Below are 72,089 nucleotides of genomic sequence, written 5' to 3' on the forward strand. Positions count from 1 at the left end.
ACCCACACACACCCACACCCACCCACACACACCCACACACACCCACACACACCCACACACACCCACACACACCCACACACACCCACACACACCCACACACCCACACACACCCACACCCACCCACACACCCACACACCCACACACCCACACACACCCACACACACCCACACATCCATACACACCCACACACACCCACACCCCCCCCCCACACACCCCCCACACACCCCCACACACACCCACCCACACCCACACACACCCACCCACACACACCCACACACCCACACAAACACCCACACCCACACACACCCACCCACACACCCAACCACCCACACACCCACCCACACACCCCCACACACACCCACACACACCCACACACACCCACACACACACACCCACACACACCCACACACACCCACCCACACACCCACCCACACACCCACCCACACACCCACCCACACACCCACCCACACACTCACCCACACACTCACCCCCCCACCCCCCTACCCCACCCCACACACACACACACACGCAACACACAACACACACACAATACACACACACACACACACACACACACACACACACACACACACACACACACACACACACACACACACATACACACATATTGCCAGACTCACACATACACTCCCCCCCTCCCCCACCGACATCTCACTCCTTCACCTGATCCCTCCCCTCCCTCTTTCACCCTCCCCCTCCCCACCTCTCCCTCTCCCACTCACCCACTTACCCACTTGCTTCACTCTCCTTCCCACTCCCCCTTCCCACTACTCTCCCATATAGCCACAGTTCCTCCTCTACCTCCCCCCCACACTCTGACATATACAATACTAACCTAACATACAGAATTACATAGGTTTCCCACTCTGAGGCAATCAGGATAAAAAAAAAATGGGTTGCCAGAGAGCAACAAGAAAACCCAAGGGACAGGAGGAGGGAACTGCAAAGGAAGATTGGGCAGCAGAGCTCACAAAAAGGGAACAAGAATGGGAAAAGAAACTAGAAGAACTTAGCATGAGAATGGAAGAGGATAGACATGGAAAGCAGGAAGTGGGAGGTGAAAGTCAAAGCAGCAGAGGCCAGGATACAGAGCTTAGAAGAGGAACTGGAAAATCTGAAACAGCCTAAAGAACTAAAGAACATTTTGGGATTGACAACAGAGACCGCTACCTCAGCCACAAATAAGGGGACTGTAGGGACAGAAGGAGCAAAACTGCATGTAGAAGCTCTATCAGTGGAGACTGTAGTAAATGAAAGAGCTAAGCTATATGTGGAGGCCCTAAAAGACCACAACAGAGCCCAGGGAAAGCCGAGAAGGGAAAATGACAGGCCACTGAGCCCATGTACAGTAGCTAGTGAAACTGAAGAAAGGAAAGCTGCAATGGAGGAAATAAAATTGAATGAGGGGATACACAGGGATATGCAGTGGGAGAATGAAAGGGTGAGGTCAGTCTTTGTGTATGGGCTACAGGAAGTTGAAGGGGAAACATATGAAACAAGAAAACAAGGGGAAAAAAAAAGCAATTGAAAGCATCATGAAAGTAATCGGAGAAGACGACATGACCCAGCTGGAAAATTTTCGGAGAATAGGGGGGTTTGTGAAAAAAAGAACCCGGCCAGTGAAAGTGACCTTCAAGGCAGAATCGACTCGGAACAGGATACTGTGGGAGAAAGCACGATTAAGGGACATGCCGGCATACAAGAAGGTGTATCTCGACCGCGACAGAACACAAGACGAAAGGCGGAAACTGAGAGAGATGATACAAAGGCGAAAGGAGGAAAGAGAGGGGATGGAGAAGACAGACAGGAGATCCCAGACACAGGAAGAAGATCAAATACAACCTCCCTCACAGCTTCCTATAGAAGCCTCCCAACCAGGTCAACCCCAGTGCAGCCAAACACTCTAAACCAAAACACCCATGTCATATCCAATGCCCCCACCCACTACATTACAAACTCCACCCCCACAGCAACCACCCATAGTTCCTTATCAGGTCTCCCACTTCCCCAACCCCAATACACCTCCCAGACCACAGTCTTAGAAAAGAAGTTGAAGGTATGGTATACAAATGCAGATGGAATAACAAATAAGTATGAGGAGTGGCATGAAAGAATCAAGGAGACATCCCCAGACATAATAGCACTCACAGAAACAAAACTCACCAGAATAATAACAGATTCAATCTTTCCACCCGGATATCAAATCCTCAGGAAAGACAGAGGGAGGAGAGGGGGAGGAGGAGTTGCACTGCTCATTAAAAGCCAGTGGGGTTTTGAGAAAATGGAAGGAATGGATGGCACGGGTGAAAGGGACTACTTAGTAGGAACAATCCAGTCTGAGGGACATAAGGTGATAATTGCAGTAATGTACAACCCACCACAGAACTGCAGGAGACCAAGAGAAGAATACGATGAGAGCAACAGAGCCATGGTCGACACACTAGCCGAGGTGGCCAGGAGAGCACATGTGGGGGGAGCAAAGTTACTAGTTATGGGTGATTTCAATCACAAGGAGATTGACTGGGAAAACCTGGAGCCCCATGGGGGTTCCGAAACATGGAGAGCCAAGATGATGGATGTAGTACTGGAAAACCTCATGCATCAACATGTTAGAGACACTACCAAAGAGAGAGGAGAAGATGAACCAGCAAGACTGGACCTTGTATTCACCTTGAGTAGTTCAGACATCGAGGATATCTTGTATGAAAGGCCCCTGGGAGCTAGTGATCATGTGGTTCTGTGCTTCGACTACATAGTTGAGCTCCAAGTGGAGAGAGTAGCAGGAATAGGGTGGGAAAAACCAAACTACAAAAGGGGCAACTACTCAGGCATGAGGAACTTCCTTCAAAACATTCAGTGGGAGAGGGAACTGACAGGAAAACCAGTACAAGAAATGATGGACTATGTGGCAACAAAATGCAAGGAGGCAGAGGAGAGGTTTGTTCCCAAGGGAAACAGAAATAATGGGAAGAACAGAACGAGTCCTTGGTTCACCCAAAGGTGTAGGGAGGCAAAAACCAGGTGTACTAGAGAATGGAAAAAGTACAGAAGACAGAGAACTCAGGAAAATAAAGAGATTAGCCGAAGAGCCAGAAATGAATATGCACAGATAAGAAGGGAGGCTCAGCGACAATATGAAAATGACATAGCATCGAAAGTCAAGACTGACCCGAAGCTGTTGTACAGCCACATCAGGAGGAAAACAACAGTCAAGGACCAGGTAATCAGACTGAGGAAGGGTGATGGGGAATTCACAAGAAACGACCGAGAGGTATGTCAGGAGCTCAACACGAGATTTAAAGAAGTATTTACAGTGGAAACCAGTAGGACTCCAGGAAATCAGAACAGGGGGGTACACCAGCAAGTGCTGGATGAGGTACATATAACCAAGGAGGAAGTGAAGAAGCTGCTATGCGAACTTGACACCTCAAAGGCGGTGGGACCAGACAACATCTCTCCGTGGGTCCTTAAAGAGGGAGCAGAGATATTGTGTGTGCCATTAACAAAGATCTTCAACACATCATTTGAAACTGGGCAACTCCCTGAGGTATGGAAGATGGCAAATGTAGTCCCAATTTTTAAAAAGGGAGACAGACATGAGGCACTAAACTACAGACCTGTATCACTAACGTGTATAGTATGCAAGGTCATGGAAAAGATCATCAGGAGGAGAGTGGTGGAGCACCTGGAAAGAAACAAGTGTATAATTGACAACCAGCATGGTTTCAGGGAAGGAAAATCCTGTGTCACAAACCTACTAGAGTTTTATGACAAGGTGACAGAAGTAAGACAAGAGAGAGAGGGGTGGATCGACTGCATTTTTTTTGGACTGCAAAAAGGCCTTCGACACAGTTCCTCACAAGAGGTTACTGAAAAAGCTAGAAGATCAGGCACACATAACAGGAAAGGCACTGCAATGGATCAGAGAATACCTGACAGGGAGGCAACAACGAGTCATGGTACGTGACGAGGTGTCAGAGTGGGCGCTTGTGACAAGCGGGGTTCCACAGGGGTCAGTCCTAGGACCTGTGCTGTTCTTGGTATATGTGAACGACATAACGGAAGGGATAGACTCAGAAGTGTCCTTGTTTGCAGATGATGTGAAGTTAATGAGAAGAATCAAATCGGATGAGGATCAGGCAGGACTACAAAGAGACCTGGACAGGCTACAAGCCTGGTCCAGAAACTGGCTCCTTGAGTTTAACCCTGCCAAATGCAAAGTCATGAAGATTGGGGAAGGGCAAAGAAGACCGCAGACACAATATAGTTTAGATGGCCAAAGACTGCAAACCTCACTCAAGGAAAAAGATCTGGGGGTGAGTATAACACCGAGCATATCTCCTGAGGCGCACATCAATCAGATAACTGGTGCAGCATACGGGCGCCTGGCAAACCTACGGATAGCGTTCCGATACCTCAATAAGGAGTCGTTCAAGACACTGTATACCATTTACGTCAGGCCCATACTGGAGTATGCAGCACCAGTTTGGAATCCACACCTAGTCAAGCAGGTCAAGAAATTAGAGAAAGTGCAAAGGTTTGCAACAAGACTAGTCCCAGAGCTACGGGGATTGTCGTACGAAGAAAGGTTGAGGGAAATCGGCCTGACGACACTGGAGGCCAGGAGGGTCAGGGGAGACATGATAACGACATATAAAATACTGCGCAGAATAGACACGGTGGACAAAGACAGGATGTTCCAGAGATGGGACACATACACAAGAGGTCACAATTGGAAGTTGAAGACTCAGATGAATCAAAGGGATGTTAGGAAGTATTTCTTCAGTCATAGAGTAGTCAAGTCGTGGAATAGTCTAGAAAGTGAAGTAGTGGAGGCGGGAACCATACATAGTTTTAAGGCGAGGTATGATAAAGCTCATGGAGCAGGGAGAGAGAGGACCTAGTAGCAATCAGTGAAGAGGCGGGGCCAGGAGCTATGACTCGACCCCTGCAACCACAAATAGGTGAGTACAAATAGGTGAGTACACACACACACACACACACACACACACACACACACACACACACACACACACACACACACACATCTTTCTTAGGAAAGGCACTGTAAAGTACTTCCTTCTAAAGGCAGGCTTGTATGACACTGCCTTTCAAGTGCAGGCACTGTATGGCACTGCCTTCCAAGTGCAGGCACTGTATGGCACTGTCACACATAGATGAGGTTCGGTATTTTGATCAAGGAACAAAGCTGAGCAAGTCTTTATCATTGTTCCAGCAGGTTCAACTAGTCTTCTCTGTATATGTCAGCTAGTTCCATTAGCATCTGAGGAAGCGGTACCCCACTTGCAGCAGAGGACATCTTGCATGAACTTAAAAGCCAAACCCGGAGACTGATGCTACTTAACGGGGTTTCAAGCCTATTGACTACACGGGAGTCATTAAGGCTGCACGTCACCTGTGCACCACAGCCACGAATATTTTCATCCCTAAAATAAGGATTTAAGTAAACTCTCGATGAATATACACATATACACCTCGCGGTGTATACAACAAGTGGGCTGAGTGTTACGTTGTTCCTCAACGTCTATTTTGCGCTGTGTTTCCTTGATATTTTTAATACGGGTATTTTCTGATATGTATATGGAAAAAAAATATATAATTTCTAGTTTCCTATAATTTTCTTAATAACAAGAACATTGACTCAGTTAAATTAGTATCCAATTAAGCCCAAGATTTATTATCATTGGATCTCTATGGAATAAAGAGGTACAGGGAAGGCATTTCGACCACTTGAAAAAACAGGTTTTGTGTCTCCTTCCCCCCTTTCTAAATTTTTAAATGCTTTCCAAGAGTATAAGCCTGGCTATTTGCCCTTTTCATTATAAGATAATGTTGATTGTGAAAGAATAGAGAGAGAGAGAGAGAGAGAGAGAGAGAGAGAGAGAGAGAGAGAGAGAGAGAGAGAGGCAGAGAGAGAAAATAGAGAGGTGGTAGAGCGTATGGGAAAAAGGAAGATGCCGTTTTAGATGAGAGATCATCTCACTAGTTTTTGTTGTTGGCTTAAAGGGCCTGCGACGGCTCACCTCTACTTAAAAGTAAACAAACATCAGCTGTTTACCATCTGTCATTCCGCACCCGGATTACGAGAACGCTTTCAAGACGGATTTGTCTCTAAAATCAGTTCATGAAGCCTCATCGAACAATCTTAATATGTATTTGCGATTTTTTATTAATATTTAGTTAATGAGGATTGACTCGTCATTTAATGCTGAGTGGATCATTTAATGGTTTTAACTGACTTTTATATAAGGGATAAAAGGAAAATAAAATAGGTTTTTGAAGACAGTAAATACTGAGAGGCAGAAATGTTATTAATTGATCACACTAGAAATATCATACAAGAAAGTGGAATGAAGTGGATGAGGAAATGGAATAAAGTGGATGAGGAAGTGGAATGAAGTGGATGAGGAAGTGGTGAAGGCAGATTCAGTGGTATCAGATGCTAACATTATGGAAGCCAAAGGTCTAGGAACCTGCAAAACCGGTTCACGGGGAAGAGGCGATACTAGGAACAGTGAGTTTACATCACAACTCCCCCACACAACACCTCCCTCACACCTCTCCCACTCAAATACAACAACAGCCCCCACACCACACACACCATACAACCATAACCACCACACACCACCACAACCACTACCACCCAATCCTTTCCCCACACACACACCACACATACGAGGTCGTATCTGAATACCTTTACCTTGGTGGGCAGTTGACCGCCTAATTGACCTTATCTGCGCTCAGAACACGGCTCCCGTGACCTTTCCAACAGTGACCCTGTGACGTTTCCAACAGTGACCCACACAAGTCGACATATGCAGTAGTTTCTTGAACACAGGAAAACAACAGCTACCATTAATTAGGTACAACTTTATTCTAGTAAGTAGGTTCAAGATCTCAGGTAACTGGACACGAGTGGTCAGTCAGGAAGAGATAACAATTATCAAAAACTTATCAAAAATAAGAAAATCATCAATAATTTGAAACGGCATTTATTGTAGAGAGAATTATTAGAAGACTGATTAATATTTAACTGTCAAGATAAATAAGTGAATTTATTTTTTAGCGACAAATAACCATATTGATAACTTAGTAACAGATTAAAGACGACATGGATAATTTAAGAACATGCAAATAAAAATTGATGTCATACATAAACAGACAAATCACACACACACACACACACACACACACACACACACACACACACACACACACACACACACACACACACACACATTTATAATAACTGGACTGATATAACTAGTACTCATTCTAGTTTGTAAAAAATCTTTACGTTTTCTTATGTTTACATTAGCCAGTAGTTGAACCTCCCTGCGTTACTTGTTGGGCAGCCGGAGCCGGGCGGTGGTGACATCTAAGTATCTACTGACTTTGTTGGATGCACCATAGACTTGCATGATAGAATGATGATAGGTGGATTGACTGGTGTCAGTTTATCCACTCATACAGCAATAGTTGCTTCTCACTTGTCTCTGGTAAACATGAAAGCGATTCACGTGAAGGTGTTCAGCAGGGCGACACTCTCGCCCCACTCCTTTTATTAATAAAGGTCACCGAGGATATCTGGTTCTTGGATGACCATACTCTGGCAGGAACCATAGAGTCCCTGCTAGAAGACATCACAATCTTCAAGGAATAACGAAGGAATCTAGGCCTCTCCTTACACCCCACGAAATGTGAACTGGTGTCCTCCAGCCAACACACCTTTGAGCAAGTCACAGTCGCCCTCCTAAGGAGTGCAAGTCATCAGTCACAGTGTACTTTCCTTGATGCTCCACTTGAATCTGATGCTTATGGTGGGTTTCTGTGAAGAAAGTAACTGAATTCAAAAGGATGAAAGCCATGGATGACACCTTCTATCTCCTAAACAAGCGCCGATCTCTCAAAGAGCCAACTTTTTGCAATGTTCTCCATCCTTTGCCAACCCCAGACTGGTAGAGTGCGACTTCCTTTTAAGGGCTTTACCAGAGAAAGTCCTAAACTTATTCCTGGAAAAATCACATTGGGAACACGTCACACTTCCAATCAGATTAAGTGGACTGGGTATATGAACAACCTCTCACACTGCTCTGTCAGGCTTCTCCTCTAATAGATCTCACAAGGTGGTGACCGGAATCTTAATTGAAAATATACTTATTTAGCAGGAGTGGATGCCACCCCTCCCCTTCCCCAGCTTCACTAGTGGCACTACAGTGTGGAATAACCTTTCAACACAGACAACAAGACCAGCTGAAATCACGTCTCACGAACAATTTACTAGGGTTAGACTATGTCAGAGTAAGTTCCGAAAGGAAGAGAGCTCTAACTTTTAGCTGTGACTGCACATCACTCGAGTGATTTTCTCCTACCAGTTCCCATCTTTCTGTGACTGGCACACGTCTTGACCCGCAAACCTGTCAGAATGCAGTGGCTCTCCGTTCTACCGAAGAAGCCACTGGCTGGCGAAACGTTTCCACGATAAAGATAACCAAGTGTTGAAGAAGTTGTCATCAACCTGTCAATTTTCCGAACCACTGTACCTATTCAAACTACAAATGCATTTGCGTCAGAATATTAGTTGACTGTTATGGTCTTCATGGTCTGAACTTAATGTTAAGTAGAGGATATAACAAGAAGTATGTTATGAAAAAAATATGCGTTTTATGGTATTTAATTGAGATGTTCCGTGTCATAATCATGGTAAATTGTACTGGCTAGTTAATGAGTAAGAGACGTGTGCAACATTTAGGTATCTTGCCGAAACGTTTCGCCTGCGCAAAAGGCTTCTTGAGATAAATACAGATGTGCTTCCTTAAAGAATAAAAAGGCACAATAACGTGACTGGAACAATACACAACGACGCTTCGGTCCTTCTCGGACGATTAGTTAGTCAGCTAATTAAATAATGGTCCAAGTAGTGTCTCTATATGTCGTCTGAAGAAATTTCCTACGCAGGCGAAACGGTAATAAAGATACCCAACCGTTGTACAGATACCTTAACCATCAAAGTGAGATCAACTGTTGCCATCCTGGACATTGATCCAAGACTTCTTCCTCTTCTTGCTTCAGCAAAGAGGTTAACAGCGCCTCTGGCCTAGCTTTCAGAATGCCACTTGTGCTTGTATAAGGGTAAATGTTCCATTGTTTGTAGGAGTGAACCCGGCTCTCTCGGCTGTCTGCAAAAAGTGCCACCACACTTCCGACTGTCTTAACAATTGTAAACTTAATAGAACGACGATGGAAATGAGTGACTTCATGTAATTTACACATATGTTTCTAGGTATGATGATTGTGCTTATGTGTACTTATCTTCAGATTGACCACTGATTAAGAAAAATACGGACGTGTGTGTGAGTACTCACCTAATTGTGGTTGCAGGAGTCTAGACTCAGCTCCTGGCTCACAGCCTCTTCACTGAACGTTACTAGGTCCTCTCTCTCCCGTCTCCATGAGCCTTATCAAACCTCGTCTTCAAGCTATGTATAGTTCCTGCCTCCTCTGTGTGTGTGTGTGTGTGTGTGTGTGTGTGTGTGTGTGTGTGTGTGTGTGTGTGTGTGTGTGTGTGTAAAAAAGCTATAGACAATTTACTTTAATCCGTTTTAAGGTGAAAATAGCAATCTTTGTGACCCTCAAGCAGCTGACAACCGTTTTCAATCTCAAACAAGAGAGATTCATGACCGTATCATTTGGCGTCTAGTATCACATTAGGAAATCCTACACTATATAAAAGGTCACCGGTAGCAGTTAGAGGATTGTACTACTTAAATGGGATCCCGTACCATATCAAAGAGAATCCTGGACAATAAATACGAGAGTCTGGTACCAATAAAACAAGAATCCAGTGCTCTTCAGAGAGGATTCAGTACCATAATAGAGAATTCAATACCAAAAAAAAAAAAATAAAAGTAACGTAAGGAAAGAATCCAGTAGCATATAAAGAAAAATATTACCATTAATAATTAAAGGAGTATCCAGTACCAGAGAAAATCGAGTACCATGAAAAGGAATCAAGTACCATAAAAAAAGAATCCAGTACCAGAATACAGTGTCAAATACCATAAAAGAGAATCCAGTACCAAAATAAAGAACCTAGTACCATAAAAGAAAATCCAGTACCATAAGAAAGAATCTAGTACCGCCAGAAAGGATTCAATACCACCGAGAAAGGACCCAGTACCACTTAGAAAGGATCAAGGACCATCTAGAAAGGAAAGGATCCAGCACTACCCAGAGAGGTTCCAACACCGCCCAGAAAGGATTCAACACCACCCAGAAAGTATCCAATACCAGCCATAAAGGATCCAACACCACCCAAGAAGGATTCAACACCAGAAAGGATCCAGTACCACCCAGAAAGGATCCAACACCACAAAGAAAGGATCCAACACCACGAGTATAACGTCCAATAAAATGACCTTTCCTGTCTCAATCAATAAGGGTTAATTTCTCTTTAACTCTCGCAAACATCTTCACGACCTTCGTGAATAATTAACTTTTTACTTGTTTTCAAGGGAAGGTGCCTTAATGCCGGTGAAGGGCTCTTGATCCAGGGAATTGCTGCTAACCTTCCCTTTCTCGGGATCAAACCTGATGACCTCTCATCTAACCGATACTGTACAATCACGTGCGGTTTTTGCGCTTCACTGAAATAATAAAATAATAATAATAATAATAATAATAATAGTACTACTACTACTACTACTACTACTACTACTACTACTACTACTAATAATAATAATAATAATAATAATAGCAGTACTACTACTACTACTACTACTACTAATAATAATAATAATAATAATAATAATAGCAGTACTACTACTACTACTACTATTACTAATAATAATAATAATAGCAGTACTACTACTACTACTACTACTACTAATAATAATAATAGTACTACTACTACTACTACTACTAATAATAATAATAATAATAATAATAATAGTACTATTATTACTACTACTACTTCTACTAATAATAATAATAATAATAATAATTGGCAAGAGAAAGCGTGAGTGTAACTAAAGCATCAACCTGTCTTAACGCAGCGTGCTCTGTTTCCTGTACTAAAGCCTTGATAATTCGTGATAGCAATTTCTTAATTACCCTAAGTAAAACTAAATAACATGCGTAATATCAGTTTTGATAATAATAATAATAATAATAATAATCATAATAAAAGGTTCTAGTGTCTGCCTTTAACATCAAAACAGGCCTTCAAATAAATTCTGATTAAGGCACTAGAGTAAGTTTATTCAGGTATACACAGTTTCACTATCATACATAGCAATATGTATTTACAGAACCTAGGATAACCCAAAAAAGTCAGTGACTTATGTCCACTGGGGTCCTTAGTACCGCTACAGGAAGATCAGGATAGGCAGATGTTATGGCCGGTAGAGGAGTGGCAGATGCAGTGCACTGTGGACTAATGTGATTGTCTGATCCTGGGAAAAGATAATGACCAAGGCACTTATACACTAACTAATACAGATGCCATTAGTCTGTATGCGAAAAGAAATAGGAGTTCTGGTTACCAAAAGTCAAGACTACAGTGCACAAGTGATCGTAAGTTGAATTTAATCATAATTGCTGCTAGCCGGGGAACAAACCCGTGTTGATTTAGCCCGTCTCTTGGGAAGAGAGCGAAAATTCACGACGCTCTAAACCACTGGACCATACAATCCTACACACAACATGAGCCTAGCGACCTAGGCTTGCTTCATGTTGCGAGGTCATACGATGGTGAGGTTGCCTCAGAGCTAATTTCATTCTACTCCCCGTTTGGTGTACTAGCCTCCACAACACGGGTTCGATCCTCCGGCTAGCCGCAGTTATATATATATATATATATATATATATATATATATATATATATATATATATATATATATATATATATATATATATCGTGCCGAATAGTTAGAACTTGATATTTTGGCTTAAATAGCAACGTTTTTCTTGCCGAATAAGGTAAGGGAAATTTTGTGTATGCAATAATTTCGCAAAAATCTTTCTGAACATAACGAAAAAAATATATTTGATTGTGTTTATTCATTATTAAATTGTCAACTTATCTAAAATATATTTAGTCGAATTAGGCTAAATTAAATTGCGCTTGTTATAATAAGGTTAGGTAAGTTTTCTAAGGTTCTTTTGGTACAAAATTATTAATTTTACACTAACATACATGTAAATGAAAAAAAAATATATATCTTTAAACGTATAAGAGAAAATTTTTAGAAAGGACTTAATTTTAAATGAGTTCTTACTAATTGACCAGTTTTACATATTCGGCACGACACACACACACACACACACACACACACACACACACACACACACACACACACACACACACACACACACACACACTGTTTTTCATGGACTGACGAGTGACACATTTCGGGGTGACATTTCGGGACGACGTCTCGAGCATTCCGAGTCTTGCAGAACAATTGCATTAACAACATTCTCTATAATTAAGCTCTTGCAAATATATAACAATTAAAAATAGATTTTTAACATTTACAACGCAAGAAAAAATAAATTTTATATTTTTTACAATAGCATCAAAAGGTGCCACAAATTCCTAGTTAACACTGAGACCCGATTCAAATATAATAATTCATTCATGGCGAATGAATCCCTGGTTCATTCACTGGTTCATTCACTGGTTCATTCGAAGATATATGACGAACGAATCCCTGCTTCATTCAAAGATATATGACGAACGAATCCCTGGTTCATTCAAAGATATATGACGAACGAATCCCTGGTTCAGTCACTGGTTCATTCAAAGATATATGGCGAACGAATCCCTGGTTCATTCACTGGTTCATTCAAAGATATATGGCGAACGAATCCCTGGTTCATTCACTGGTTCATTCAAAGATATATGACGAACGAATCCCTGGTTCAGTCACTGGTTCATTCAAAGATATATGACGAACGAATCCCTGGTTTATTCACTGGTTCATTCAAAGATATATGGCGAACGAATCCCTGGTTCATTCACTGGTTCATTCAAAGATATATGACGAACGAATCCCTGGTTCAGTCACTGGTTCATTCAAAGATATATGACGAACGAATCCCTGGTTCAGTCACTGGTTCATTCGAAGATATATGGCGAACGAATCCCTGGTTCATTCACTGGTTCATTCAAAGATATATAGCGAACGAATCCCTGGTTCATTCACTGGTTTATTCAAATATATATGACGAACGAATCCCTGGTTCATTCACTGGTTCATTCAAAGATATATGACGAACGAATCCCTGTTTCATTCACTGGTTTATTCAAATATATATGACGAACGAATCCCTGGTTCATTCACTGGTTCATTCAAAGATATATGACGAACGAATCCCTGGCTCAGTCACTGGTTCATTCAAAGATATATGACGAACGAATCCCTGGTTCAATCACTGGTTCATTCAGATCTGGTTGAACCTGGTTTGTTTACGACTACGATCAGCGTAATTACTGACGAGGTGGTGGCTGAGTGTGTGTGTGATACAGTGCGATATATCATGTGAAAAACTGCTACAGATACGTGGATTGCAAGTTGCAAATACAGTGTGTGTGTGTGTGTGCGCAACATGGCAGTGTTGATATTTGTTATTGTTAAAATTTAAGTTCGTATGTTGGACGGACATACATTTGACTGACGTAAATTCTTTGACACAAAGTTGGAAAAGATATGCCGTGCTGAATAGGTAAAGTTTGCTATTTTGGCTTAAATAGCAATGCTCTTTTTGCCGAATAAGGCAAGCGAGAATTTGTGTATGCAATTGTTTCGCAAAAATCATTCTGAACCTAACGAGAAAAATGTTTTATTGTTTATTAAATTATTATAAACTTGTCTAAAATGCTTTTAGCTGGATTAGGCTAAAGTACAATGCGCTTGTTTTAATAAGGTTAGGTAAGTTTTCTAACGTTCTTTTGGTATAAAATTATTAATTTTTACATTAACATAAATGAAAAAAATATATCATTAAACGTATAAAAGAAAATTTTACAAAGGACTAATTTTAAATGAGTTCTTGCTAACTGGCCAATTTTACATATACGGAACGACGTTATATATATATATGGCTTAGCGCTTCTTTTTGATTATAATAATAATATATATATATATATACACACATACATACACACACATACACACACATACACACTCAAATACACACACACATACATACACACATACATACATACACACATACACACACGTACACACACACATACACACACGTACACACACACATACATACACGTACACACATACACACGCATACATACACACACATACACATATATTATTCGCCCTTGTATGTAAACTTGAGTTAACTTTAGTGGATTACCTATATTTGACGATAGTAAATAGGCAGATTTGCCTTGTAAAGTAGATGGGACAAGAATTTTTGTACCCAAGGGTTAATCCTGGTCGTTGTATACAAGTGAATAATAAAGGAATGTTTGTGAACTTTGATATAACATGTCTGTGAAGATAATGTTAGAATATATTTAGAATAAATACTGATGCAATGGATATGATTAACGAATTACTGGTGAAGGAGCGGCAGTGCAAGGTTCACAGCGTATATTGGTGACTCACGATGGTACCTCACCATTGCCTCCAGCAGCACCTAAATATCAAGGCTCTTGTTGCTCCGTCGTGATCAGGTATCTCCAAACTTAAAACTTTGTGCTATCAGCTCTCTAATAGCAGAATGCCGTATTTATATTGTTATCTTCAACAACGTCAACGCTGTAAAGTGCTCACTCTGTCCTCCTGAACTAACATATTGCACCAACATTAATTCTCATTTCGTTCTCGTTCTAACCATCGTCTCCTCTAAACTTTGTGCACTCCTCTTCCAATGCAGCAGTCTGACTCGTATAGACTTGAATCTTTTTTAGTCTAATACATACATAAGAGGTGTTTACTGTGTCCACACCTCTTGTGTTTGAATTTAATTATTTAATTATCAGCATTTAATTATCACAATTGTGAAGGCTGATAATTAAAGCCTGAGAAATACCGTTTTGGACATCGAACTTTTCGCAGTTCGACCACCACCTGGGAACCAGTTCTAACACCAGGGTTTCCCTGTACAATGATTGTTTTACGATGATTCAGGTCCCAATTCTAAAACGAGTGGTACTGTACAATATAAATAAATAATCTTTTTCTGTTACAGGTGAGTGTAAGGTTACAGCTCATCGTGGGACAACTCACAGCTTGTCAGGTAAGTTCAATTTCCAATATATTTTCCAGCATGCGTAACTGAAATATACCTCATTGCTAAGTGCTTGTTGTATCAACACTTCGGAGTTTCTCCCGGTAAGTTACACTGAGAGGGTTGTGGGATTGTCTCGTCTCTCCAGCTCAACTGATCGTGGCTGGCTTGTATATATGACTTTGCAGCAGAGATCTCTGTCTACAGTACCTGCTTCAATTACAGTAGTTACCAGTAGTGTTACTACATCCTGATTATGTAGAGCCAAACGTGGCTCGCCAGTGTCTGTGTACTATATTAGTTCTGAAAGCTGTGTATCATGGTTCGATAGGATGTTAGTGGCTAGCGGTATGTTTTTAAAGTGGGTAAGTTCTAGTAAAGGCAGGCAGAGTTGACTCAGTATATTTCCGCCGTCTTGAATGTTTCTGGTCTGTGCCCGCCGTGTTATGAGGACGTCTGGTTATGCGTGGGTTCTCATTACTATATTTCCCTTGCATAAACACCGTAAATTTGGTTTACCTGACGAGAATAGAGATCCGTCGCGAGTATCTTAAAATTTAAGGAAATCCCAGTTACCACGATGTCGTAGGAAGGCCACGTCCAGTCATATATTTATTGTCCAAGAAACTCCCATTCTGGTTCAGTCCCATAAACCCTAAGTACACTATCAGTCTATATATGTTGCTCGTATCCACAACGATGATGGAGTTGAGTGGACGGTTGCAGCACAAGTTCCACCAAATGGTCTCGCTATCCCTTCGATTAAATGCTGAATATGAGAAATGGTGATACCGACAAGATGTGGAAAGTCACCTACGTGCAGTTCAGGACATCTATTAGAGGAAACGTTTCGCCACGAGTGACTTCTTCAGTCCTAATAGTCATTCGTGGGGAAAGCCTTTCCTCTGAACTGTGCATAAGTCTTTTTTCACAATGAGTGGTTTAAGGTTCCTCTGAAGTGAGCTGTTGGTGGTAAACATACGCTCTCACTTCACTTGAACTATAGCCCTTATGCCCGGTCTCGTTCCCCTGGCTGTGTACTTCACCACTCTAGAGAAGGACAGCAGCCTTTGCTTTCTCTGATCTGCTGTTTTTTGTTACGTGGGATCCCGATATAACCTGGATCCCACTCCGACGTCATCCGATCTTTACCTGTGGCAGCAGAAATGGTATACTTTGCCGGTATTTTTGATGAATATAACACACAACACCTGGATATATTTATTCTAAAGACATTTCGTCAACCAGTGGCTTTGATCAATTCATTACATCGGTATTTGGTGTGTTGAAATGGGAGACGGTAGAAGGCGAGGTAATCAGCCTGGTTAAAGATTCGTCACCTTTGTCTTGATAAATCTGAAGCATAGGCAGGAAAATGGTCTGATGAGGGATAACAGTTGAAGTTATCTTCACCGAGGGCGGGACCTACTAGTGGAAGCAAGTCTTGACGTAAAACTGGGTTAGATTTACGACACTTCCTTGTGAGTACCGTAGCGTAGCACAAGCCTCGTGGATTCCACCCCTTCCAACCCAACTTTGAAGTGTCGAGAATTCCAGAAGACCTGAACAAGCCGTGCGAAATTCCCTGTAAATTTATACGCGTGTGATCTCAGTGATATCGTGGGCGTCCATAACGTGTCGTGAGCTTTCTCTGTGCCTAGAAAGACCAGTTTGTATTCCCAAAAGATAGGTTCCCTTGACAGCTGTTGCCAAACCAGCCAGTGGGTCAAACGTAGATTGTCCTATACGAAATCCAGTCTGTTATTCCATGAATTCTCCCGAAGCCTCAGCGTATGCAAAGCACGTTCTTATCCACCTTTTTCACCGTTTTGCCCTTAAAGCTCGTTGATGAGACTGGCTCGTTGATGAGACTCGCTTTGTTGAGCTGTCAGGATATTTACCCGGTATTAAAACAGGGAGCAGAGCAGCCAATTTCCACGCTTTCCTGCACTGTTCCGCTGTTCCCCGTTACATCACACAATCTTAAACGATGCTCACCTCAGGGAAGATTCCTTGACTTTGGTGAGGGGCTCTTGATCTAGGGAATTGGGTCTGTGCTCCAGTTTCCTGAATTATGCCTGAATACTTTCTATCCCCCCCTCCAAAAACGCCGTATAATCCCTCGGGTTTAGCGCTCTCCGTGATTATAATTAACAAAGGTGTCGGATCATCCGGTAGTTGCAACAAGATGCCTTAACACAATCCTCTCCCAAAACTGCATCTTCCATCAGCAGAATGCTTTGTTTCTGTTATATGTCGTGCCGAATAGGTAAAATTGGTCAAATATCAAGAACTCTTTTAAAATTAAGCCCTTTCTAAAATTTTCTTTTGAACATTTAAAGGTATTTTTTTCATTTATGTTAATATAAAAATCAATGATTTTGTACCAAAAAATCCTTAGGAAACTTGGCCTTATCCAGCTAAATATATTTTATGAGTTCATAATTTAATAAGAAACAGTGAAATATATTTTTTCCGTTAGGTTCAGAATGATTTTTGCGAAATTATTGCATACAAAAATTTTCGATTGCCTTATTCGCCAAAATAACAAGTTTTATCTATTCGCCCCGAGATATATATTATATATATAATTTTTTTCAACAAGTTGGTCGTCTCCCACCGAGGCAGGGTGACCCAAAAAAGAAAGAAAATCCCCAAAAAGAAAATACTTTCATCATCATTCAACACTTTCACCACACTCACACATTATCACTGCTTTTGCAGAGGTGCTCAGAATACAACAGTTTAGAAGCATATACGTATAAAGTTACACAACATATCCCTCCAAACTGCCAATATCCCAAACCCCTCCTTTAAAGTGCAGGCATTGTACTTCCCATTTCCAGGACTCAAGTCCTGCTATATAAAAATAACCGGTTTCCCTGAATCCCTTCACTAAATATTACCCTGCTCACACTCCAACAGATCGTCAGGTCTCAAATACCATTCGTCTCCATTCACTCCTGTCTAACATGCTCATGCACGCCTGCTGTAAGTCCAAGCTCCTCGACCACAAAACCTCCTTTACCCCCTCCCTCGAATATATATTTTTTATTTTATTATCACACTGGCCGATTCCCACCAAGGCAGGGTGGCCCGAAAAAGAAAAACTTTCACCATCATTCACTCCATCACTGTCTTGCCAGAAGGGTGCTTTACACTACAGTTTTTAAACTGCAACATTAACACCCCTCCTTCAGAGTGCAGGCACTGTACTTCCCATCTCCAGGACTCAAGTCCGGCCTGCCGGTTTCCCTGAATCCCTTCATAAATGTTACTTTGCTCACACTCCAACAGCACGTCAAGTATTAAAAACCATTTGTCTCCATTCACTCCTATCAAACACGCTCACGCATGCCTGCTGGAAGTCCAAGCCCCTCGCACACAAAACCTCCTTTACCCCCTCCCTCCAACTTTTCCTAGGCCGACCCCTACCCCGCCTTCCTTCCACTACAGACTGATACACTCTTGAAGTCACTCTGTTTCGCTCCATTCTCTCTACATGTCCGAACCACCTCAACAACCCTTCCTCAGCCCTCTGGGCAACAGTTTTGGAAATCCCGCACCTCCTCCTAACTTCCAAACTACGAATTCTCTGCATTATATTCACACCACACATTGCCCTCAGACATGACATCTCCACTGCCTCCAGCCTTCACCTCGCTGCAACATTCATCACCCATGCTTCACACCCATATAAGTGCATTGGTAAAACTATACTCTCATACATTCCCCTCTTTGCCTCCAAGGACAAAGTTCTTTGCCTCCACAGACTCCTAAGTGCACCACTCACCCTTTTCCCCTCATCAATTCTATGATTCACCTCATCTTTCATAGACCCATCCGCTGACACGTCCACTCCCAAATATCTGAATACATTCACCTCCTCCATACTCTCCCCCTCCAATCTGATATTCAATCTTTCATCACCTAATCTTTTTATCCTCATAACCTTACTATTTTCTGTATTCACTTTTAATTTTCTTCTTTTGCACACCCTACCAAATTCATCCACCAACCTCTGCAACTTCTCTTCAGAATCTCCCAAGAGCACAGTGTCATCAGCAAAGAGCAACTGTGACAACTCCCACTTTTTGTGTGATTCTTTATCTTTTAACTCCACGCCTCTTGCCAAGACCCTCGCATTTACTTCTCTTACAGCCCCATCTATAAATATATTAAACAACCACGGTGACATCACACATCCTTGTCTAAGGCCTACTTTTACTGGGAAATAATTTCCCTCTTTCCTACATACTCTAACTTGAGCCTCACTATCCTCGTAAAAACTCTTCACTGCTTTCAGTAACCTACCTCCTACACCATACACTTGCAACATCTGCCACATTGCCCCCCTATCCACCTTGTCATACACCTTTTCCAAATCCATAAATGCCACAAAGACCTCTTTAGCCTTATCTAAATACTGTTCTCTTATATGTTTCACTGTAAACACCTGGTCCATACACCCCCTACCTTTCATATATATATATATATATATATATATATATATATATATATATATATATATATATATATATATATATATCGCAAACGGGCGAACTTTTAACATTGCCTCAGTCCACAGCAGGATTCGAACCTGTACACACTGTATCGAAGTACACAGTATTTCTGTGTGTATATACTGCGAATTTAATCCCTATTTTAGGGATTAGAGAAGTGTTGACTGGTGGTGAACAGGTGACGTGCAGCCTTAATGATCCTCGTGTAGTCAAAAGGCTTAATTAAAACCCCATTAACCAACTTAGATGAACTGCAGTGTAAGCGTCAATATTGTTGTGGTTGTTCACTAATTCTAATGGACGGCGTGGAATACTTCTCAAGACGCGGGACCGACCACCTCAAAACTGCTACTTTAAGGCTGATGGACTGATAACGCCAGCTTTACAACTCCACTGCTTTTGCTGTTTTTGTTTACCAATCCCCGTAACTGACGTTTGGCCTATTGTGTAGGCGAAACGTTTCGCCTACGCAGACCAAACGTATTTTTTGCCATTATTGCAACATAACGTAATAATGGAAAACACTGACAAAGACCCTGCTGGCCCATACAAGGCACAGCCTTCTCAATAACACAGATATAACGTGTTATATCTGCTAAGACACACTTTTATCAGAACTGCGTTCTAATAAAAGCGTAAGCGAATGTCTACATTCTCAGACACGGTGTTCCGAGTCCTTGACTCGTTATTTGAATACGGTGAAGGGTGTGGTGTTTACTCCTTGATTGTTAGATATGTCAGTGAAGGAGCTGCTGAAGTATTACCATGGTCAGGGTGTGGTTTGTATGAACTCTAGGCACAAGGGCAGCGGAAAACCAGCATATCATTGTTTATATTTGCTGGGAAAAAGGTCCTCCGGATGTTGTGTTGTGGGGCGAGGAATTGTTTGGGTGTTCGTGTTTACGACTCTGAGGCGTTCAGAGTGCTGTTTTGTCTTCAGTTGTTCGTATCTACGTCGAAGTTCAAAAACATTATATTTGGGTGTTCGTATCTACGTCGCTGAGAAGTTCGAAATGATGCATTATGCTTGGGTGTTCGTGTTTTCTTCCCAGCAGGATTCGAAGCCAGTGTGCAAATTGAACACGTATTCCGTCAACCATCCGGATAAATGGCTACGCTGTGTTCTCTATCCAGACGTTGTAAACATTAAAAGGGAATCAGTGTATTAAAAACTACGTTGCTCTCCAACTCCAAGGCTGAGGGACTAATTACTTCATCTTTTGTATTTAGTTCTACATTCCTCACACAGTCTTTATATTGATAAAGCCACTGGATGGCGAAACATCTACAAATAAAGATGCGCAGATGTTGCACATGTGCCTACTTCCTCACCTCCAGCCAGTGCCTGCTGGGACGAGCTCAGTAACTAGGCAGCGCTCCGTAGCTCTTTAGAAAGGTGCCACTGTTGTTTCTTGGGGTGCGGTTAGGTTTGGTGGTCTAGTGGTGTGGTGAAAAAAGTTAGACCTCGTGATAAGGATGTGAGGGACCAGACCTGGGAAAGTGATGGTTACCTGCTACCTGGAGTCTATCGGGAGGGTGTTCCAGGGGTCAACGCTCCCGCGGCCCGGTTCTTGACCAGGCCTTCAGGTGGATCAGGGTCTGATCAACCATCTCTCTTATGTGTTCTTGCTGGCGTTATATCTTGCTGTAACTCAATGGGTACGTAATCAGAAAAATGCGTAATACTTCCCTACCTTACTGGGGGTCATCACCCCCCGTTCTCGCTCCCAGACCAGGCCTTCAGGATGTTGGCATGATCAGTCAGGATATTAGTGCTAGTAGCATGAATCACAAGGCAAGTATTCCAGTGTAGTTGTTCAGGGACCCTCTGGAATGAATAGTGTGTCCAATTCTCTTATAAGTCTGGAAGTTGCTGGCTTGATCAGCCTTGGCCTTGTGATGAATGGTTTTGAAAACCGACAAGTTGAAAATTGAGACACTTATGCAACATATGGGAATCTTTGTTGAGGAAACGTTTCGCCACACAGTGTCTTCATCAGTCCATTGCAAAGTAGAAATGTGTAAGGAGAGGAGGAGTTTGAGGTAATCAGTCCCTCAGCCTGGAGTCGATGTGTTCAGTCCATCAATCTTGTAGAATATACAGCAAAGGGCCGTAGACGTGGCTTATATACTGTCGTCAGGTGAGGCGAAGCAGGAGGCGGGGTCATAGTGGTACCATCCACTAGTCGAAGTAGGTCTTCGTCCAAAGGTTGGACAAGTGTTGAAGAATTCTTTGTATCAAGATCCCATGATGATGCAGTGTCTTGACAGTTGTGATGAGATCTTGATACAAAGAATTCTTCAAAACTTGTCCAACCTTCGGACGAAGACCTACTTCGACTAGTGGATGGTACCACTATGACCCCGCCTCCTCCTGCTTTGCCGCACCTGACTACCGTATATAAGCCACGTCTACGGCCCTTTGCTGCACATTCTACAAGATTGATGGACTGAACACATCGACTCCAGGCTGAGGGACTGATTACCTCAAACTCCTCCTCTCGTTACACCTTTCTACTTTATATTGGACTGATGAAGTCACTGTGTGGCGAAATGTTTCCAAAATAAAGATTACATATGTTGCATAAGTGTCTCAATCAGCACCTTTGGTTTATAGTAAACATTTCTTAAGATGGCCTGGTGGTTAACGCTCTCGCCTCACACGGCGAGGGCCTGGGTTCGATTCCCAGCCAGAGTAGAAACATTGGACGTGTTTCCTTCCACCTGTTGTCTATGTTCCCCATCAGTAAAATGGGTACCTGGGTGTTAGTCGACTGGTGTGGGTCGCATCCTGGGACACTGACCTAAGGAGGCCTGGTCACAGACCGGGCCGCGGGGGCGTTGACCCCCGGAACTCTCTCCAGATAAACTCCAGATCTCCAGATAAACATATGCAATATTTGGGTATGTTAACTGACGAAACGTTAATTGGCTTTGGGTTCGAGAAGGACCTGCCTAGTATGAGCCAGTAGGCCTGCTGTAGTGTTCCTTCTTATGCAACAGTTAGGTATCTTTATTTCGAAACGTTTCGCCTACGCAGTAGGCTTCTTCAGTCGAGTACAGAAAGTAGGCAGGAGCAGTAGAGATTTGAAGACGATGTAATCAGTCCATCACCCTTGAAGTCGTAGATTTGAGGTTGTCAGTCCCTCAGCCTGGAGAAGTTCTGTTCCAAAGTCTGGAACTTTGGCGCGGAACTTCTCCAGGCTGAGGGACTGATTACATCGAACTGACGAAACTAAGACACATATGCAACATCTGGTTATCTTTATTGTAGACGTTTCGCCATCCAGTGGCTTTATCAATACAAATTCCAGGACATAACTTGAAGATAGTAGAACTATGTACAGAAGATGAGGTAATGAGTCCCTCAGCCTTGAAGTTGGTGCGAAGAGCACCGTAGTCGTGGAGATTCTGAAGCAGAAGCAAGGAGCCTGGCGTTTTTATACTAATGTCCCGGAATTTGTATTGATAAAGCCACTGGATGGCGAAACGTCTACAATAAAGATACCAAGATGTTGCATACATCATAGTTTCATCTTGTCGGTATTGCATACCATTCTTGTGCAACTTACATCGAACTACTACTACTCTCTTTACACCGTTCTTCTTTGTATTGGACTAATGAAGACACTGTCGCGAAACGTTTCTTTAATAAAGATTTCCAACTGTTACACATGTGCCTCTTCACCTCGTCAGTATTATATACCCTGGGAATATATATTTATAAATTACTCAAGCCTTACAAACCTTGAAATATTACAACTAACAACGATCGTGTTTGTCACTACTGCAGAAAGAATGAGATTTCAGTATCGGGGAGGCAATAAACGGTATCTACTCTCCAAAAGGGAAACTAAAAATGAGTGCACTCGTGTATACTCCTTGAGTGGTTTACACACACGTGTCTCTTGGCACGAGAGAGGTTCATGTCACAGGATTTCCTTGATGGACCAGGTGACTAAATTAGCACCATTGTGATGACGTTATTCCTACTGCATTCTTATATTCTTTTACGTCTTAAGACGTTTCAACTGCTTGGATTATTAGGAAGAAACACACACACACACACACACACACACAGTACAAAGGAACAGTAAGTATAACACACACACAGTACAGAGAGTAAGTGTAACACACACAGACAGTATAGAGTAAGTGTAAAAGACACACAATACAGAGGGTCAGTAAGTATGACAGACACAGTACAGAGGGACAGTAAGTGTAACAGACACAGACAGAGAGGGACAGTAAGTGCAACACACAGTAGAGAGGGACAGTAAGTGCTACAGACAGACAGGGAGACAGACATGAAAGTCAGTGCCTTGACCTAATTTCATGCTGGTGTAGGTAACTAGTTGGATTTTGTCGCAAGAATTAGGTTTCAAAGGTGTGGACGGTGACATAACGATACCTGATACCTTACCTCATATTTGCACGGGCAGAGAGTGAGAGAGTGAGAGAGTGAGAGAGTGAGAGAGTGAGAGAGTGAGAGAGTGAGAGAGTGAGAGAGTGAGAGAGTGAGAGAGTGAGAGAGTGAGAGAGTGAGAGAGTGAGAGAGTGAGAGAGTGAGAGAGTGAGAGTGAGAGAGTGAGAGGTGGGGGAGGGGAGAGGGAAGGGGAGAGGAAGAATGGCGGATGTTGAAAAGCAAGGAAGTAGCAATTAAGAAAATGACCTACCTCTCTCTCTCTCTCTCTCTCTCTCAGAAACACGCAGGAACCATACGTAGCTTTAAGACGAGCTATGATAAAGCTCATGGAGCAGGGAGAGAGAGGCCCAGTAGCGATCAGTGAATAGGCGGGGCCAGGAGCTGTGACTTGACCCCTGCAACCACAAATGGGTATACACACACACACACACACACACACACACACACACACACACTTAGCTTTTTATAATATGAAGAAGAGAACCACATATGCCAAGAGACTTATTACCTGGATCTAATCTTAAGCACTGCAGCAGGACCCAGGAGCTGCAGCACAGCCCTGGGAAGCGCACCTCATCAGCACACACTGGTGGAGACTAATTCAACACAGGAGTAACTCGAGTCAATATTAGACACCCTCTTGACAACAATGCCAGGTGGACCGGTGGTTAAGAAACCCCAAGCCCAACACCTGGGGTACAAGAGGTGGGATCCAAGAGGTGGGATCTAAGGAGGAGGATCGAATAGGTGGGATCTAAAAGCTGGAATCTGAAAGCTGGGATCCAAGAGCTGGAATCTGAAGGCTGGGATCCAAAAGTTAGCATCAGAGACTTGGATCCCAGCTCTTGGATCCCAAGAGATGAGGCTCAACTGGTTGAGCGCGCGCGCGCGCACACACACACACACACACACACACACACACACACAGACACACGCGCGCGCGCACACACACACACACACACACACACACACACACACACACACACACACACACACACACACACACACACACACACACACACACAGAAATATAGAAGGCAAAGGACCCAGGAGAATAAGGAGAGCAGTCGTAGAGCCAGAAACGAATATGCACAGATAAGAAGGGAGGCCCAAAGACAATATGAAAACGACATAGCAGCGAAAGCCAAATCTGACCCGAAACTGTTGTACAGCCACATCAGGAGGAAAACAACAGTCAAGGACCAGGTAATCAGGCTAAGGAAGGAAGGAGGAGAGACAAGAAATGACCGTGAAGTATGTGAGGAACTCAACAAGAGATTCAAAGAAGTGTTCACAGAGGAGACAGAAGGGGCTCCAGAAAGACGGAGAGGTGGGGCACACCACCATGTGCTGGACACAGTGCACACAACCGAGGAAGAAGTGAAGAGGCTTCTGAGTGAGCTAGATACCTCAAAGGCAATGGGGCCAGATAACATCTCCCCATGGATATTGAGAGAGGAAGCAGAGGCGCTATGTGTACCCCTAACAACAATATTCAATACATCTATCGAAACAGGGAGATTGCCTGAGGCATGGAAGACAGCAAATGTAGTCCCAATCTTTAAAAAAGGAGACAGACATGAAGCATTAAACTACAGACCAGTGTCACTGACATGTATAGTATGCAAAATCATGGAGAAGATTATCAGGAGAAGAGTGGTGGAACACCTAGAAAGCAACGATCTCATCAACAGCAGCCAACATGGTTTCAGGGACGGGAAATCCTGTGTCACAAACCTACTGGAGTTCTATGACATGGTGACAGCAGTAAGACAAGAGAGAGAGGGGTGGGTGGATTGCATTTTCTTGGACTGCAAGAAGGCGTTTGACACAGTTCCACACAAGAGATTGGTGCAAAAACTGGAGGACCAAGCAGGGATAACAGGGAAGGCACTACAATGGATCATGGAATACTTGTCAGGAAGACAGCAGCGAGTGATGGTACGTGGCGAGGTGTCAGAGTGGGCACCTGTGACCAGCGGGGTCCCACAGGGGTCAGTCCTAGGACCAGTGCTGTTTCTGGTATTTGTGAACGACATGACGGAAGGAATAGACTCTGAGGTGTCCCTGTTTGCAGATGACGTGAAGTTGATGAGAAGAATTCACTCGATCGAAGACCAGGCAGAACTACAAAGGGATCTGGACAGGCTGCAGACCTGGTCCAGCAATTGGCTCCTGGAGTTCAATCCCACCAAGTGCAAAGTCATGAAGATTGGGGAAGGGCAAAGAAGACCGCAGACGGAGTACAGTCTAGGGGTCCAGAGACTGCAAACCTCACTCAAGGAAAAAGATCTTGGGGTGAGTATAACACCAGGCACATCTCCTGAAGCGCACATCAACCAAATAACTGCTGCAGCATATGGGCGCCTAGCAAACCTTAGAACAGCATTCCGACATCTTAATAAGGAGTCGTTCAGGACCCTGTACACCGTGTATGTTAGGCCCATATTGGACTATGCGGCACCAGTTTGGAACCCACACCTAGCCAAGCACGTAAAGAAACTAGAGAAAGTGCAAAGGTTTGCAACAAGACTAGTCCCAGAACTAAGAGGTATGTCCTACGAGGAGAGGTTAAGGGAAATCAACCTGACGACACTGGAGGACAGGAGAGATAGGGGACACATGATAACGACATACAAAATACTGAGAGGAATTGACAAGGTGGACAAAGACAGGATGTTCCAGAGATTGGACACAGTAACAAGGGGACACAGTTGGAAGCTGAAAACACAGATGAATCACTGGGATGTTAGGAAGTATTTCTTCAGCCACAGAGTAGTCAGTAAGTGGAATAGTTTGGGAAGTGATGTAGTGGAGGCAGGATCCATACATAGCTTTAAGCAGAGGTATGATAAAGCTCACGGCTCAGGGAGAGTGACCTAGTAGCGATCAGTGAAGAGGCGGGGCCAGGAGCTCGGACTCGACCCCCGCAATCTCAACTAGGTGAGTACAACTAGGTGAGTACACACACACCCTACTCACGAAACAGGGAGAAAGTGGACCTTAGAGGAGACCAGTGAAAAAGCGGAGCCAGGAGCAATGAATCGATTCCTGCAACCACAAATAAGCGAATACAATTCTCCCTGGCTTTTTAGAAATGGTCGCTGGATAGTGTTCGGTGCGCTGGTGGGAACGACCACACCCTCGCTGTTCTCCAGTAATTTTACTCCCTGGTAAGTTGAACTTTGTAGAGCTACTGACGGGAACTGGGACAGTGTAATGTGAGGTGGGGGGAGAGAGAGAGAGAGAGAGAGAGAGAGGGAGGGAGGGTGTGAGTAAAGGTGAGTGGGTGTAATTGTGTAATTGAGTGAGTGGATGAGAGTAAATGGAACAGTGAGAGAGAGAATGAATGAATTAAGAGAGAAAGAGAGCAAATCCAAAGTATTCCTGCAGCTACGACCTTGACATGGGAGATCGTTCAAGGTCGTCGTCTTATTACAGCAGGAGGTAACGTCAACCACGACGTTTTAACGACCAACCTTAAAACTAGTGAAGGTGAAATATTTAATAATTTTATCCTTCATTATTATTATTATTATTATTATTATTATTATTATTATTATTATTATTATTATTATTATTATTATTGTTATTATTTTTGCTGTTCTTATCGCTTTTTACTGTACGTGAATGGTAAAGAATACCGACAAAATACACATGCAACACTTGGGTATCTTTAATAAGGAAACGTTTCGCCACAGTCCCCTCAAGGAAGGTTCCTTGATGTTGGTGAGGGGCTCTTGATTTAGGAAATTGGATCTGTGCTCCAGTTCCCCGAATTAAGCCTGAATGCTTTCCACATCCCCCCCCCCCCAGGCGCTGTATAATCCTCCGGGTTTAGCGCTTCCCCTTGATTATAATAATAATAATTCGCCACACAGTGGCTTCATCAGTCCTATACAACGCAGTATGGTGAAGATTCGGAGTTCGGGGTAATCAGTCCCTCAGCCTGGAGTCGGTTACATCCACTCCAGGCTGAGGGACTGATTACCTCACTTATTAAAATTAAGACAAAGGTTTAAATCCGACCAGAAAACTCGTTCTCTAGTTATTACATAGCTGCCAATTTATTAAATTTGGCAACCGTGCAAGCTGAACTTAATTTTAACATTGCCCATCAACTTTAAAAGTTTGAAGTCTATCGGAAAAGACATTATTTGGTAATTTTTCTAAATGCTTCGATTCTATGATTTTTTCTAAATTTCCTCAAAATTTCAAATCTGATCCATAATCAAAACATAGATTATCGTTTTTATGGAACGCATCAGAGTTAAAATTTGGTTTGAAACCTATACGACGAAACATTCTTTAGTTATTGAATGAAACCCAATATCACTAATAATAATAATGTTGGTAGAAACGTTGGAGAGCGAAACGTTGTCACAATATAATGTCGCATTAATTGCACATGTCATTTTCACCTAAAATATCACTGGGTATCTTTATTTGTAGACGTTTCGCCCTCCAGTGACTTTATCAATACAAGGACATAATGGGAAGACTGTAGAACTCTATCCAAAAGATGAGGTAATCAGTCCCTCAGTCTTGGAGTTGGTGAAGAGTACCGTAGTCTTCCTTCAAGACTACGGTGGTCAGGTCCAAGTCACCTGGTGGCCCCAAGAGCAGTCAGGTCCAAGTCACCTGGTGGCCCCAAGAGCAGTCAGGTCCAAGTCACCTGGTGGCCCCAAGAGCAGTCAGGTCCAAGTCACCTGGTGGCCCCAAGAGCAGTCAGGTCCAAGTCACCTGGTGGGCCCAAGAGCAGTCAGGTCCAAGTCACCTGGTGGCCCCAAGAGCAGTCAGGTCCAAGTCACCTGGTGGCCCCAAGAGCAGTCAGGTCCAAGTCACCTGGTGGCCCCAAGAGCAGTCAGGTCCAAGTCACCTGGTGGCCCCAAGAGCAGTCAGGTCCAAGTCACCTGGTGGCCCCAAGAGCAGTCAGGTCCAAGTCACCTGGTGGCCCCAAGAGCAGTCAGGTCCAAGTCACCTGGTGGCCCCAAGAGCAGTCAGGTCCAAGTCACCTGGTGGCCCCAAGAGCAGTCAGGTCCAAGTCACCTGGTGGCCCCAAGAGCAGTCAGGTCCAAGTCACCTGGTGGCCCCAAGAGCAGTCAGGTCCAAGTCACCTGGTGGTCCCAAGAGCAGTCAGGTCCAAGTCACCTGGTGGCCCCAAGAGCAGTCAGGTCCAAGTCACCTGGTGGCCCCAAGAGCAGTCAGGTCCAAGTCACCTGGTGGCCCCAAGAGCAGTCAGGTCCAAGTCACCTGGTGGCCCCAAGAGCAGTCAGGTCCAAGTCACCTGGTGGCCCCAAGAGCAGTCAGGTCCAAGTCACCTGGTGGCCCCAAGAGCAGTCAGGTCCAAGTCACCTGGTGGCCCCAAGAGCAGTCAGGTCCAAGTCACCTGGTGGCCCCAAGAGCAGTCAGGTCCAAGTCACCTGGTGGCCCCAAGAGCAGTCAGGTCCAAGTCACCTGGTGGCCCCAAGAGCAGTCAGGTCCAAGTCACCTGGTGGCCCCAAGAGCAGTCAGGTCCAAGTCACCTGGTGGCCCCAAGAGCAGTCAGGTCCAAGTCACCTGGTGGCCCCAAGAGCAGTCAGGTCCTTACATTCTTGAACTACTGGTGTCCCCATTGTATAATTTAATATATTCATGGGAACTCCCATGAAGTGCATGGGAATTAGGAGGCAAGAAAGATGGAGACCAAGAAGAGAAGTTCTAAATCCTTGGAACAAGAGCCTAGGATGAAGTTTGACTCAAGATGGCACAGACCACGTGTTGATCTGATTGGCTGGGAATTAATGGACTGATGGACCATTATTTGTGATTCCATTCGTCTGATCATTTCTTCCTATTTTCTCCCTCTTCCTTATCACTTCTTTCCTTTTCTCCCTCTTCCTTCCCATTTCTCATTTACTTTAGCCTCTTCCTTTCCATCTTCCCCCTTCTATGGGAACCGTGTGCAAGGTGACCAGCACATTGGCTACGTCACTGATGACGACACTGTCCTTCCTGGACCTTGATTGGTTGTCGTGGAGATCTTGGTAGGAGTGTATCATGACGTCATTGTCCTTCCTAGACGTTAATTGGCTGTCGTGGAGTTCTTGGGAGGAGCGTATCATGATGTAACTGTCCTTGCCACACGTAGATTGGTTGTGCCCAGGATCGGGGAGGTGCGAGGGGCGGGGCGTGGCATGTGGATGCTATATAAGGCGGTGAGTCTGGGGTGAGCACTCAGTCAAGGCTGACCAGAGGCAGTAGCATCATCAACACTCACACAGGTAGTGCAGCGTGGGCGTGTGGCTTCCTCCAGGATGGGCGTGTGACCTGCTGATGCAACGGGCGCACTGGAAGGATGTGAGAAAAGGGTGTAGTGAGGCGTGGAACGGATCTAGTGAAGGTTGGATTGGATCTAATTAGGGGTGGAATAGATCTACTGATGGCTGGAATAGATCTATCGAAGACTGGAATAGATCTATCGAAGACTGGAATAGATCTATCGAAGACTGGAATAGATCTATCGAAGACTGGAATAGATCTATCGAAGGCTGGAATAGATCTATCGAAGGCTGGAATAGATCTATCGAAGGCTGGAATAGATCTATCGAAGGCTGGAATAGATCTATCGAAAGCTGGAATAGATCTATCGAAGGCTGGAATAGATCTATCGAAGGCTGGAATAGATCTATCGAAGGCTGAAATAGATCTATCGAAGGCTGAAATAGATCTATCGAAGGCTGAAATAATCTATTGAAGGCTGAAATAGATCCTTCGAAGGCTGGAATAGACCTATCGAAATCTGAAATAGACCTATCGAAGGCTGGAATAGACCTATCGAAGGCTGGAATAGACCTATCGAAGGCTGGAATAGACCTATCGAAGGCTGGAATAGACCTATCGAAGGCTGGAGTAGATCTATCGAAGGCTGGAGTAGATCTATCGAAGGCTGGAGTAGATCTATCGAAGGCTGGAGTAGATCTATCGAAGGCTGGAGTAGATCTATCGAAGGCTGGAGTAGATCTATCGAAGGCTGGAGTAGATCTATCGAAGGCTGGAGTAGATCTATCGAAGGCTGGAGTAGATCTATCGAAGACTGGAGTAGATCTATCGAAGGCTGGAGTAGATCTATCGAAGGCTTGAATAGATCTGTCGAAGGCTTGAATAGATCTGTCGAAGGCTTGAATAGATCTGTCGAAGGCTTGAATAGATCTGTCGAAGGCTTGAATAGATCTGTCGAAGGCTGAAATAGATCTGTCGAAGGCTGGAATAGATCTGTCGAAGGCTGGAATAGATCTGTCGAAGGCTGGAATAGATCTGTCGAAGGCTGGAATAGATCTGTCGAAGGCTGGAATAGATCTGTCGAAGGCTGGAATAGATCTGTCGAAGGCTGGAATAGATCTGTCGAAGGCTGGAATAGATCTATCTCAGGCTGGAATAAGTAGGTAAATATAAAACATCTTTACTAGTGAGCTAAATAATGTGTGTGTGTGTGTGTGTGTGTGTGTGTGTGTGTGTGTGTGTGTGTGTGTGTGTGTGTGTGTGTGTGTGTATGTATGTGTATGTATTTGTTTTTATTAACATATCGGCCGTTTCCTACCAAGGCAGGGTGGCCCAGAAAAGAAAAACTTTCACCATCATTTACTCCATTACTGTCTTGCTAGAGGCATGCCTACACTATAGTTATAAAACTGCAACATTAACACCTCTCCTTCAGAGTGCAGACACTGTACTTCTCATCTCCAGGACTCAAGTCCGGTCTGCCGGTTTCCCTGAATCCCTTCATAAATGTTACCTTGCTTACACTCCAACAGCACGTAAAGTCTTAAACACAATTTGTCTCCATTCGCTCCTATATAACACGCTCACACATGCTTGCTAGAAGTCCAAGCCCCTCGTACACAAAACTTCCTTTACCTCCTCCCTCCAACCTTTCCTAGGCCGACCCCTACCCCGCCTTCCCTCCACTACAGATACATATACTCTGTCATTCTGTTTTGTTCCAGCCTCTCTACATGTCCGAACCACCTCGACAACCCTTCCTCAGCCCTCTGGACAACAGTTTTGGTAATCCCGCACCTCCTCCTAATTTCCAAACTACGAATTCTCTGCATTATATTCACACCACACATTACCCTCAGACATGACATCTCCACTGCCTCCAGCCTTCTCCTCGTTGCAACATTCACCATCTATGTTTCACACCCATATAAAAGTGTTGGTATAACTATACTCTCATACATTCCCCTCTTTGCTTCCATGGACAAAGCTCTTTGTTTCCACAGACTCCTTACTGCACCACTCACCTTTGTCCCCTCATCAGTTCTATGAGTCACCTCATCTTTCATAGACACATCTGCTGACACGTCCACTCCCAAATATCTGAATACATTCACCTCCTCCATACTCTCTCCCTCCAATCTGATATCCAATCTTTCATCACCTAATTTTTTTATCCTCATCACCTTACTCTTTCTTATATTCATTTTAATTTTCTTCTTTTACACACCCTACCAAACTCATCCACCAATCTCTGCAACTTCTCTTCAGAATCTCCCAAAAGTACAGCGTAATCAGCAAAAAGCAACTGTGACAACTCCCACTTTATATTATATTCTTTATCTTGTTATCCCACACCTCTGCCAACACCCGAGGATTCACTTCTCTTTCAACCTCATCTATAAATATATCGAACAACCACGGTGACATCACACATCCCTGCCTAAAGCCTTCTTTTACTGGGAAATAATCTCCCTCTCGCCTACATACTCTAACCTGAGCCTCACTGTATAATATGTAATGTCGTGCCGAATAGGTAAAATTGGTCAATTAGCAAGAACTCGTTTAAATTTAAGTCCTTTATAAAAAAAATTCTTATATGTTTAAAGATATATTTTTTTTCATTTATGTAAATGTAAAAATTAAATTTTGTACCAAAAGAACCTTAGAAAACTTACCTAGCCTTACTATAACAAGCGCAATATAATTTAGCCTAAACAACTAAATATATTTTTGATTAGTTTACAATAATTTTATAATAAACAATGACGTATATTTATTCGTTAGGTTCAGAATGATTTTTGCGAAATTATTGCATACACAAATTTTCGCTTGCCTTATTCGGCAAGAAGAGCGTTGCTATTTAAGCCAAACTCGCAAGTTTTACCTATTTGGCACGACATATATGTATGTGTGTATGAAGCTATACACCCGCATGGGTCATTCAGCACAAGGCGTGGTACAGGTTCGATCCTCCGTCTGTTTATTGCTAAAACACACACTTTCTGGTCTTATTAACTGCACAGATTAACATAATTGGAACAGTTACATTTGTTTTGGTAAATATTAATATCACTCGCATGTATCTCGTGTAAAAAAATAAGTTACATTTGGGCATGACACTGTAATCTGGAGTAGTGAAACTTAATTTACAAGCCGTTTACAGTTTTTTTTGCACTGGTTCTGGTTTTTGACCTACAATCAATTTACAAGCAAAACTTTAATCTTTGTTATGAAATCATGGCGGAGTTTCTCGGACTATTGTTGCTTAATATACAGACAAAATATAGGGGAAAAAACGAGACGTATCGTGTTAGTCTCGTCTGTTCGGTCACTCAGATCACTGACTCTGATTGGCAAGGCGGTGATGGATCAGCCGGGGCTGGACGTGCGGCCCACAGCCAGGGGGGGTTGCTGGCAGTTGCCTAATATAAGGCTTTTATTATGGCTGAGGTTAAGTGGCTGAAATTCCCGATCGCCTACAGCGCGAGCCATTTAGCGAGTGAGCCATTTGTTGCAGTCTGTTAATTATAACGTACCGAGTCCCACATCTGAGGGACTGGGGACCTTCTAATTACCTCAAACTCCTCATTTTCCATCTTTCTTTGACTAAAGAAGCCACTGGATAACGAAACGTTTACCGAATAATGATACTCGAATGTTGCAAAAGTCTCATTGATCAACTTGTCAGTTTTATAAACAGTTTATTCACATCCCTCAACACTAAACATTTCACTCTGTGATGTCTTTATACCAAGGTCATCAATCATCTTGACCAGAGATAAACATCAAGTTCCTTTACTTTCGTATTCTTTCATTTCACTGTTGCTGTTCCTCTCGTTCCCATCCCCTTTTACCCTTTTTCCTCTCCTCATTTCAATATTAATTACTGTTGACTACTAAACATGTTAAGTCAAGAAACTGTTACGTAATGATCATTACAATTTCATTATTTGGAAACCGGACTGAAGAGTCTTTAGTAGACCTCGGCCAACCGCAGTCACCGCCTCTGCCATGGGACGACCCTCCCAAAAATCGTCTTCATATGCAGAAAGACCCCTTATGTCGGGTAATTTTTTTCCCCTGACGAGTGTAGCAACACGTGTTCTGTGACGTGCTTATCCCTCGGTCTACGTATCGTCACAATAACAGCATACCGTACAATGTAACAGTTCGTCAAAATAATTCCTTTATCGTCCCAAAATCTCCAACTTCCCTGTAAATAACTCTGTTCTGTATTAAATGTCAGATCCATTCATTACCTAGGCTATCTCAATTTATTAATCTCCAAAAAATTGCTCTTATTTCCGGAAAAATTGGGCGACAGCACCAAAGATGAGGAATTAGACATACAAGACATGAATTAGACATGCAAGACATGAATATCCGAGGACTTGTCGCTTGCCAGTTATTTATTGGGAAGCACAGTGTCTGCACTCTGGGGGAGGGGTATTGATAGGTTGCAGTTTTATAACGTTAGTGTAGGCGCACCTCTGGCAAGACAGTGAAGGAGTGAATGATGATGAAAGTGTTTCATCTTTTTTAGGGTCACTCTGCTTTGGTGAGAAACGGCCGATGTGTTGATAAAAATATCGTAGATAATCTACCAAGGTAAAAGACGGTGAGGGGCTGCTGTACCGGGTTACCACATGGAGAAGACCCGTGCCAGGACCCGTCCTAGGGAATCTTAACTATACCGAGGGTAAGTGATCGCCTGGCAGTAGAATCAAGAACTCAGTGCCAAGATGACCTCTTGATAGGTCGGGAGCGTTGTGAGGGCGTCCGTCTCTGTACGTGACATTCTCCAGTGATATTAAGTTTCCAGTGCACTGTGGCCTTATCTTCTAGGCCTTTTTCTTATAGTGGAGGGCGTAGTGCTGGATGAGAAATGCTGGATGTTCGATCCTCCGACCTTTGAGACAGGAATAGATAGTCTTGACCTGGCCATTGCTGGCCGGAATGACAACAGCGATGCATGTATTGTGACATTTAACTCTTAGGAGAGCCTTTTTTTATATATAAGAAAAGGCTTTTTCTTTTCCTCTAACACACTAGCCGTCTTCCACTGAAGGAGCGACCCACGATAGAGGAAACACATTCACAGTCATTCAGTTAATCGCTGTCTTATCAGAATTGTGCTATCACCGTTCAAATGAACCTCCGAACAGCAACACCCCTACACTCAATATATAAAAAATCTTAAAGATAAATACTGACACAGTAAAGGCTTCTCCCTGCCAAACCTCATACCTCTTAACACCTGTTTAATAAATACATTAAGCAATATGCCCTTTCAGATTTTTCTGTATACATATTACCAAGATTTTCTTCTGCATGGTGCTTTTTTTCCCGGAGGGCATTTTGGATTACCCCCCTACGTCCCCCCAGAAAATCACACCTGAGTGTAACCTCTAAAATGCCCTCTGATAAAATCTCGCCACATAGAAGAAAATTCCACTACTGAAATTGATACCCTAAATTCTTTTAAACTAATTTCTCGCACCTGTAATGCCTTTGCAAGACTCGCGAAATCGAAATAACACGACTGCAGACAAATCATGATACAGGTGGGGTTAGAACTCATGGCGAGTCTTAAAACTCCAGGCCAGTGCGTAAACTACTTGCCTGGAGCTTCATGACTCTTGCCATGGATCTAACTCCCCTGTACCGTGGTTTGCCTTTGCAAGATGCGCTAAACCCGCTTGGGTTATTTAAAACTAGGCTTGGTGACGGCGCGATAACGGGGCTTGAGCTCTAGGGTAGAGGATGATGCATGGTATTCATAACGTATTAACAGCGAATGGGAAACTTAATGCTACTCTTCGTCTGGGTCATCCAGCAGCTAGAAAAGACGTTTCTCTCTAGAACGAAATTAGACGTCTAGTTTTTCCTTAGTCATATGGGTTATCTGCAAAATGTTCCAGTCACGTATTGTGGGCTGCTTATGAAATGTTCCAGCCACGGTATCGTGAGCTAATTATGAATTGTTACAGCCACGCCACTGTAGGCTACTTGTGAATTGTTCCAACCACGGTATTTAGACTAAGAAACTTCAGAAATAAGCATTATTTACCTACAAAATACTAACATACGTTAGTATGTTCCAGGCATGCTAACGTAAGTTAACTGGGAGCACGTTAGTTATAGGGGAGGTATTTCAACTAAGTTGGACTCCCTCCTTCCTAGAGGTCATCACGACCTCTCTAGTCAACTACCTCCTCTGGAACTGTCCACTGAGCCTTGAGGTATTTCCTGTGAGCTGTGGAAATCAGGCCCTCGATTGGTACTGTAGCAGGGAGGTGTAAGTTAGGTAGGCTACAGTACAGGAATCAGAGAGGTGTAGATTAGGTCTACTATACAGACTACAGAGACGTGTCGGTCAGGTCTACGATACAGACTACAGGGAGGTGTTGGTCAGGGCTACGATACAGACTACAGGGAGATGTAGATCAGGTCTACGATATAGACTACAGAGAGGTGTCGGCCAGGTCTGCGATACAGACTACAGGGAGATGTAGATCAGGTCTACGATATAGACTACAGAGAGGTGTCGGCCAGGTCTACGATATAGACTACAGGGAGGTGTAGGTCAGGTCTACGATAGACCAGACATCTGAGGTAAAGGTCAGAGTACTATAGACTAGTGGTTATCACTGACCTTCTTATGATGGATGGGAGTCTCTTAATAAATTCTCTCTCCACCACATCTTCCTCTCCTAATTCTGCTACTGCTATTGCTACTGTTATTTATTGCTGCTATTAGTACTGCTATTGCTGCTATTACTATTATTGCTACTACTACTATTGCTAGTACTACTATTGCTAGTACTACTATTGCTAGTACTACTATTGCTAGTACTACTATTGCTAGTACTACTATTGCTAGTACTATTGCTAGTACTACTATTGCTGCTACTATTATTGCTGCTACTATTGCTACTGCTACTATTGCTACTGCTACTATTGCTACTGCTACTATTGCTACTACTATTGTTACTACTACTATTGCTACTACTACTATTGCTACTACTACTATTGCTACTATTGCTACTAATACTATTGCTACTAATACTATTGCTACTAATACTATTACTACTACTATTGTGGCTCACTTAAATTCTCTCTCCACCTATTCCTACTTATTCTATTACTGCTAGTAAAACTACTTCACTATTACTAACACTAACATTTCTGCTAGATCTACTAAAACTATACTTATAGCACTACTTAACTATTCCTGCTACTATTACTACTACTAATATTAACACTAGGAGTTTGTAAATTAAAGCGTGGGGGTTAATACTAGAGCTTAAGTTGATATAGTAATTGGTGCTGTTTTGGAGATGGTATTAGAGTAGGGGTCTCCAACCAGGGGTGGGAGATGGTATTAGAGTAGGGGTCTCCAACCAGGGGTGGGAGATGGTATTAGAGTAGGGGTCTCCAACCATGGGTGAGAGATGGTATTAGAGTAGGGGTCTCCAACCAGGGGTGGGAGATGGTATTAGAGTAGGGGTCTCCAACCAGGGGTGTGAGATGGTATTAGAGTAGGGGTCTCCAACCAGGGGTGGGAGATGGTATTAGAGTAGGGGTCTCCAACCAAGGGTGGGAGATGGTATTAGAGTAGGGATATCCAACCAGGGGTGTGAGATGGTATTAGAGTAGGGATATCCAACCAGGGGTGTGAGATGGTATTTCATAAGAGGTGCGACAAAGTCCTAATAAAAGTCTAATTCCGTTTCCTTCACCAATAGAAATTTGACTTCATCATCAAAGGTGATATCACTTTGATAGGTGATGCAACTTTAATCAAACATTCCCTAGGGGTGAGAGGCGTAGAACAGGTTGGGAACCCCCGTGTTAGAGGCTTCTATCTTCTTCCCCTCTTAATCTTCTTCCTCTTATAATTTTCGTGTGATAGCCTCGGTATGGACTTCAAGTGCTCTGCTCTCTTGTCCATATTCTTCTTTTCCTCTGTCCTCTTCTCTTTCTCTCTCTCTTCCTTTATTTATCTTCTTCCCGCTCTTCCTCCACTGTGACCAGGTAGCGCAGTCTAGTTACCCTGACCTCGATAATAGGGTGTATACACCTTTTAAGGTACCTAGGCAACTGTGGAATGTGGCTACACTGACACACACATTTTTCTTATTTTTCTTCTTCTATAATCATCAATTCCACCATGATTTTGCAATTATTTCTGAAAATAAAGAAATTATCAGGTGATTATTAATGATTATTGTCTGACCTTTCAGTGGTTAGATTTGTTATTGCTTTTTTTTACCGTCTTTGTTCGGGTAATTGCCCTCAGTGTGTCATTTGTTACTGTCTGAGGAGAGACGATGATTGGGGGGTGTTTTTATTTTCTTTGTGAGGCTGTGTTGGGTCATGTTCTTGTGTGGGTGTGTACTTGTGTGTGGTTGCAGGGGTCGTGTCATAGCTCCTGACCCCTCCTCGACGCTACTAGGTCCACTCTGCTAAAAAAAAAAACTTACCGTGTCTCATCTTAAAACTATGTACGGATCCTGTTTGTGTATGTGGGTGTGTCTGTACGCACCTGTTTGTATTTGTGTGGGTCGATACATAGCTCCTGGCCCCGCCTGCTACTGGGTTACGTACTTGTGTTACCCCTTCTCTCATAACCCGTGTAAACATGTCTAGTCTCTTTTTTTTGTCTTTATCCGCCGTTTGTTGTAGTCTTAGTGCCTGTTAGATAAATGGACACAGATGCAACTAATGTGACACTTTGTGGCATCGTTTTGATCTTCATAAGTTTTGTCGAGGTACTTTCTTCTCCCCTTTCTCCACTCAACTTTCCAATAAATTCTCAAAGCTTAGAACTCCATAATCAATGGTTCTTAATGCTTCCCCATTAGTTTCTGCGTTGTCATATTCAGTAACCCGTACACAGGAGAGAGAGGAGCTCCTTCTCTCTTTTCTGTAAATGGCCAGTCGGACCGAAACGTCGTTGTAAGATCCTCTCTCCAATGTGCGAGTTATTTGTGTATTGTTCCAGTCACGGTATTGTGCCTTCTTGTTCTTCGTCATATTCATTTTGTGTGAAAACCACATCTAGTCTCGCTGGTTCACCTCCTCCCATCATTCTCGGTGTTTTCTTCACATGTTGACTGAGAAAGGTCTTAACTGTGTCAAATTTCGCTTTCATGTTAATAGTCCTTCATAAGGGTCCCAGATTTAAAGTCTGTCTCCTTGTTGTTAATAATAATTATAATAATAACAGATTTATTTCTATAAGTACATGTACAAGATATACAGGCCTAGCTGACATCAATGACATACTACTATATAGAAAGCCACTTGTCAGGCAAATTAGGTAAGTTTTATCCCAGGATGCGACCCACACCAGTCGACTAACACCCAATTACCAATTTTATACTGATGGATGAATATAGAGAACAGGTGTAAGGAAACACCCCTAATGTTTCAACTCTCCCCTGGAATCGAACCCGGACACCTCACCGTGTGAAGCGAGAGCTTTTGCCACCAGGCCACGGGCCACCGTCAACAGTTGGATATCTTTATTGTTGAAACGTTTCGCCTACACAGGTTTCTTCAGTCAAATGCAGAGGCAGCAGGTGTAGTAGTGACATGTAATCAGTCCATCAACCTTGGAGAAATAGTATTTGAGGTGGTCAGTCCCTCAGCCTGGAGAAGAGTTCAGCTTAATGATCGGGAGCGATTCGAGTGTCTTAATTATCAATACTATTTTCGACGCAGTCTCCTTGTGGCTAAAGTTGCCTCTCACTAAGTGTTGCCAGTACGTGAATCATTGCCGGTACGTGAATCATTGCCGGTACGTGAATCATTGTCAGTACGTGAATCATTGTCAGTACGTGAATCATTGTCAGTACGTGAATCATTGTCAGTACGTGAATCATTGTCAGTACGTGAATCATTGTCAGTACGTGAATCAGTCAGTACGTGAATCATTGTCAGTACGTGAATCATTCTCCTGGTGTTTTCCTTTGTTGGTGGGTAATATATTACTACTATTACTATCGTCTCTCTGGACACTTCAGTACCGGTTATATAGTCTCTGACTTCTCCCCCTTTCATGTTTCCTAGTGCCTGAACTCTCCCCCTTTCATGTTTCCTAGTGCCTGAACTCTCCCCCTTTCATGTTTCCTAGTGCCTGAACTCTCCCCCTTTCATGTTTCCTAGTGCCTGAACTCTCCCCCTTTCAAGTTTCCTAGTGCCTGAACTCTCCCCCTTTCAAGTTTCCTAGTGCTTGAACTCTCCCCATTTCAAGTTTCCTAGTGCCTGAACTCTCCCCCTTTCATGTTTCCTAGTGCCTGAACTCTCCCCCTTTCATGTTTCCTAGTGCCTGAACTCTCCCCCTTTCATGTTTCCTAGTGCCTGAACTCTCCCCCTTTCATGTTTCCTAGTGCCTGAACTCTCCCCCTTTCAAGTTTCCTAGTGCCTGAACTCTCCCCCTTTCAAGTTTCCTAGTGCCTGAACTCTCCCCCTTTCATGTTTCCTAGTGCCTGAACTCTCCCCCTTTCAAGTTTCCTAGTGCTTGAACTCTCTCACTTTCAAGTTTCCTAGTGCTTGAACTCTCTCACTTTCGAGTTTCCTAGTGCTTGAACTCTCCCCCTTTCATGTTTCCTAGTGCCTGAACTCTCCCCCTTTCAAATTTCCTAGTGCCTGAACTCTCCCCCTTTCAAGTTTCCTAGTGCCTGAACTCTCCCCCTTTCAAGTTTCCTAGTGCCTCAAAACTCCAGTGATTTCTGAATAAATACTCTCCCTCGTTTGGTTATCTTTTTTCCCTATTGTTTGGTAGCGCTCTGGGAATACCGGATTGGCTATCATCATTGAGAGTTTTCTCTCCGTTATAGTTGCTACATCAATGTTTTCTTACCCTTCTCTTTTATAGCTTCACTATTGTTGCTTAACATATCTACATTTGAGACCCTTACTCTATAATTTTCTTGTTGCTCATTTATTCATCTCTCTGCCCCCAGCATCTTTACTTTGGTCTCATGGGTAGATTCCTCTGATAATACCTATTTCTTCCCCTCCTCCCCCACACCTCTCTCTCTCTCTCTCTCTCTCTCTCTCTCTCTCTCGCTCGCTCGCTCTCAAACACAGACACACACAAACATGGAGGCAGGAACCATACATAGCTTTAAGACGAGGTATGACGAAGCTCAGGGAGCAGAGAGAGAGAGAGAGAGAGAGAGAGAGAGAGAGAGAGAGAGAGAGAGAGAGAGAGAGGACCTAGTAGCGATCAGTGAAGAGGCGGGGCCAGGAGTTGAGTCTTGACCCTTGCAACCACAATTAGATGATTACAATTAGGCGAGTGCGCGCGCGCGCAAGCGCGCGCACACACACACACACACACACACACACACACACACACACACACACACACACACACACACACACACACACACACAGAAAACTCTCGCATACACACGACTCTCTTTCTCACATAAACGTATACACAGCCACAAACCCTATGCCCCATACACACAACTCTCTCTCTCTCTCTTTTACACAGGGTTTGACAAGGTTAAGGATCCCTAGCTTTATTGACAAGCTATTTACAGGTTAAGGATTCCTAACTTTATTGGCAAGCTAAGAGCTGTTACCTACATCAGCTCATTTGAAAGCATTTTTATTGTTATGAGACATACAAGTAGGGAACAGGATGAAGTTGGAGCCATCTGTGGGCCAGCATTTTCATTTGATCAACTGACTTTATCGCGTTGACATCATTATGCTGTACGAATGTGTTCCATACTCGAGTCATCCTGGGTATATAGGATCTGAGATGGAGTGAAGTTCTGGAGAAGGGTACAGCCAGAGTGAAGTTGCTGCTTTCTGCCCGTCTTGTGGCATAAAAGCTTGTTTCACGCTGTCCTCGAAGTGGATCCAAGTGTGGTGCTTTGACAATAGTGGCCTTGTACATAACAGTAAGGCCACCCACATCCCTCCTATGTTGAAGGCTCTGCTGAAATGACAGATCTATCCAGGATGGGTCCAGGCGAGAGATGAGACGTCTTGCTCTGTTTTCTACTGTCAAGCAGTCGCAGATGAGAGGGGGGGGGGCAGGCAAACCAAGAAAGTGGAGCATACTCAAGGTGTGAGTGTACTTGTGCCTCTACAGAATCTTGCAACCCCTACTGTCAAGTAGATGCGAGATACGGCGAAGTGCTGTAAGCTTCCTGGCTGCCTTGTTTGCAAGATTTAGAACATGGTTCTTCATGGTTAGTTTGGAGTCAAATTTCACCCCAAGGATATCAACTTCTCCAGGTGCCAACACCCTCCCATTCATCCTTACTACTGCACCAGCATTTCCATTATGGTGCCTAGAGACGATCATCATTTGCGTTTTCTCAGGTGCAAATATTACTTGTCATCTATTTCCCCAAGCTGATATAGCTCTCAGCTGGTGATTGATGTAGCTTAGAGCAGCTGGCATTTCTTCTCTTGGATAAGTGAATGTCAGTGTGCAGTCGTCTGCATATGCATGTGATTCTGGGATGAGATGAAGGTCGTTGAAGTAGACATTCCATAGCAATGGTCCCAGCACGCTTCCTTGTGGAACACTTGCCCCAATAGGATGTCTTGCTGATTCCGTTCCATTGAGAACTACACTTAGAGATCTGCCATGAAGGTAATCACTGAGGAGACATAGCGTAGAGCCTGCAATTCCCAGTGCTTGAAGTTTTGCTAAGAGGCCCTGGTGCCACACCCGGTCGAAAGCGCCAGCAATGTCCAGTGCTACCACACAGCTGACTTTGGATTCATCCAGTGACTGGTGCCACTTAGTGGAGAGGTTTAACAACAGATCAGCAGCAGAGTAACCTTTCCTGAAGCCATATTGACGATCACAAAGTAGTGAGTGGTAGTCAAAAAACTCTGTCATTTGTCTTGAGATTATTGTCTCAAGGATCTTACCAGTGATTGACAGGAGTGACACTGGTCTGTAGTTGCTGATTTCTGCTCTGCTCTTCTTTTTGTGAACAGGGACTACATTTGCCTCTTTCCATAGAGAGGGCCATTTACACTGTACTAGGCAGTGCTGAAAGATGCGAGTTAGAGGTGCTGCTAGCTGGTCTGCACATCTCGGCAATCTCTCTCTCTCTCTCTCTCTCTCTCTCTCTCTCTCTCTCTCTCTCTCTCTCTCTCTCTCTCTCTCTCTCTCACCCTCACCTATATACCCTCCACGCTCTATAAAAGACACTTTATTAGCACCATTGTAACCCTGTCTCACTATACAGACAACACCCCGCTGCAACGACTACACTTTCACTCAAGTTATTAACTACCAGTTCTGCTTGTTCTCCCGCCCAGATATAACAAGAAAACTGTTCTTCATCACAGGGACACCGCCCTTGTGCTCCTCCTACGTCTGGCAGCAGTCTCTTTATTTACGTTTTTCTGGGAGCAAATATCTATTTTTTTTATTGCGTGACTTTATGCAGTTTATTCTAATTTGTTCTTAATATTTTTTTCTGTTGCATTAATATATTTAAAATATAGTTAACCGAACTGGTTAATATAATATAATTATTTTTTTTATTATCACACTGGCCGATTCCCACCAAGGCAGGGTGGCCCGAAAAAGAAAAACTTTCACCATCATTCACTCCATCACTGTCTTGCCAGAAGGGTTCTTTACACTACAGTTTTTAAACTGCAACATTAACACCCCTCCTTCAGAGTGCAGGCACTGTACTTCCCATCTCCAGGACTCAAGTCCGGCCTGCCGGTTTCCCTGAACCCCTTTATAAATGTTACTTTGCTCACACTCCAACAGCACGTCAAGTATTAAAAACCATTTGTCTCCATTCACTCCTATCAAACACGCTCACGCATGCCTGCTGGAAGTCCAAGCCCCTCGCACACAAAACCTCCTTTACCCCCTCCCTCCAACCTTTCCTAGGCCGACCCCTACCCCGCCTTCCTTCCACTACAGACTGATACACTCTTGAAGTCATTCTGTTTCGCTCCATTCTCTCTACATGTCCGAACCACCTCAACAACCCTTCCTCAGCCCTCTGGACAACAGTTTTGGTAATCCCGCACCTCCTAACTTCCAAACTACGAATTCTCTGCATTATATTCACACCACACATTGCCCTCAGACATGACATCTCCACTGCCTCCAGCCTTCTCCTCGCTGCAACATTCATCACCCATGCTTCACACCCATATAAGAGCGTTGGTAAAACTATACTCTCATACATTCCCCTCTTTGCCTCCAAGGACAAAGTTCTTTGTCTCCACAGACTCCTAAGTGCACCACTCGCTCTTTTCCCCTCATCAATTCTATGATTCACCTCATCTTTCATAGACCCATCCGCTGACACGTCCACTCCCAAATATCTGAATACATTCACCTCCTCCATACTCTCTCCCTCCAATCTGATATTCAATCTTTCATCACCTAATCTTTTTGTTATCCTCATAACCTTACTCTTTCCTGTATTCACCTTTAATTTTCTTCTTTTGCACACCCTACCAAATTCATCCACCAATCTCTGCAACTTCTCTTCAGAATCTCCCAAGAGCACAGTGTCATCAGCAAAGAGCAGCTGTGACAACTCCCACTTTGTGTGTGATTCTTTATCTTTTAACTCCACGCCTCTTGCCAAGACCCTCGCATTTACTTCTCTTACAACCCCATCTATAAATATATTAAACAACCACGGTGACATCACACATCCTTGTCTAAGGCCTACTTTTACTGGGAAATAATTTCCATCTTTCCTACATACTCTAACTTGAGCCTCACTATCCTCGTAAAAACTCTTCACTGCTTTCAGTAACCTACCTCCTACACCATACACTTGCAACGTCTGCCACATTGGTTCCCTATCCACCCTGTCATACGCCTTTTCCAAATCCATAAATGCCACAAAGACCTCTTTAGCCTTATCTAAATACTGTTCACTTATATGTTTCACTGTAAACACCTGGTCCACACACCCCCTACCTTTCCTAAAGCCTCCTTGTTCATCTGCTATCCTATTCTCCGTCTTACTCTTAATTATTTCAATAATAACTCTACCATACACTTTACCAGGTATACTCAACAGACTTATCCCCCTATAATTTTTGCACTCTCTTTTATCCCCTTTGCCTTTATACAAAGGAACTATGCATGCTCTCTGCCAATCCCTAGGTACCTTACCCTCTTCCATACATTTATTAAATAATTTATTAAATAATTAATATAATATAATTAACATAATTAACCGAACTGGTTAATTAGGCCGAACTACTTTAAAAATTGTAATTTGTTTATATTTTCTTTTGCAGATAGATAATTTTTTTTAATGGAAAATGGTTTCAATAAACAATTTTGGACCAAAGCTAATTTACACACTTCACCTAACCTAATTTACACACTTCACCTAACCTAATTTACACACTTCACCTAACCTAATTTACACACTTCACCTAACCTAATTTACACACTTCAACTAGCCTAACCTAACCTAATTTACACACTTCACCTAGCCTAACCTAATTTACACACTTCACCTAACCTAATTTACACACTTCACCTAACCTAATTTACACACTTCACCTAACCTAATTTACACACTTCAACTAGCCTAACCTAACCTAATTTACACACTTCACCTAGCCTAACCTAACCTAATTTACACACTTCACCTAACCTAACCTGACCTAACCTAGCCTAACCTAACCTAATTTACACACTTCACCTAACCTAGCCTAACCTAACCTAATTTACACACTTCACCTAACCAAACCTGACCTAACCTAACCTAGCCTAACCTAATTTACACACTTCACCTAACCTGACCTAACCTAACCTAATTTACACACTTCACCTAACCTAATTTACACACTTCACCTGACCTAACCTAATTTACACACTTCATCTAACGTAACCTAAACTGATCTAACCTAACCTAACCTAATCTAACCTAACCTAATCTAACCTAACCTAATCTAACCTAACCTAACCTAATCTAACCTAACCTAATCTAACCTAACCTAATCTAACCTAATCTAACCTAACCTAATCTAACCTAACCTAATGTGACCTAACCTAACGTAACCTAACTGACTCACGAAATCGTAATGACACGATTGCAAACAAACCATACCCCCGGCCGGGATTGAACCCGCGGTCATAGTCTCAAAACTCCAGCCCGTCGCGTTACCCACTAGACCTAACGTAACCTAACCTAACGTAACCTAGCCTAACCTAACGAATTTATTTTAAGCCAAATTCTAATAATAGGTCAGCTTAAATGTATTATTTAAGTCATATATATGTGTGTGAGCGTGTTAGGAGTGAATGGAGACGAATGGTTATTGGGACCTGACGAGCTGTTGAAGTGTGAGCAGGTAATATTTTGTGAAGGGACTCGGGGAAACCGGTTAGCCGGACTTGAGTCCTGGAAATGGGAAGCATAATTCCTGCACTTTAAAGGAGGGGTTTGGGATATTGGCAGTTTGGAGGGACATCTAAATAGTCGTATCTGAGCGTCTCTGCGAAGACAGTGATTGTGTATTGAGTGGTGAAAGTGTTGAATGATTAACATATTCGCTTATTGGGGATTTTCTTTCTTTATGGGTCACCCTGCCTCAGTGGGAGACCACCGACGTATAAACAAATTCACTTGACGTGAAAGTTTGTGATTTTCACTTTTTGCTAAGATAGTTAAGTGGATGACTGAAAACGTCAAGCGGATCTCCGTTTTCTGTGTGCACGTCAGATCTTTTTCAAAACCCCTTATCTTATATTTTATTTATTACCGTTTTGGTAACCTATAACTGGGCAATTTTTATCGATACTGGACAATCTGGCTTAACTTTAACCCAACATAACCAAAAAAAAAATTCGTGAATCGAGAAATCAGTAACTTTGACTGTTTTTTTTTAGGTGTTAGTCTGTGTAATTTACACGAAAGAAACAGGCTTAGACATGCTGGTGTCTAGTAGACATTCTGGCGTCTAGCAGACACTGGTGTCTACCAACACAGGTGTGACGGTGACAGCAGGTGAACATCTACCGGTTCACAATACAACTATCAGCTTACCGGTCTGAGTAGAAAGTCGCACAACTTTTACTCTGCTCCATCCAGCAGTCGAAATTTCTTCTGGTATGCAGCAGACATCCTTCTCGGTACATAATAGATCTTCCTGTCTATTTATAGAGACCATTTCCCCACAATGAATTTTCAGGCCTCTGAAATTTGTTATTCAGAATAACTTTACTGAGGATTCTAAGTTGCTGCTCAGTTTTGGGATGTAAGAATGTCCGTCTCCTTCAGCTCCTTTGGTACTCCTCTGATGGACCAGGTGTCTCAGCTCCTTCAGTACCCTTTTTAATAGTGCCCTAATTATTCCAAAGTGCAACTAATGTGACATTTATTGTGGCAACGTTTCGCTCTCCAGGAGCTTTATCAAGCCATTACAAACAATACATGGACACAGAGGGTATATAAAGGCTCTGAGTGAGGTGCAATACTAGTGAGGTACCATTTCGATGTTCACTAGTGGTAGTGGTAGTAGTAGTAGTAGTAGTTTTACCTGGAGTTTACCTGGAGAGAGTTCCGGGGGTCAACGCCCCCGCGGCCCGGGGCGGGTAGAGCAATTAATTCGTACATGAGTAAAAGGATATAAAAGCTATTACTTGGGTAACGAATTAATTGCTCTACCATATTGTATTATTTTTGTTACTACTACTACTACTACTACTACTACTACTAATACTACCACTAGTGAACATCGAAATGGTACCTCACTAGTATTCACCTCACTCAGAGCCTTTATATACCCTCTGTGTCCATGTATTGTTTGTAATAGCTTGATAAAGCTCCTGGAGAGCGAAACGTTGCCACAATAAATGTCACATTAGTTGCACTTGTGTCCTTTTACAATACTTTTGTTGGTGGGTTGGTTTTGACATGGACCTACCAACAGGCTATAAACCGGTTTTTGATTAATGAAAGGTGGGTCGAGTACCAACCAGGTCTTGAGCTGCATGACCCAGTAGAACTTACTGACAACACAAGAAAAGAAAAAATTGTTATGGTAATACCGACAAGATGTGGACAATGTCACATACCGTTCAGGACATTTATTATAGGAAACGTTTCGCCACGTATAGTGACGAAGCCATTGAAATAAATGTCTTGAACTGCATGACTTAAGAAATCGTAATGACACGATTGCAAACAAACCATACCCCCGGCCGGGATTGAACCCGCGGTCGGGCTGGAGTTTTGAGACTCTATGACCGCGGGTTCAATCCCGGCCGGGGGTATGGTTTGAACTGCATATAAGTGTCGTTTTCCACATAAAAGAACACTGCAACAGGCCTACTGGCCTATACAAGGCAGGGTCATCTCTAAACCAACCATTCCCACCCACTACTTTACATAAAAAAGGAGGAACACTGCACCAGGTCTACTGACCCGTATTAGGCAGATCTTTCTGAAACCCAAACCCACTAGAAAAAAAATATTTGCCCAACCCATTTTCGATACATACCTTTTCCCAAAGCTACCCAGGATCTTTTTTATATATTGAGAGCACATCTTGGGCAGACAAAATACATATATATAGTATAACACTGTGGAGAACAATAAGTATAATGGTAATGGCTTGATAAAGCTCCTGGAGAGCGAAACGTTGCCACAATAAAATGTCACATTAGCTGCACTTGTGTCCTTTTACTTTACATATAATAAGTATATACATAAATTATTAAAAACGTTGTTGGACACAGGAGAAGCAACCCGTCACAGACAAAAACAAAAAAGAAAGACCAAGCGTACTATACATCACTCAAGCCTCCTATCAGTATATATATAAGAAAAGCACATGAAATTATCACACCATACTCGTGTAGGTGCAAGTACAAGAAACAACACACATATATATTATTGTAAAAGTAGCGCATATTCCTGATAAATGTATCTGTATCCCCCGGAGGTAAACACACCTCCGCCGGAGGTACACACACCTCCCCCGGAGGTAAACACACCTCCGCCGGAGGTACACACACCTCCCCCGGAGGTAAACACACCTCCGCCGGAGGTACACACACCTCCCCCGGAGGTACACACACCTCCCCCGGAGGTACACACACCTCCCCCGGAGGTACACACACCTCCCCCGGAGGTACACACACCTCCCCCGGAGGTACACACACCTCCCCCGGAGGTACACACACCTCCCCCGGAGGTACACACACCTCCCCCGGAGGTACACACACCTCCCCCGGAGGTAAACACACCTCCGCCGGAGGTACACACACCTCCCCCGGAGGTAAACACACCTCCGCCAAATACACTGGCCACAATTACTAAATTATCATGTTGTTGTACACATACCTAGATATATCATCATGCATAGTAAAGACTATCAACAAATCAAGTTCACATCACAGGCTTCCATAACCTAATGCGAACACATAAATAGAAACTACTCCATCACAACCTTTTCACTGCACAAAAGTCAACTAGCAAAGCAAAGGTGTATACAAGAGACAAGTTGCAAATTCAGTCTCTCCAACACTCCTTACCCCCCTCTTCCCCCCCCCTCATTTGGGCAACCGCCCACTTTCTCTCATCATTACACATAACCCTGTCAGTCTTATAGCCGTACATGAGCATATAACCTGTCACAGCGCGACAGTTTCACAATCACTACGATCCTCACCCAAGCATCCTTACAGCCTACATGCGTACATTACCTCTAAAAAATTATACACCTCCACCCTCTAATATATGTGATGGTAAGTGACCAAGCAAGTGCAAAGCCATATATACGTAGAGAGTAATGCAGTCATCATCCCGTGGGACACGTATGCAAAAGTATAAACCGATAATCCCCACACCCAAACTGGATGGCACTTTTATTCCGGCTGTCATCACCCTTGCATCCCAACACCTACTAACCACACTGAATCATCCCTTGTTCACGTCTAAGTCCATCGCCCCCCCTCCCCCTCACACACACACACACACACACACACACACACACACACACACACACACACACAGATTAAGGGAAATCGGCCTGACGACACTGGAGGACAGGAGGATCAGGGGAGACATGATAACGACATACAAAATACTGCGTGGAATAGACAAGGTGGACAAAGACAGGATGTTCCAGGGAGGGGGCACAGAAACAAGAGGCCACAATTATAAGTTGAAGACACAAATGAGTCAGAGAGATATTAGGAAGTATTTCTTCAGTCATAGAGTTGTCAGGCAGTGGAATAGCCTAGAAAATGACGTAGTGGAGGCAGGAACCATACACAGTTTTAAGACTAGGTTTGATAAAGCTCATGGAGCGGGGAGAAAGAGGGCCCAGTAGCAACCGATGAAGAGGCGGGGCCAGGAGCTAAGACTCGACCCCTGCAACCACAAATAGGTGAGTACACTCACACTCACACTCACACACACACACACACACACACACACACACACACACACACACACACACTCACACACACACACAGTCTCACACACACACACACACACACACACACACACACACACACACACACACACACACACACACACACACATACACACACATACACACACACACACACACACACACATACACACACACACACACACACACACACACACACACATCTATCGAAACAGGGAGATTGCCTGAGGCATGGAAGACAGCAAATGTAGTCCCAATCTTTAAAAAAAGAGACAGACATGAAGCATTAAACTACAGACCAGTGTCACTGACATGTATAGTATGCAAAATCATGGAGAAGATTATCAGGAGAAGAGTGGTGGAACACCTAGAAAGGAACGATCTCATCAACAGAGCCAACATGGTTTCAGGGACGGAAAATCCTGTGTCACAAACCTACTGGAGTTCTATGACATGGTGACAGCAGTAAGACAAGAGAGAGAGGGGTGGGTGGATTGCATTTTCTTGGACTGCAAGAAGGCGTTTGACACAGTTCCACACAAGAGATTGGTGCAAAAACTGGAGGACCAAGCAGGGATAACAGGGAAGGCACTACAATGGATCAGGGAATACTTGTCAGGAAGACAGCAGCGAGTCATGGTACGTGGCGAGGTGTCAGAGTGGGCACCTGTGACCAGCGGGGTCCCACAGGGGTCAGTCCTAGGACCAGTGCTGTTTCTGGTATTTGTGAACGACATGACGGAAGGAATAGACTCTGAGGTGTCCCTGTTTGCAGATGACGTGAAGTTGATGAGAAGAATTCACTCGATCGAAGACCAGGCAGAACTACAAAGGGATCTGGACAGGCTGCAGACCTGGTCCAGCAATTGGCTCCTGGAGTTCAATCCCACCAAGTGCAAAGTCATGAAGATTGGGGAAGGGCAAAGAAGGCCGCAGACGGAGTACAGTCTAGGGGGTCAGAGACTACAAACCTCACTCAAGGAAAAAGATCTTGGGGTGAGTATAACACCAGGCACATCTCCTGAAGCGCACATCAACCAAATAACTGCTGCAGCATATGGGCGCCTAGCAAACCTCAGAACAGCATTCCGACATCTTAATAAGGAATCATTCAGGACCCTGTACACCGTGTACGTTAGGCCCATATTGGAGTATGCGGCACCAGTTTGGAACCCACACCTAGCCAAGCACGTGAAGAAACTAGAGAAAGTGCAAAGGTTTGCAACAAGACTAGTCCCAGAGCTAAGAGGTATGTCCTACGAGGAGAGGTTAAGGGAAATCAACCTGACGACACTGGAGGACAGGAGAGATAGGGGGGACATGATAACGACATACAAAATACTGAGAGGAATTGACAAGGTGGACAAAGACAGGATGTTCCAGAGATTGGACACAGTAACAAGGGGACACAGTTGGAAGCTGAAGACACAGATGAATCACAGGGATGTTAGGAAGTATTTCTTCAGCCACAGAGTAGTCAGTAAGTGGAATAGTTTGGGAAGCGATGTAGTGGAGGCAGGATCCATACATAGCTTTAAGCAGAGGTATGATAAAGCTCACGGCTCAGGGAGAGTGACCTAGTAGCGATCAGTGAAGAGGCGGGGCCAGGAGCTCGGACTCGACCCCCGCAACCTCAACTAGGTGAGTACAACTAGGTGAGTACACTCACACTCCCAGCGGTGAGCCCACTGGAACCCCGGTTGACAGTCCCAATCCATGCCCCAGCCATGACAACCCCCCCACTACAAAGCTAGTAAGATCGCAATAGTTAAACCACGATAACCTGTGGGGAAGGCTCCCTCGCACCACGATCCATATATTTCCCTATTCCTGCAAACTGTCCTATAGAAAGTAGCTGCCATTACCTGTTTCCTCACAACCCAATCCCCATTCTCACGCATACCCCACGACACGTACACAAAATCTACCATTGAATATGCCAATGCTCGTTGCGTACTCTCTGGCACCCCTCCCACATCCAAAACGAGCGCTCTCAACTCTGGTATGCCCCCCCCTCCCACTCGTCTCACTAGCCTACTCATCTAATCCCGAACATTCCCCAAACATTCGCAAAAATACACCGCATGATATGCCGTATCCTCTCCACCACACACCCCACACCCACTCTCCTCTACTACTCATCTCACCCGTAGAACTGCTTTTGATGGCAAAATGCCATGCAGGAAACGGAACATAACCTCCCGCACCCGAGGCCTGAGCTTCAACTTACGAAAACTTCACCAAATATCTCCCCATCCATACATGGGATATATTCCCTCCACCGGCACCACCACCCGGCTCCCAATCACTCTCGCCAAAACCCCCACGTGGATCTTGCCAGGCTCCCGAAAGGACCATGAGGGTATGCAGCAGCACCTCACATTCCCTCAACTCTGCACCCACATACCACCTCTTCACTCCCTCATACAGAAGCTTTAACCCCCCACACCCCACGACTCGTACATACTCCCTTCGTAAGTAAACACATTTTACCCAACGCCGCAGATCCAATAACCCTAAACCCCCTGATGTTCCGGCAGCATTACCACCTCCCTCCTCAGCCAATCACACCCAGAACCCCATATAAACTTAAACACCCTCTTTAAGATACTCGTAATTCCTTTCCCCGTTATGGGGTAAACTGCCGCCAAACCTTACTGTATAGTAACGTGTTTACCACGATGGCCCTCTGCAACAATGTCAAATGGTATGGTCGCAAACTCCCCAATCTATGCTGCACCCGTTCCACAATGCGCTCGGAGTTCCTCTCTCGACAGCACTTGATCCTCCATAACACTATGCCACATATCTTTAAGCTATCTACTACCCTCCACTCCACACCAGCATCCCAATCTCCATGCCAGTTCCAATTTCCTAGCTGTAGTAAGCATGATTTCTCCACATTGACCCTCATCCCTGTAGCCTCCCCAAAAGTACAAATGACCTCTCCCACCCCTCTCAAACTCTTCCCCTCCCGCGCGAGTACCGTCGTGTCGTCAACATATTCTACGATCCCTGGCTCACACCCCACCTCCCCTATCCACCCCCCCAGATACATGCCTCAATGAGTCTATAATTGGGTCCTGAACACAGGCAAACAGAATTTGAGAAAGTGGACATCCTTGCCTGAAGCCCCGCCCCATACGTACCGCCTCCCCTATATGACCATTGATTTGCACATGCACCCGTGCCCCTCGATACAATGTCTCCACCCATTTCGCAACTTCCTCCCCAAATCCCAGCTTGAGAAGGATCCACCGCAATGCTTCCCATTCCACATGGTCATATGCTCCCTGCCAATCCAAAGCAAGTAAGCCATCCCCTTTTCTCCCCAAACCCTCCACAAACCCCCTAAGACGTTCGTGGCCCTCGACCATAGATCTGCCAGGCAACCCGTATTGCCCTCCCGATACGACACGCTCCACGACGCATTTCAGGTGATTACCCAGTATTTTTGCAAACAATTTATAATCCACACATAGTAAAGAAATCGCCTGATAATCCTTTAGGGTATTCTGGACCTCTCCCTTCGGGACCAGAACAACTACCACTGTGGCTCGTAATTCCCCAAACATCCCCTTCTCCTTCATGATATTCATTAACTCCACCAGAAATCCACTCATCAACTTCCAATTCTGCAGGTAAAATTCACAGGGCAATCCATCTATCCCCGGAGTCTTTCCTGTATGCATGCTCACCAATGCCCGCTAAACCTCGCCCTCATCTATCTCCCCACCCAGCGCTACTTGATCACTACGCCCCAATGAACATGGCACTAGCTCACTAGCCTCACCTCCCACTCCACTACTCCCCAAATACTGCTCATACCATGCATCCGCATAACCACTCATCCCCTCTGTCGTCCGCAACACTTGCCCCTCCCGATAACCCTCCACTTCAGAGTGGACGACTAACCTACCAACCTCAGTGGCTTTCTGATGGTGCTGCTGACCCCGTAAAGCACACGCCAATGGTCGATCGCTCCACAACACCTCCTCAACCCCCCCCCTGCACACACACTGCATTAAACTGTTCATTTTGCAGCTCACGAATCCTTCCCTTCAACGTTTCTATCTCCTCCACAGGATATACTCCCCCGTGTCCACCTCTTCTGTAGCAATCCCTCAACCTACCCTCTAGGTATTGAATGAGCCAATACGATTGTTGCATTATGCGTTTCCCTTCCCTCACATAAAACTGACGTATTCGTCCCTTAGCCACCCCATCTCACCACCCCAGCAAATCCTCTACACCCCGCCTTTCCTCACTGAGCTCTGCCTACAACGCCTCGAAGCCTCCCTGCCCCTCCTCATCACCTAAAATCCTCGTATTTAGTTTCCAATAGCTCTTGCACCTCCTGGCCAGCCCATCCCACCCCAGTCAACCACAACCGCCCTATGATCAGAATATTCCACTTCCACCGTCCGCGAGGACTCTACTCTCACCTGCATTGTGACGTACACCCGATCTAGCCTCGCCGCATATCTATGTCTAACTAAAGTGTGCTCCACCTCCCAAGCCCCACCCCCAAATACGTCACGGGGAGACACATCTCTCAGAAGACCACCTAGGATAGTTGAAAAATGCCCCACCCCACGAGGCTCAACGTCTGCCCTGCGAATAACACAATTCCAATCCCCCCCCACGATAGCAACAGCTGGTAAAGAGCGGAAATAATAAACGAGCTCATCCCTCACGAAATCTGCTTTCAGATGTGCATCACTCTCCGCGGGTGCATACACACACACAAACGCCACTCGCTCGCCCATCCACCATCCATCCACTCTTATAATACGCCCCTCACCCCCCCTTCACTTATACTAACCACAAATGGGCTCGCCTCCCGGAGTAGGACTCCCACCTCTCCCTTCAGGCGCCCTGTCTGCATCACAAAAGCCCTATATCCATCCACCTCCAATACACGCCCCACCTTGATATTGTGCTCTTGCACAAAAACGACATCCACTCTATGCCGGCACAAGAAACTTGCAAACCACGCACGCTTCACATCCTGACACAAACCATTAATGTTAACTGTCATACACCTTAGGCCAGCGGTGATTTCTTCTCCCTGTGCTTTGACACCTTCACAACGCCACCATGTCCCTTCGGACCTCCTTTACGCATGTGTCTACTGGCAGCCCTGACCCCTCCCCGGTCCAGCTCCCGGTCTGAAGTCCCCGAGGGACCACCACCATCTTCTTCCACCACCACTACCTTGCTGGTTCTCTGTGCTGGAGTCAGGACATCAGGTACACACGTTGCACATGTGTGTAATTCATTATCTTTACGAAACACAGTAACTCTCACATCTCTTCACTCTGTCTCCTCTACAGTTCTCAGCCATGGGTTTTTCACTGTGTCTTCTCGTCACCACGGTGGTGGCATCCGTCGCTCTCTCCAGCGCTGATAAAACTCCTCAACGACCTCTTTATCGGACTCTCAGGTCGTTCCAGAACTTCAGAAATGACTTTTCCTCCAGCCCTGGAGGCAGATATATGTGAGTAACTGTGGCAATGGCTCTTGGAGTTCCCTGCCCTTTTTTTTCAACATTTCAACATATTTCTTATTAGAAATGAAATGAAAATATTGAGTTTGTTTCCATTCAGGTTAATTCACAAACTGGCAACTGTAAAATTCTTTGTGGCATTCAGGTTAATTCACAATAATTGTATCAACTGTGAAATTCCGATACATTCAGGTTAATTTAGTCATTGTGGCAACTGTGAAATTCTTTGAGTGAATCAGGTTAATGTACAATCGTTATTATAAGTGTAGAGTGACAGGATAAGGTGTGTAAACATTCAAGATTCTTGTGATTGTTACCCCGGTGAATGACTCGGTTATTGAGTTATTTTTGAGTCAGAGGTAACAGCGGTCTCGCTTATCCTCAGTAACACTCGTTTGTCGCTCCTCAGTTTCGTGTATCACGTTGGAGACAGTGAACGCCATGAGGAACGCAACGAGGAAGGTGAAGTGCGAGGTCGGTACTCCTTCGTGGCTCCAGAGGGAGATGAATACCAGTTTAAGTATGATGCTGATGCTGACGGGTACCGCGTGGAGAGTGACGCCCTTCCCTCCGCTCCTGAAGACACTGACGACGTCAAGAGGGCCAAGAAGGAGTTCTTCGAGGCCTACCAGAAGGCCCTCGAACTCGCCGAAGACGACGACTACGAGTACTCCGAGGAGAGCCATGAGGAATCCGATGAGGAAGAGTCGAGCGAGGAATCCGACGAGGACTTAGAAGACGATTCAGAGGAGGAAAGTCAAAGACACTTCCAGGGAGTTCCAAACTTTGGATTCCGTTACCCTTACTCTTTCAGCGGGAAATAGAACCTTCGTCAGCATGACGAAACCACAGGACGAGTCTCCTAGTTAGCTTTCTCCTAGACAGCCTTACGCCTCTACCTAGCCATCCCATGACAGTCTTCTAGCGATCAACACGAGTTTTTACCCCTAGCCAGCATCTCGCCACACCCATCATAGCCAGCGCTGCTTCAGTCCCTCTGTCCTTCAAGGGAAAACCGGGCAAAACAAACAACAGTTTCCAAACCGGTATAAACCTTGGCAATCAATATCGACAAATTGGTTTATAAAGACATGTAAACAAAAACTAGGACATAGAAAACGGTTTCGGTCCTGGGACTTTTAGTGATCAGGGTCCCAGGACCGAAACATTTTGTAATATGTCATGGTGTTTGTTTACGTGTCCTTTTAAACCAAATTCCACACTGCACCTCGGTAAACCATCACGTCTCGGATAAAAGAACACAACTGCAACTAATGTGACATTTTACTGTGGCAACGTTTCGCTCTCCGGGAGCTTTGTCAAGCCATTCACTCCTGGAGAGCGAAACGTTGCCACAATAAAACATCGCAGTAATTGCAAATGTGTCCTTTTACCTAAGATATTGTGGGTAATTCAACCAACATTATTACACCACGTCTCGGTATTTAAAAAAAAAATCAAGGCTAAGGAAAAGATCCCCCAAATGACTATCTTTATGGATTCACCTCGTATCCTGTAGCTTATAAAACAGTGTATATGTTTGTGTGTGTGTGTTTTATATATATATTTATATATATTATTTATTTGATGTCTCTTTCTAGTCCAGTATCGATTAATTTGAGAAAACACGTGATTTCGGGTAGGTCTCTTGATCCAAGGAATAATAGCTATGGTTTCCTTGAATCAAGCCTCATCACCTTCCCTTGTCCCAAGCGTTAAACCCCGTACAGATTTAACGCTTATTCATATATTTTAAACATAATTTTGTAGAAAATATCTCTTAGCGAAAGCTCAATATTTAATATATTTTAGAGATATTTATGAAAGTCAATATATTTTGCTATTATATGAATCGTATGAGACTGCCATTACCGTATGAATGTAGTGATGGATGAGTGTGTTCGTATGTATTGTTGGATGACAGAGTATGTAACTCTTGAAGGTTGAAAGTCTTTTCATATGTTGTACACAATTGCTTTTGTATTATATATAAATGCAATATTTGTCTTTTGATTTTCCTTGTGTATTGGCCTTTTCCCACCGAGGCAGGGTGACCCAGAAAGAAAGAAAAACCCATAAAAGAAAAAACTTTTATTCAATACTTTCACCATCATTCATACATAATCATATATATATATATATATATATATATATATATATATAATATTATAAATAGGGAAGTACCACCTCTATAGCTGGACTGGGGACCCTCATCCTCAGAGAAGACAATAAACGTACCTCAGGGAAAACTCAAGGTTCTCACCGGAGATGTTTGAATATTTTCTTCTCCTACCACCCCCTATATATTTTACATTCTTTGTGAACATTTATTAATAGAATAAATTTACAGAAAAATATGAACATGAATACAATGGTACAATGTATTAAAGATCATGAATTTCCTCCAGCTCCTCCGAAACCGGACGCGAGCCAAGTATGCAGCAAGCATTTCCCCTCTGGATGGCGACGCTGAGGCGCTGGAACATGAAAGTGGCTGCCCTTGGGTCCCTAGTAGTGTCGATGAGTCTGGAACCCAATTCTTTAAGGAAACGTGTGGCATTTTTTCCCCATGATCCTAAGGTCTCTGCTCCCACTGGGACAAACTGATACTGTTGGCTTATGTCCCTGTACTTGCTGACCTTTACTCCTCCCTGTGGTCAGCAGCTCCTCCCCGTCGTCCAACACTGTGATGGATATTGGTGTCAGCCAGTGTGGACACAGGTATAGTCCCATATAATATAAATTAATGTAGATAAATTATTGATACGAACTAGAAGGAAGGATAGAGAACAGCCCAAAGCTCAGCAATCACCGAGACTGATAGGTTCACCACTATCACATATAATACTCCCCAGAGGATGTCATGAGATGAGAGAGGCAATAGAAAACTGAAGAGGAATCAGCACTTTACGGAAAGGCAGCAACGGAGGTTTGTAGACTGGAAGACCTGTACCTACCCTCAGGTTCTTTTGTACCCATGAAATCGTTGTGTATCATGAAGGTTGAACCTGCAGATGTTAAACATGTGCAAAACGTGATGAAGGCTCTGTCCTTTGTCTTTTAATGGCCTGGTCTCTGATCTGCCAGGCTGTTTGTGACTCGAAATTCTTGAAGGGTTTGTTGCTAGTGCTGAATTACTCTTTCAAATTATTCCTGTACCGCCAATCAAGTCTGTACCGAGTCAGGATATTATAGGAGAGTACAGACAGGAGGCACGTCTGTCTCGAACTTGGGAGACGGAGGATGAAGCCTCCAACACGTCTTGCGCTGAATGACCTACATTGGTTTAGTGCTTAAAATTAATATTGAACTGTATCAGAAGACCAAGGGACGATTGCAAGAGTTCGTTGCTCTTCGTTGCCTATAGAAAATTAAGACCAGCAAGGCGGAGGCTGGAGTCAGTGGAGATGTCATCTTTGATAAGTGTGTAGTGTGAATATTATGTAGAGAATTCGGAGCGTAGAAGACAGTGTGGTTACCAGAGATATGCTCAGAGGGTTGAGGAAGATTTTTGCGGTTCGAACATTTAGTGGAGCAGAATATGATGTCGAGGAGAGTATGTAAATTGGGGGCTTATATATCTCCGTTTCTCCAACTTAGGAAGGGTAGAGGTTTTGAGTGCTGGTGGCATGAGCATCCAGCAGGCTTGCCTGAGCATGTTAGGGTGGAAGCGAATGGAGAATGAATAATTTTCATGAATTAACGTGCTGTTGGAGTATGATTAGTGAAGCATTTATGGAAAGATTCAGAGAAACCGGCTATCAGAACTCGTCTTGTGGAGGTGGGAAGTACAGTGCTACTCTCTGATGGAAGGCTGGGCTTGTAGCAGTTCAGAGGGTTGCAGGGGACGCATTTTCTCCCTCCTGTAATATACCTGTGAATGGCTTCGAGAGTGCCTGATGCCAGGCTTTCTTATTGACCGCTTGATCAACCAGACTGTAGTTGGCAGCAAACCAATAATCCCACCCAACTCTAACAACCTGACTGAAGAACACAACACAGCCAAAACTCGGTATAAGAGAGCTCTCGATCCCCAGAAACTGAAGCTGCCATTCCCTTGGATCAAATCTAATTACCTACCATCTCCCCAGGCCCAATATCACCCCCTATCATTCTTGCAAAAAGCAGTTCTCTCCCCACGAAACTTCACCCCGCCAGGTGTGTCGAAATTCGACCGAGGAATGCGCATTTATTTCTCAAATCGACCACTTCCAAGGAGTCGATCACCTTGGTCGACCCAGTAGACCCCAAAAAAATATATGCCTCTGACCTATGCTCAAAAATTACTCCCGGGAAAATCTTACATTTGACACCTATTATTTCTTTGCTCGCTGCTGTTAATTTTACTTTCGGTTTTAAAAGGGAATATTGATTTTCTGACATAACAAAAAAAGGCACAATACCGTAACTGGAACGATAAACAAATAACCCGCACATAATAGAGAAGCTTACGACGACGTCTCGAGAGGGATGCCCGGGTGTTGCGCATGTGTCTTAATTTCATCTTGTCGGTATTACATACTATTCTTCTACTACTACCACTACTACTACCACTACTACTACCACTACTACTACCACTACTACTACCACTACTACTACCACTACTACTACCACCACCACCTCTTCCTGCCTATATATAGCCGTCCTGCTCCACTTCTGGTTAGTGTGACTTTGTCAATGGTCCAAGTCTGACCGAAACGTCGTCGTAAGCTTCTCTTTTATGTGCGGGTTATTTGTGTTTCTGACAGAAGTTGTGTTTTTAGCAATGACAGGTCTCTTGATGAGGAGAGGGAGGGTTCTTGATTCAGGTGATGGGGTCTTGATTCAAGAAGTGGGGGTCTTGATTCAAGTGAAGAGATCTTGCTTCAAGATCATCATCTTGGCTCACTTTAAGTGATCTTGGTTCAAAGATTTGGAGCTTTACTGAATTCCCCAAGGCTCCGATGCACTCGTAAGAATTTAGCGCTTTCCTATGATCATACTGCTACTATCATTATTCTACTCCTGCTATTACTTATTACTATTTTTACTATTACTACTAGTATTACTAAAAATACTGCTAGTAATACTGGTAGTATTACTAGTACTAGTATTACTAGTACTAGTATTACTAGTATTACTAGTACTAGTATGTATCACTAGACACAGCAGCACACTAGCAATTAGCATACTAGCACATAGCACCATCTAGCATACTAGCACACTAGACACTAGACACCACAATATGCAAGTTACTAGCACACAGTACTACTCAGCACACTAGTATCACTAGTATACTAGCACTACAGCATTACTAGACCACTAGCACTAGCACACTAGTAATTAGCACCACTAAGCCACTAGCACCACCAGCAACTACTAGCACACCAGTACATCAGCACCACCAGTACACTAGCAGCTTACTAGCATACTAGCACCACTCAGACATAGCACCACAGCACACTAGCACCACTAGAAATTTAAAGTAATACAGACAGCAATAGCAGTACCAGCATAGCACCACTAGTATACTAGCACCACTCAGCACACTAGCATACTAGCACACTAGCACTACTAGTACACTAGACCACCAGCATACTAGTACCACTTCAGAAATACTAGCACCACTCAGCATTACAGCACACTAGTACTACTAGTATTACTAGTACTACTAGTATTACTAGTATTACTAGTACTACTAGTATTACTAGTATTACTAGTACTACTAGTACTAGTATTACTAGTACTATTAGTATAACTATTAGTATTACTAGTAGTACTAGTGCTAATAGTATTACTACCGCTATTGCTTCTACGACGCCTCGTACTTTTATGCTAATTAATTATGATTACAAATTATTCTAACAAATGAAAGAAAAATGTGATAGATGAAGATATAATGAAGGCAGATGAAGATATAATGAAGGCAGATGAAGATATAATGAAGGCAGATGAAGATATAATGAAGGCAGATGAAGATATAATGAAGGCAGATGAAGATATAATGAAGGCAGATGAAGATATAATGAAGGCAGATGAAGATATAATGAAGGCAGATGAAGATATAATGAAGGCAGATGAAGATATAATGAAGGCAGATGATATAATGAAGGCAGATGAAGATATAATGAAGGCAGATGATATAATGAAGGCAGATGAAGATATAATGAAGGCAGATGAAGATATAATGAAGGCAGATGATATAATGAAGGCAGATGAAGATATAATGAAGGCAGATGATATAATGAAGGCAGATGAAGATATAATGAAGGCAGATGAAGATATAATGAAGGCAGATGAAGATATAATGAAGGCAGATGATATAATGAAGGCAGATGAAGATATAATGAAGGCAGATGATATAATGAAGGCAGATGAAGATATAATGAAGGCAGATGATATAATGAAGGCAGATGATATGATGAAGGCAGATGAAGATAAGATGAAGGCAGATGATATAATGAAGGCAGATGAAGATATAATGAAGGCAGATGATATAATGAAGGCAGATGAAGATATAATGAAGGCAGATGAAGATATAATGAAGGCAGATGAAGATATAATGAAGGCAGATGATATAATGAAGGCAGATGATATGATGAAGGCAGATGAAGATAAGATGAAGGCAGATGATATAATGAAGGCAGATATAATGAAGGCAGATGATATAATGAAGGCAGATGAAGATATAATGAAGGCAGATGAAGATATAATGAAGGCAGATGATATAATGAAGGCAGATGATATAATGAAGGCAGATGATATGATGAAGGCAGATGAAGATAAGATGAAGGCAGATGATATAATGAAGGCAGATATAATGAAGGCAGATGATATAATGAAGGCAGATGAAGATATAATGAAGGCAGATGAAGATATAATGAAGGCAGATGATATAATGAAGGCAGATGATATAATGAAGGCAGATGATATGATGAAGGCAGATGAAGATAAGATGAAGGCAGATGATATAATGAAGGCAGATATAATGAAGGCAGATGAAGATATAATGAAGGCAGATGAAGATAAGATGAAGGCAGATGATATGATGAAGGCAGATGAAGATAAGATGAAGGCAGATGATATAATGAAGGCAGATATAATGAAGGCAGATGAAGATATAATGAAGGCAGATGAAGATAAGATGAAGGCAGATATGATGAAGGCAGATGAAGATATGATGAAGGCAGATGAAGATATGATGAAGGCAGATGAAGATATAATGAAGGCAGCAACACTCAGAACTTAAGGTCAAGAAGCTCAACTCTGATGTTCACTAACATCTGAAGCTGTAGTCGTCCCCCCCCCCCCGAAACAGAGGAGGTTCACCGTGACCCCCAAGTCTCCTTAAGGAATTCCTTAGAACCTCCTGTAGGTCAGCACATGGTGGAGTTCAGGAGCGGCGCCTCGACCCTCTCCACTCACAACTAGGTCACTACAGTGTGGGGTAATCCATTGACTAGGGCGCAATGTTGTGTGTGCCTGAGTTATGGCTCCCGGCTCCATGTGTCTTTTTTTTTTACCGGGGTTGAGTCCTAGCTCCTGGCCCCGCCTGTTTAGCTTCATTGACAGGGATGACTGATTTCTGAGTCCTGTCATATCTTGAAACTGCGTAATGAATTCGCCTCCATTACTTCCCCATCCAGTTCACTCCACTTCCCCGACGCTGAAAAAGTACATCCCATTATCCCTCTGACTCGCGTTTCTAACTTCCATCTTTGTGATCCTGTATCTGGTCCCAGAATATATAAAATGTCTCAAGCGCACAATAAATTCCTCTGAGAATTTTAAATGTCTTCTCTTCCAGGGTGGTCAGCTTTGTGATATTTAGGCTTTTAGGCCCTTTTTTTTAGGTCTTTAGGTTTTCTTGATGTTTTAGGCTTTTTTAAGCTTTTAGGCTTTAGGCTTTTTTAGATTTTCTTTAAGCTTCTTTTTAGGCTTTCTTTAGGATCTCGTCACATTGCTCCCCTCTCAGCTCTGTGCCTAACCAGGCTGCAAACCTTTTCACTTCCTCAACCCTTTTAAGATTCTTGATCGGAAGTGGGTTCCATGCTGGTGCTGCAGATTCTAGGGTGTGCCCGACATATGCGTTTGACAGACTCTTGAAGGTTTCTGTTGAGATTCCTGAAGGTTAACCTAAATTTGCTAGTTTCCATTTGTGAGATCTTGATGAGATATCTTCAGTGTACTGTTTCCTCCTGGATCCCTTTCGTTGTTTTCTGTGGTCTCTCACCTCTCACTATGTCGTCTCTTGTCTTTCCTCCACCTCACACAATTTCAGTACCTTGCATTTGTTTGGATTGAACTCCAGCAGCCACTTGCTTGATCACCCATGTAACATATCTGAATCTCTCTATTCTCTATTTTTATTCTCAACAGTTTCATGTTTGTAAAATGTGTAGGATTCGATCCGACTTATCAGGTCATTTACATATCTCAAAAGAAGTAAAGGTTATAGCACTTATCCTTGTCGGCAGTCACTTTTTTGCCTTAATTCAACTTGACACTTTCTCCTGCACACACTTTCTGTCTTTCAAGTACACTTTCATTCGTTGTATAATTTCTTATTTTATCCTTGTTTGCTGTACAAGTTTGTGGGTCATTCTTGAGTGGGTGACTGTGTCGATGGCTTTCCTGCAGTCCGGGAAGATGCTGTCTGCCTGTCTTTGCCTTTCTTGCATTGTCAGTAACGTTGTCATAGAAGTTCAGCAGGTTGGCAAGACAGGATCTCCCATCTCTGTATCCTTGGCGGTTTTCACTGCTCCACAGTTCGTAGCTTGTGGCTCTGAGGACACTGAACAGAGGTTTTGATTAAGATACATGTGTAACAGTTGGGTATCTTTGTTGGAACGTTTCGCCTACATAGTAGGCTTCTTCAGTCAAATATAGAGGCAGCAGGTGTAGTACCTGACACACACCTGTGAATGCTACCTGTCACTGCTTCACTGGCTACCCGAAACGATCCCCAGTTGCTGAGCATTCTTAGTCAACTTGTAAGTATTTTATATAACTTTCAACATGAGTTTACTGTGATGGATGCTGGGGCTGTGATGGGTGCTGGGGCTGTGATGGGTGCTGGGGCTGTGATGGGTGCTGGGGCTGTGATGGATGCTGGGGATATGAGGGATGCTGGGGATATGAGGGATGCTGGGGATATAAGGGATGCTGGGGCTGTGATGGATGCTGGGGCTGTGATGGATGCTGGGGCTGTGATGGATGCTGGGGCTGTGATGGATGCTGGGGCTGTGATGGATGCTGGGGCTGTGATGGATGCTGGGGCTGTGATGGATGCTGGGGCTGTGATGGATGCTGGGGCTGTGATGGATGCTGGGGCTGTGATGGATGCTGGGGCTGTGATGGATGCTGGGGCTGTGATGGATGCTGGGGCTGTGATGGATGCTGGGGCTGTGATGGATGCTGGGGCTGTGATGGATGCTGGGGCTGTGATGGATACTGGGGCTGTGATAGGTGCTGGGGCTGTGAACGCTGGGGCTGTGGGAGAGGACAGCTGGGTCACAGACAGCGTCCTCTGACGCAGGCAGAAGACAGTAGCGCCTTCTGTGAAACCTTTCCTCCAATATAAACAATATTTTTTGATATGTATGGGAAGTTATGATAAATATTATTCTTGATTTTATTTTTTGATATATTTATCCAGGTGTTCCAATATCCCCCTTTTGACAATATCTATAAAAAAAAAACAAGAAGTAGTGGAAATAAGTGGTAAAAAGTAGGGGAGTAGTTCATGGCACGAGGGAAGGAAACGGGAACAAAGGTAACAGTAATGGTAGCTGAACTTTTCTCTAGCACGACAGGCTTCGTCAGTCTAACACAGGCGACCAGAATGTGACACATCTGTCATATTCAACAGTTCGTCTGTATTGTGTACCAGCAGTAATACATTTCCTGTCAATCTTCTCCATCACTTTAGAGGATTCGTGCCAGTGAAACCGGTCTGTTGCTCAGCACATCCTCTCTCTCCTCTTTCCTAAATATCTCTAAATTTATTGCCTTGTAGCTATCCAGTAGCTGCCTCATCTCCAGCGACAAGTTTAGCATCTCCTTTACAAGCTCACACAGTGGTTATGCTGCTTCTCGTTGTATATGAATGGCAGACAGTATCGACAAGATGAATTAGACACAAGTACAACATCTGGGTATGGTATAAACCTTGGTAATAAATACCGACAAGTTGGTTTAGAAAGACACGTAAGCAAACATTATGTCATAGTGTTTGCTTACGTGTCTTTCTACACCAACATCTGAGTATCTTTATTTCTATACGTTTCGCCCTCCAGTAGCTTTATCAATACAACATAAGGACATAATGGGAAGAATGTTGAGCTATTTACAAAAGTTGAGATAATCAGTCCCTCAGCGAAGAGATTGTTTACCTTGTGAGTGAATAGATGGATGGGTGGATAAATGGACGGATGAGTGTTAGACGGATAAATGGATGGGCGGATAGATGAGTGGATGTGCTGCTGGTTGAAAGGCTACATGAATCTTCAACTACTCAACTGCCAACTCGATTCACTGTCACTTTCCACCTTTCTGCAAAACCAGTCCGGCTAATCTGCCCAGGATATGTAAGCCAAGCTGGGTAGACTGGCTAGGCTTGCTAGGATTAACAGGATGGGTAGGCTGGGTGCAGGTCACACAGGAGGGGGTCCCAGGGGGGGCCTCACCCTAGGGGGGCCCCACCCTAAGTATAGGTCACTTGTAAAACTCTTGAACTTTGAACAGTGAGATTATCTCAGATCTCCGCGAAAACTTGTGGGCTGCTGACGAATTCTGGTGGGGGGAAGTGGTGGTGGTGGTGGTGGTGGCGAGTTGGGGAGAGGGAGAGGGGTGGGGAAGGAGAACAAAGTATGGGGTGATATATATATATATATATATATATATATATATATATATATATATATATATATATATATATATTATAAAATAATATAAATAAAGTATATATATATAAACCAATTAATCAGAAGAAAACTCTTCTAATGTCAGGGAGTGAGAGAAAGTGTGTATATATATATATATATATATATATATATATATATATATATCAATTTAAAGTGAAAGGAAACAGAACAGTTCTCTTTTTATTAAACACTTTCTTTTTGTCTTTTGTAGGAGATACTCGTAGGTTGAATGTATTACTAGTCTGTGTTGTATTTTAATACATTCAAGTTACCTGTTGTATCTGGGTGACCTGTGAAGGGAAGGCAATTTAACAATAAGTGAAATGACTTCAGAGTGAGGCAAGGCTGTGTTGTTGCTAAGTTTGTTGTGAATGAAAAAACTTGATACAGAATGATAATGAGATGGAGGGGACGGGGTTGTGGGAAGGGGAGGAGGGGACGGGGTTGTGGGAAGGGGAGGAGGGGACGGGGTTGTGGGAAGGGGAGGAGGGGACGGGGGTGTGGGAAGGGGAGGAGGGCGAAATGTGGGTTAGAGAAAAACAATGGCATATACTGAGAAAGAGGCGTGTCGCAGATGTCAAGTACAAGTAATGCTGAATTTCAATTTTGAGATTATTTGATAAGCCCAGTGCTTTTATTGTATTATATATATATATATATATATATATATATATATATATATATATATATATATATATATATATATATATATATATATAATGTGTGTGTGTGTTATATAATATAAAACTTTGATATAAAGGAAAACAAAGTCCTGAGTAACCTTGATGTATTCTTTGGTCTAATCTCACAATAATATGTAAATGAAGATTTGGTAAATTGTTTATTGTGTGTGGAGTACATAAGGGTCATGAAGGCTACACTTCACATGTACTTCACCAGTCAAGGTCGCTTTAGTCAATAAAATGAAGAGCAGAGTAAACTCTGTGTATATTTACTGATAGACATTGTTTTCTTGTCTATTGTTGACTCCCCTAGATAATACACGATAGTCTTTTTGAAGTAGGTCTCGCCACGACTTCCAAGTCTTTAGGTTTCTCCCATTGACTTCTTGGTGTATTTTCTCCTTTGGGAAGAAGGGAGGCAGCCATCTTGAAATTGGTGGCTTATCGAGCAGTTACAGTCTGGCAAATGGCCACTGATTGCAAAAATCCTTCATGTCTCCTCTGGTCTATCCATTTAAAGTCATCTGGTTCACTTAGGACCCTCGTAAGTCAGTCCTTTGACCTGTGGGAGGAGTCTCGTTGCTAACCACACGACTTTCTCTGATTTACCTTAATACTTGATCGGGTGTGGGTTACAGGCTGGCGCTCCACGATGCTTAGCTAATATCGTATATAAAATCGTGAGTTTCTTGTTAAGTTTCCTGAATGCCTTTCTTAGGGTCGTTACGGATTTATGGGCCGTCGTTGCTATTTTTGCGATTTTTACATCTGGCCATGAACTATCCTCGGTACTATGGCCCTCACATGGTCTTTGCTCATATGAGGTAAAAGGACACAAGTTCCACTTGTGAGGTGCAATACTACGTAAAGGACACAAGCTCCACTTGTGTCCTTTACTTAGTATTGCACCTCACTCTGAGCCTTTATATACCCTCTGTGTCCATATACTGTTTGTATCGGCTTGATGAAGCTCCTGGAGAGCGAAACGTTGCCACAATAAAATGACATATTAGTTGCACATGTGTCCTTTTACCCCACATATTGTCGGTAATTCTACCAACATTGCAATTTGTCTATATTGGTCTCTAGCAACCACTGCCTCGTTAGTCTGGGTTGATTAGTTAATGGGGTTGAAAGTCTATCGACTAGATTAAAATTATCAAGACTACGCATAGAATTTTTACCACTAAATAAGATCACTGTTCTCTGAGGAATGACACAACATCTGGGTATCTTGATTTGCAGACGTTTCGCCCTCCAGTGGCTTCAACAAAACAAGGACATATAAAGAATTATATACGAGAAATGAGGTAATTAGTCCTTCAGCCTTGGAGTTGAAAAGTACCGTAATCTTGAAGGAAATTCTTGTACTGATAAAGCCACTGGATGGCGAAACGTCTACAAATTAAGATACTCATATATTGCACATGTCTAACCCCACATCTTTTCGGTATTGTATACCATTTATGTACAACACTGATCTCTAAATTAGGAATGAAACTCTTAGCATATATACCCTGAGAGAGAGAGAAACCTCTCAGGGTATATATCATGTGCTGCCCATTACTTTATTCTGCCCATTCCTCTTGTTTATTCAGATGACATAAAAAAATGGTTATTATAACAATTTTTAAAGGGGGTGGATAGGTAAGCCAGTGGAAGGCCTCGGTCAGATGACCAAAAGTTCTATCTGCGGGGGTATGTAGCTAAGACCCGCGTCAGGGAACACTTATCTTGTTTCTTGACGAACCTTACTTAACCTAATCCATTTAAATGGCCTTGTCTTTATCTGTTCATTTCACCTTTTAAGACTCCTCATATTGTTTTTACATCGTTTATGAACACAGTTGGGGCCAGTAGGGCTCCTGCAGTGCTCCTCTGACACTCCACTATTTTTTATGGACTTCGTAAACCCCCAACCCCCTCCCCGTGGGCGAAACGTTTCACCAATAAAGGCTTCACTGCATTTAATCTATACGTTAATTACAAGTTAAGTCTTTTCCATGAATATAATTAATAATAATAATAATAATAATAATAATAATAATAATAATAATAATGTAAAGTTCATTTGCTGCTGTTATTGGAATTTACAAAAGTTTCGTAGAAGTGTGTCTGTGTGTGTGTCTGTGTGTGTGTCTGTGTGTGTGTCTGTGTGTGTGTCTGTGTGTGTGTCTGTGTGTGTGTGTGTGTGTGTGTGTGTCAGTCAGAATTTATGCATATGTGTTACAAGCTTTCATTAAAATTTGGAATAATTAACAGATTATTGGTTAGTAAGATAATGTTAAAGTTGATCACCCAACAATAAACATTAACAATCTTTCAGTGAACAAACTGAAAGGTAGATAAAGCACTCTTAACATCACAAATCAAACTACCAACACCTCAACAAACCTGTAGTTGACATTGGATGTTTTAGACGTAGAGAGTAATCTCAAAAATACCCCCAGCTCACATTGGACGATAATAAAAACCAAAAATCACTGGGCTTTTTTGTTTTATTTATTAAAAATATATTTACAAAAGCTACTTACAATGCCAGACAATGATACAGACTGTCTGCCTAACACTGTCACGAACACAGCAGACAAGCGTGTCGAGACACGCATCTAACATTCTGGCAAAACACTACTAACGCAGTAGGGTTATAAAGCCTTAATTCTCATATATATATATATATATATATATATATATATATATATATATATATATATATATATATATATATATATATATATAAATTTATATATAGTAATCTTGTACACTGAAAGGAATGCTTCGACGCCCTGTAGACTGATAGATGAACGATAATTGAACATTCCATCATTTATTCTACAAATCGTGTTTTTCTACCCACCGAAGAATGAAATGAGACAGGTAGGAAAGAGAAGACACACGCAGTGAGAGAGCTTTGGAAAATAAAAGCCAGAACCCACGTAAATAAGATAGTTTCATTTCATTAACTGGAGTATATCTTGGTAGGTTCATGGTCGTCAGATGAGGACACTGACTTCTAGAGTCTTTCAACACCCAAGCACAGCTGACAGCTGACAGTGCGGGGTCATGAGGGATAAGGAACGAGCAGGTTTGGTCTCTGTAGTGCTGATAGCAAAATGTACAGTCACTAGGGAGAAGGAACGAGCAGGATTGGTCTCTGTAGTGCTGATAGCAAAATGTACAGTCACTAGGGAGAAGGAACGAGCAGGATTGGTCTCTGTAGTGCTGATAGCAAAATGTACAGTCACTAGGGAGAAGGAACGAGCAGGATTGGTATCTGTAGTGCTGACAGCAAAATGTACAGTCACTAGGGAGAAGGAACGAGCAGGATTGGTCTCTGTAGTGCTGACAGCAAAATGTACAGTCACTAGGGAGAAGGAACGAGCAGGATTGGTCTCTGTAGTGCTGACAGCAAAATGTACAGTCACTAGGGAGAAGGAACGAGCAGGATTGGTCTCTGTAGTGCTGACAGCAAAATGTACAGTCACTAGGGAGAAGGAACGAGCAGGATTGGTCTCTGTAGTGCTGACAGCAAAATGTACAGTCACTAGGGAGAAGGAATGAACAGATTTAGTCTCTCTAGCGATGAGAAGATGACTCGAAAAAAATACTCGTTACTTTTTCTAAGTTCTTGTAGAAGCAAGGATAATTAACACACACTCAACACTTGTGATATCGTTATTGTGGAGACGTTTCGCACAACAATAGCTTTATCAGTCCAATAATATTAGGCAAAAGGACACAGTGCCAAGCAATGTAGCATTTTATTGTGGCAACATTTCGCCCTTCAGCTTTGTTAAGCCTGACAAAACTCATGGAGAGCGAAACGTTGCCACAACAAAATGTCACATTAGTTGCATTTATGTCCATTTACCTGGCATTTTGTACGTAATTCAACCATTATTAACAGCCCAATAAAGCCACTGGTGGGCGAAACGTGTCGATAAAGATACGAAAAGTGTAGCCCATGTTTCTTATTCATCTGCTTTACGGTTTTGTGTACCAATAATAAATGAAGGAAGGAATGAGGAATGGAGAGGAACACGGATAAACAGCCACTAAGCAGAATGG

At 43.3% G+C, this 72,089-nt stretch overlaps 1 protein-coding gene across 7 annotated transcripts; it reads left to right on the plus strand.

Moving 5' to 3' along the window:
- The first annotated feature begins 13,563 nt into the window (after window positions 1-13,563).
- LOC128702649 (nucleolin-like) lies at window positions 13,564-58,435 on the plus strand. 7 transcript variants are annotated; one of them, XM_053796991.2, is made up of 4 exons: window positions 13,844-13,976; window positions 15,259-15,306; window positions 56,262-56,425; window positions 56,844-58,435. In XM_053796991.2, exons 3-4 carry the CDS (start codon window positions 56,271-56,273, stop codon window positions 57,256-57,258), a joined length of 570 nt encoding a protein of 189 aa, XP_053652966.1. In that variant the 5' UTR covers window positions 13,844-13,976; window positions 15,259-15,306; window positions 56,262-56,270; the 3' UTR covers window positions 57,259-58,435. The 7 variants fall into 7 exon arrangements, with proteins under 7 accessions (XP_053652964.1, XP_053652968.1, XP_053652966.1 ...); XM_053796989.2 differs by lacking the exons at window positions 13,844-13,976; window positions 15,259-15,306 and adding an exon at window positions 13,564-13,770; XM_053796993.2 differs by lacking the exon at window positions 15,259-15,306 and having other exon boundaries at window positions 13,833-13,976.
- The last annotated feature ends 13,654 nt before the right edge of the window (window positions 58,436-72,089 follow it).

This window comes from Cherax quadricarinatus, chromosome 79, assembly GCF_038502225.1.
Source record: "Cherax quadricarinatus isolate ZL_2023a chromosome 79, ASM3850222v1, whole genome shotgun sequence".
NCBI lineage: Eukaryota > Metazoa > Arthropoda > Malacostraca > Decapoda > Parastacidae > Cherax > Cherax quadricarinatus.

Bases quoted from the DNA above. Each gene is read 5' to 3' on its own strand.
- LOC128702649 (XM_053796984.2), top strand. From the start codon at position 30,562: ATGCAACGGGCGCACTGGAAGGAT. The intron at 30,586-56,261 runs GTGAGAAAAGGG...TCTCCTCTACAG, and splicing joins AACGGGCGCACTGGAAGGAT to TTCTCAGCCATGGGTTTTTC. The intron at 56,426-56,843 runs GTGAGTAACTGT...GTCGCTCCTCAG, and splicing joins AGCCCTGGAGGCAGATATAT to TTTCGTGTATCACGTTGGAG.